Genomic DNA, 69652 nt, shown 5'->3' on the forward strand with positions numbered 1-69652 from the left:
GTTAAATATTAGTTAAATATTGAATTACCTGACGTTCCTCAGCATCACGGCCTGGTGTTCTGTAGCTGAAGGGAACTCTCGACTCATCGATTCAGCAAACAATAGCTGGAAAGAACCAAAGAAACACAAATTAATAATCTCTTTCTGTCCCTATATAGACTTTTATTATGGAATATATGCATATATATTCAGAGGGGGGAAGTAATGAAGTACAAATACAACTTTTTGTACTTTTTTATCTGTGCTTTCTACTCCTCACATTTAAAAAAAACAAGCTTGTTACTTTAGTTGTAATGCATTTGAGGAGAATTATAGATTATTATTTTATTATTAAAATGATGAGAGATTCAGTATAAAATAGATATATATATATATGGATAAAGTGGATACTTTTTACTTTCTACTTGTAGTACATTTCAGAGCCTCTACACTTTTACTCGAGTAAAGAAGTAGAATCAGTACTTGTACTTTTACACAAGGATGTGTACTTCTACTTGAGTACAGAAGGTCTGAATGTATCCAAAAGAGCAAACGGTGCTTAAGTTGAATATAGTGGGATGACGAGAGCGTATTAAAATGTGAAAAACACTAAAACAGTTTACAAGACAGTATTATTTGAAGAAAATCACCACGTTATGACCGTATTGATGAACCGTAGTGAAAGTCAGTGTTTTATTCGTACGTAAAAAGAAAGCTTGCCATAACGAGGAAGACAAACCTGATCACATTGATCACATTGATCACATTGATCTGGATCACACGCTGATAACACCGACAGTGTTGCTGCAGCCGGCCGGCGGCGTCCCGGTTTCCCTTCGTCCACCAACAATGTGCTGACGCGGTGAAACCCGCTGTGTGACATCAGCCTCTTTGTGTGTGGCGCTCTGGATCTGGACTCGCTAGATCACGATTGTTTTATGTGGGTTTTATTGTTCCTGCCGCCCACGATCGACCCTCTGTACTCGTCTCATCAACACGCCGCCGCCGCACAGGGACGGGACTCAGACGTTTTAACGACCCGTGTGATCCGTCTGCACATTAAATATTGAAGAAAGCCGGTCTGAGGAGCCGCTAGCAGACGGTAGACAGACTAACTGGATTACATTCTGATTACGTTTATATACACATACGATATAATCAACGTCACAGTGTAATTTCATTTTAAAAGAACATGCAGAAGTTAGAACTGAAATATTAGTTTACATCATTATTGGATGAGGGGGGTCTGTATATATATATATATATATATATATATATATAATATATATTCTGAGGCAATATTCTGAGGGAAAGACTCAGAATCTGAAAATACCAAAATATGACGAGGCAAAAACAATCGTATCGCAGCCTGAAAATGACCACGTCATGATTATTTGGACCATAATGAAGTCACAGGGATTTTGATGATCACATCTTTACAGCAGACAATACTGTTGTTACCGGGGAAACGATCAGGAAATACAAAGTTAGCGGTTTCATAATTTTTAAGCCGTTTTTGAATCCAGATTCGTTGTGACAAAGCAGGGTTATTGTAACGTACTGAACGTCCTCGGAGACAGATCTGGGATCTGCTTGGTTTGTCCCCAGTCAGTAAACAACAGGCACACACAGAAATAACATGAAGTGGCTGTCAGGAATACGTGTGTGTCCTGAACGAGGCCAGAGAGCGTTATAAATAGCCTCAGGTTTCAGCGTGAGGTCACTAAAGGGCAGAGAGGAAGCCGACGCCGACACTTACAAGTGGAGTCGACGAAATCACGGCGAAGCTAACAATGAGGATAACAAGTGTGAAAAAATCAAATGTATCTATCTTGAGTCAAGGTCCATTTACTAACTTATTCCTGGAGCTTTCAACCACGTCTCACATGTCTCAGTGGAGACGGTTGTCATGGAGACGGCTTGGTTACCACTGAAAACTGAAAAGAAAAAAGAAAAAAGTACTACCAAATTAAAATGTCGATATATGTTGTGATAGAAAATTATAAAATCTGATTTATGTCTTTTAATCAACGTAATAATTAGAATGATTATGAATTATTATTATTAATATTAATACTTATTTCCGATATATATATATATATATATATATATATATATACTGTATATATAGTGTACGTTTTGTTGGACGGTGGCTGTAAAGTGGACTCATAAATCACTCACACGTCTCTATGCGAGGCAGCGGTCACGTCTCATTCCAGTCGGGTCAGAGAGATAAACTAAATGAAGAACATTGTTTTCTGGTAAGGGAAAGGTCACGGGTTCGATGCCTGCAGCAGGACGTCAGCACACATCCACACTATCAGGTGTTTTGGCTGCGAGACACTCGATCCTCCTGTCCTCAGATCAGTGTCAGATAAACGCCCCGAGAGCTGAATTAATCATACTAATCCAAAATCAATGAGTTTGTAGAGAGAGAGAGAGAGAGAGAGAGAGAGAGAGAGAGGGCACTAAATATCACAAATGATTAAATCATAATGTTTTAATATCAGTAGGAAGAATACAGGGTATGAATATAAGGATATAACCATGTTGTACACTGTAAAAGGTGTGGTGATAATGAGTGTATAGGACGTATGTGAATATATTGTGCATTTATAGATTATAGTTATTTTATTTATGTATTATTATTATTTTAAGTTCTGTATTACGTGAGTCATTATTTAGGTAAAGTTAAGCTGCAAAATTAAGAGTTGTTGTTACCAGTTATTATTTGGGTTCTGTACTATTAATATAATTTATTAGTCTATATTTAAGTAAATTAAGCTCTATTATGACTTAATTCCATGTTAAAATGAGAAAGTAGAATTATGTACATTATTAGTTATTTTCGGGTGTTTTCTTTCCTCCCTAATGAATGAAAAGATTTCCTGCAGCTTTAAATTAATGGGAAATATATCATCAGTACGTAATAATTCAATTGACTATGTGACGTCATGATGATGTCATCACTCCCACCGCCAGATGGGGGAGAATAAAGCCTCCATGTCTGAGTCTCTGGTTTGTCTGTGTTGGGGGGCAGAAAAGGGGGACTTCATCGCTCTGGACCTCGGGGGGTCCAACTTCAGGATCCTGAGGGTCAAGGTGACGCAAGACAAGAAGCAGCCGGTTCAAATGGAGAGCCAGGTCTACGAGACCCCCGATGACATCACCCACGGCAGCGGCTCTCGGGTAAACACAAGTACACCCCCCCCCCCCCCCCCCTCACTATCTCACCCCTCTTTCTCTACATCTCCCCCTCACTCTCTGTCTCCCCTCTTTCTCTCCCCCTCTCTCACCTCTCTCTTCCTCCCTCCCTCTCCCTCTCTTTCTCCCCCCCTCTCTCTCCCTCTCTCCCTCTCCCTCTCTCACCTCTCTCTATCCCCCTCTCCCCTCCCTCTCCCTTTCTCCCCCCTCTCTCTCCCTCTCTCCCTCTCCCTCTCTCACCTCTCTCTCTTTCACCTCTCTCTATCCCCCTCTCCCCCCCTCTCTCTCTCCCCCTCTCTCTTTCACCTCTCTCTATCCCCCTCTCTCTCCCTCTCTCACCTCCCTCCCTCCCCCTCCCTCTCTCTCCCCCCCCTCCCTCTCTTTCTCCCCCCCTCTCTCTCTCCCTCCCTCCCTCTCCCTCTCTCCCTCTCTTACCTCTCTCTCTTTCACCTCTCTCTCCCCCCTCCTCCCCCCTCCCTCAAGTATCTCTGCCTAAATACACAGTAATCTCTGATCTTGAATATCATATATAAATACACTGTCATAAATACGTACTCATGTTTTGGTTTTGGGCGTCAACACATCGAGCTCAGACACTCCACTGTTTCGGAGGTCTTCAAGGTCAGGGGTCAGGGTCAATACGTGTAAGATGACCCCCCCCTCAATAACGGCGAGTGTAACGACAGCAGAGTCAGAAGCGCCGCCGACCTTCACTTCCCTCGTAGGGAACAGCTGGCGGCCGCGTTGTAACGTGATCACCACAACAGCAGCGAGGCTTTGTGATTGGTCGGCAGCGTGACTCGCTCAGACAGATGCTGTCTCATGAAACGGCGAGGAGACAGCTGCCCACAGACGTGTTAACAATGAGGCTTGTTTTCATCGGGGAGACGTTTGGTTAAATGCAAACAAAGTGGATTCAAGTGAGAATCAACATTCTCGTCTCCTGAAGACATTTTAAATACATTGTTCTACAAAGAACCCAGATGTTGCTACTGATGGACAGTAATCCTTCACACCAACTCACCTTTACTGTTATTGTGTTCAGGCTTGAAGTGTGATGGAATAAAATAAATAAAGGCAGCTTATTATTTATTTTATTTAGCGTTTAACACCTTTTTGTTTTAGTTGTGTTCAACATCATTTCAATCAGTTCATGCAACTTTTTCAAAATATTAAAAACTTGATTTTGTCGCCTAAACCTGAAACACATCATCCTTTTAAGACCGACTGTGACCGAATTAAGAAACCTAATGTGGTTCAGGGACAAATTATACTTCCAATTAAAACACAAAGTCGTGGTGAAGCTTGCAAAACCAAAAATGAAGTTGTTTTTCTAAATATAAGTGTGGAATGTGTGAAGATAAAGTTATTAATGTAGACTGTGTACTAGACATACACAGTTTATTAGGTACACCGAGCTGAAACCAATCCCTTCACGAAGGTTAGAACATTGTGTTTTTATTTTAACTATTTAATAATAATAATACATTTTATTTAAGGCCGCCTTTCTAAACACTCAAGGACTCCTAACGGTTAAAACAAGCAAAATAAGAAATGATATTTACGAGGTTTTGGTTTAATTTGTGCTCACTGTGAAGACTAATTAAAATGTAATTGATTGAATTTGGTCTGATTTGTACCCTGATTCATATAAATAGGATATACATAATAAAAAATAACACCTCTCACTGCAATGTAATACAATTTAACAGCATTCAAAATGATCATAAAGTTGAACCAACTTTCTTTGTATTTTCTTCACTTAATTGGGTAATTAGTCTCTTTGTCTTCTCTCCGTTATTGTTTCTCTTTATTCAAACTTCCCGTTTGTTTGTGTTGAGCTCGTAATTAAACATTATGACCTTCGTGAAGGCAGAATCCTTTTTTTTGTTTGTTCGGTGAACCTAAGAGAGCGTGTGCATTTTATTGTGAAATTCTTGATGTTTCCCACAGTGCATCATTAACTTATAATTAGAAGTGTAAGATGTTTGTTATTTTCTCTCTGCAGCTCTTCGCCCACGTTGCAGATTGCCTCGGCGACTTCATGGAGAAGCAGAAGATCAAAGATAAGAAGCTTCCTGTGGGCTTCACCTTCTCCTTCCCGTGTGCCCAAACCAAACTGGACGAGGTCAGTTACATAGGTAGATGTTAAAAAGGGATATAAAAAAATATTGTTATTTTGTCATTATTTTTATTTCTTTTCTTTTTTTAACAAAAAATAATTGTATATATTGTGCTATATAATGTACCCCAATTTCGATTGTTTGAGTTTGAATGAATAAAAAAAGGGATAAACTGTATTTTATCCATATTTCCCTCCTTCATCAAACGTGAGCTGGAAGACGTTTTCTTTCATCTCGTGGAGACAAAGTCTATAAAACAGAAGTAGACGGATTGTGGGATATTTGAGAAAATATTATTCTCTATCAGTCTACGGTTTACTTTTCACATCATTTATTTTAATAATTTTTTACATTTTGCTCTCTTAGAAAGTATTTATAGCGTAATTGTTATTTTATGTCTATTTTATTTGACTTTATTTTATCTGTGACTTTTACTGCGTTTGCACCGAGACTAAGTTATTTAATTTCTGGTAACGAATGCTGGCATCGCTGCCAAAGCACACGATTATAATAAAAATACATAGTGAAGATGTTGAATCTTGTTGCAGGCCGTGTTGGTGACGTGGACGAAGAAGTTTAAAGCCAGCGGCGTGGAAGGGATGGATGTGGTGAACCTTCTGAACAAGGCCATCAAGAAACGAGGGGTGACTGCTTCTTCTTCTTCTTCTTCTTCTTTTAAATAAAATACAAATAATAATAAATAAATCAAATTTACGTACAACTAACAAAAATAATAATTACGTTGCCGAGGGAGGGACATTTAAAAGCTGTGATATTCTTTGACGTCGTCATGGTGATTTACTTATTGCTAAATGCAACCGCGGAATATAATTTGATGAGGTCGTTGTTTGCAGGTATAATACGACGAGCGGCGCCACCTACAGTGTGATGAGGTTATGATGAAACAATACGATTCCTTGCAAATGATTTTTTTTCTCTTAAATGCATTCATTTAACTTTAACAACAGAGAATAAGTTTTTCTGACTTTTTAACATATTGTTTTAGCATAGAGGCTATTTTGTAAAAAAACCAAATGCACTCAGTTATTAAAGAGAAAGACGATGGCTGTTCATTCCAAACTCAATCACGATGTTTGGAGTTGAAACCTAATCTTGTTTTGGTTCGTTTGTTTTCCAGGACTATGAGGCAGACATCATGGCGGTGGTGAACGACACGGTCGGCACCATGATGACCTGCGGATTTGACGACCAGCGCTGTGAAGTCGGCATCATCATCGGTAATGGCAGACTTCCTGTTTTCTTTTTAAGAACCCCAATCGGGCAAAATGAATAGATTTAACAAACTGAAATCAAATGTAGTGCATAAATGACTCATAAGATTATAGGCACAGCTGTATACCCAGGAGCTAATCCAAGTTCTTGTGTTCCTCCTCAGGAACGGGAACCAACGCCTGCTACATGGAGGAGCTGCGTCACATCGACCAGGTGGAAGGAGACGAGGGCCGCATGTGCATCAACACCGAGTGGGGCGCCTTCGGGGACGACGGCTCCCTGGAGGACATCCGCACGGAGTTCGACCGCGAGATCGACCGCGGCTCCATCAACCCGGGGAAGCAGCTGTAAGAGTCTCCTCTTCAGAGCTTTATGATACAACGGACAGTGTGTTTCTGAGAAATGTCAACAGGTTACAGACATTTCAAAACAATACTCCTCAAACTGAAATATAGAGTACGTGCAAAATAGAGCTCAGAAGGCACTGAATTATGTCAGTTTAATATGCAACAAATAGCCACTGTTTATGTGTGCTTTACTGCAGAATAACAGATCACTGAAGACATGTTTAGTGTTCAGTGAATGTTAATCTCCAGTTAAACGTAAACCAATGTAGAGTCAATGTTCTTAAAGTCCCGGTGAAACGAGCAGTTGAGGCCGTGTCCACGCGTACCAAAACCAGCTTTTTCCCAGGTTTTCCTCGGGGTCGCGTCAAGAAAATCTGTGTCCTCATGAATCCACTGTAAACGGCTCAGCGAGCTGTGGTAACGCTGTAGTACATATTACAGGCCTATATGTGGCGCTGTTTCTGCTACAAAAATACACCAAAAACAGAGAAGAAGAGCAGGCACATAAAGCTTGTGTGCTGTATACAAACAGACAATAGAAGAAGAAACCGAACACATCGAAGGCTAGAGGGGCGAGGGGCGGGGCGATGACATCATCACATGTGTATTTGCCGTAGACACAAACATGAACATGCAAGGGCGCCGTATTTGACTTTTTCACCCTGGTTTCAAAAAAGTGCTTTTACAGGCACCAAAAACTCCATTTGGACAGAATGTGCAAGACTTCTGCGTTTACACACAAAAAAACGTTCGGCCTTAATAGCAAATTCTTTGCATTTGATTGGACTGCGAAACAATAAGAAAAAAGAGGGCGGGATTAGCGATAGGAATGATTTGGGGGCTTCCTTTCTCACCTGTTCGGTGAGACGACGAGGGAGAACTCGTTATCCCAGCATTCATCTGCAGGTACCGCCCGTCCTGCAGAGAAAGAGTGGGTTTCAAAATCAGCAAGGGTTACCTTGAGTGAATTAGATCTCGGCCGCATCGTTGCCCACTGATTACTGCACACACACTTCCTGTCTCTCTCCATGTTGCTCTGTCAGCTACTATGACCCACAAGGGCCTTTGTCTTTTTTTAACGAGTGGTGCAGCTCGCTAGTCACCCCAAAGCTTTTTTGATTGGATGTTTTTTTTTTTTTTTGTAAACGCCCCTGGGTGCTACATGAGTCATCAAACATTTGAAATGATTTTTACGGAAGAGAAAAGATTTGATGTAAAAAAGAAAATAAATAAATACTCTTGATACTGATCTTTGGACATATTGACATATAAGAAGAGATAAATGAACAATTAACACGTGGTTAATGCTGACCTAACGCCATGTTTCTGTCTCTCTGCTCAGGTTTGAGAAGATGGCGAGCGGGATGTACATGGGGGAGCTGGTTCGACTCATTCTGGTCAAGATGGCCAAAGAGGGTCTGCTGTTTGAGGGGCGGATCACCCCCGAGCTGCTGACCAAAGGGAAGATCGAGACCAAACACGTCTCCGCCATCGAAAAGTGAGTCCAGTTAAATATTTGATAAATATTTATAATAAAAAAAAGGAACAGAGTCGAGAGAGGGGGGCGATATTCAGAGGAAAAAAGTCGCAAATATGCCACTTTATAAACTCGTAAATATGCTACTTTATAAACTCGTAAATATGCTACTTTATAAACTCGTAAATATGCTAGTTTATAAACTCGTAAATATGCTACTTTATAAACTCGTAAATATGCTAGTTTATAAACTCGTAAATATGCTAGTTTATAAACTCGTAAATATGCTAGTTTATAAACTTTTTTTCTCTCAATATTACTCACTTTTTTATTTATTTGTTAATGTATTTCTTCCTACAGTGGCCCTAATACGCCGTGGTATAAAAAGATCATCGTTGCCTTTTAAAAACAACTAAAACCCTTTGATGTTTTTGTGACTCCAGGAGTAAAGAGGGGCTGAAGAAGTGCATGGAGATCCTGACCCGGCTCGGCGTGGAGCCGTCCGATGAAGACTGCCTGGCCGTGCAGCACGTCTGCACCATCGTGTCCTTCCGCTCGGCCAATCTGATCGCCTCGACCCTCGGAGGCATCCTCGCCCGCCTCAAGGAGAACAAGGGCGTGGCTCGCCTGCGGACCACCGTGGGCATCGACGGGTCGCTCTACAAGATGCACCCGCAGTGAGTACAGCGACACGGACACCTGGGGTCTCTGGTTGCCCCCGACAACGACAAAACTTCAGAAATAGAATGAGATACTTTGGGATGAGGATCCTCAGAGGAATATGGAGGATGCACAGCAGACATTCCTTCTACTGCGGGGAGGATTTCCCACAAGTCAGTCTTAAAAACACAAACATCTATTTAAACATCTAAAGTCAGCTTGATGTCTCTTCATTAAAAACATAAAAAAAACTTTTCATTATTCAGATTAAATTATTCTGAGCAAACTGTAATTAAAGGTTGATATTAAAAACAAAATAAGGTATTCAAGTTTAATATGTGTAGATAAGTAACGGGTCATTGCTTTGAACATCAGTTTGATTATTTAAAGATCATCATATTGATAAATATATTTATTATTATTATATGATGTCATGTACTGTACACGTCCACATCCCAGAGCGTTTGGTGTTGAACCAGCAGCAGAGATTAACATTATTGTTGTTATTATTATTATTATTATTATTGTTATTATTATATTCTGCTGTAGCAACCGACCCTCCCTCTCCACAGATACGCCCGCCGTCTGCACAAGACCGTACGCCGCCTGGTCCCGGACTCTGACGTCCGCTTCCTGCTGTCGGAGAGCGGGAGCGCCAAAGGCGCCGCCATGGTGACGGCGGTGGCGTACCGCCTGACGGAGCAGGCGCGCCAGATCCAGCAGACCATGGCGGAGTTCCGGCTGAGCAAAGCGCAGCTGCTGGAGGTGAAGAAGCGCATGCGGGTGGAGATCGAACGAGGCCTGAAGAAGAACAGCCACGAGGAGGCCACCGTCAAGATGCTGCCCACGTTTGTCCGGAGAACGCCGGACGGGACAGGTGACCAGAAATATCTATATATCAGAGTTTTCTCTCTCAACTGTTTAAATCACTGATGCACAACTTAGTCTAAACCATAGAGATTTCAATGAATATATCAGTAAATCTATCTATAGTAGGTGTGTAGGGAGGGAGACACTTTATGGATCCGGAGGGGAATTCAAGCATCCAGTAGCAGCTTACATGACAGACCAACATATATCACATAATAATAATAATAATAATAATAATAATAATAATAATAATAAAAGAAAATCTGAAAGCACAAGGCGCCGCCGATCGAGCGTTAATCGAGTGTCTACATCGTCCATTACTTTGCTTCTCAGAAACGTACATTTTAACAATAAAAGCCCAAGACGTATAATATCCTTAACTCCCGATATTCAAGTCAAGGTGATTCCTGTGACTTTTAAACTGTGTTGGTTTAAGCATCTCTCCTTGCCATGCAGAGAACGGAGACTTCCTGGCTCTGGACCTCGGAGGGACGAACTTCCGTGTGCTGCTGGTGAAGATTCGCAGCGGGAAGAAGCGATCCGTGGAGATGCACAATAAAATCTACGCCATCCCCGTAGAAGTCATGCAGGGCACAGGGGAGGAGGTAAGGACTTGGGTTTTAACGCTACGCAAAAGACGTGATATCTCATAAAACCTCTGAAAACATCTGTGTGCCTCCAGCTCTTTGACCACATCGTGCACTGCATCTCCGACTTCCTGGACTACATGGGGATGAAGAGTGCTCGCCTGCCGCTGGGCTTCACCTTCTCCTTCCCCTGCCATCAGACCAGCTTGGACGCCGTATGTTTCTCCAATCGACTACCTCAAATATATATACAGAATATTCAGGAATGACAAAGACCTTTTAGAAACCAGGACGATCTTCAGATCTACTAAAAGCAGCCTGAACATCTGCATGAGTCAGTTAGTTAGAGCCGGTTAGCTGCCTGACCAGAGCTGGTCCCGAAGGGGCCGGACTGATGGAAGGGTCAATTGAAGAGGTTTAGAATTCGGCCATCTTCAGCCGGCTGCTGGATGTGGCTGAACATGCTCAAGCACCGTGTTCAATATTATATATTATTTTATTCTTAGATTTCTAACGCCCGATTTTTGTTGTTGATTTTATATTAGGTGAGGCTGTTATAAGGGTTTCATGCCTGCTGAATAAATCAAATATAGATATATTCTTTTTAATCCGTCGTCTCATATTTCAGCCTCCTAGTTCGGTGTTTCAGCCAAAAGGCCGCTCTCACCTCTCACATGTGTTATTATTATTAATATTATAACGCTGTTTGTTGTTGATGCTTCCCGGTAAAGTGTCGTGTGCTCTGCAGGGAATCCTTGTGACCTGGACCAAAGGCTTCAAGGCCACCGACTGTGAGGGTGAAGACGTGGTGGAGCTTCTACGGGAAGCCATCAAGAGGAAAGAGGTATTTGCAAAAAGAAAAAAGAAAAAGCCGTTCTGTTACCAGGACTGATGTGACGAATCAGCCGCCAAACACTTTCTGTCATATTCCTTGAAATACTGGAAACACACCGATAGCAATGAACAAATTAAATGCCCTGACGTATCTGTGGCCGTCCAATCAAAACAGTCGGGCCGGAGAAAATAATTGGACGGCCTGCCCGTCTGTCAATACATAATTCCTGATTGTTTGGTGTTCTGTGGGCGGGGCTTTGAACAGAGGTCTGAACGAAGGGGCGGGGCTTTGAACAGAGGTCTGAACGAAGGGGCGGGGCTTTGAACAGAGGTCTGAACTAAGGGGGCGGGGCTTTGAACAGAGGTCTGAATGAAGGGGCGGGGCTTTGAACAGAGGTCTGAATGAAGGGGCGGGGCTTTTAATGGAGGTCTGAACGAAGGGGCGGGGCTTTGAACAGAGGTCTGAACAAAGGGGCGGGGCTTTGAACAGAGGTCTGAATGAAGGGGCGGGGCTTTTAATGGAGGTCTGAACGAAGGGGGCGGGGCTTTTAATGGAGGTCTGAATGAAGGGGGCGGGGCTTTGTCAGTTCAGCGGGGGGTTTTTTTCAAATGACCTACTCTGCCTTTAACAGCAGCCGTAAACAAACACATGTTTTACTTCTGATTATTTGTATCTGTTTTGTATTCACATTTTTGTTAATTCAATCGTGACTTTTTGAGTTTCTTATCATCGATTTGGCCTTTTTAGATGGAGAATCCAGTAAGTGTTTAAGTGACTGTAAATCGTTAACGGAGAGGTAAAGCGGCGCTTATTGTTGTAAGAGCATGTCATAACACCTGGAAACCCAAACTTTCAGGATACTGAGGAGGAGGTTTCGTGTGCTTTGGGGCAGAGCTCTCTGAAACACAGCTTGGTGTATTTTATCGTGACGACTGTTTTAGGAATGCAGAGTGAAGTGCTTTGTGCTGACTGAGGCCTGATATTAATCAACGATTGCTGGATGTAAAAATATGGACTTAATATTGCTTCTTGAGGTTGAATGAAAACCTGGAAACATAAGTGATATCATGTATTAACAACAAACAAACAAAAAAGTAACCATCTGGCATGTTTAACCCGCAGAGAAACATCTAGATTTACCATTCTAATCATTTAAAAAGCAACATGAAGTTTATGGTTTGTCTTTTTTGTTGTTGTTGTTGTTTTGTTTGCCTGTGTATGTACGTTATTGTATGATCTTTTTTTTCTCTCTATCTTTTCTTTTCTTTTTTCAAATTTATGTATTATTTATTTTTCTGTAATTTCTCTGTTATTATGTAGGGATGATAAATAATAATAATAATAATAATAATAATAATACTTTTTTAAATAAATGATTGGAGCTCTGGTATGGGTTTTCGTCGTACTTCCGCCCGTGATTTAATGATGACATCATCATCGTCTGTTTTCCCCAGGAGTTCGAGTTGGACGTGGTCGCCATCGTGAACGACACCGTGGGCACGATGATGACGTGCGCCTACGAGGAACCCACCTGTGAGGTCGGGCTGATCGCCGGTGAGTTCACACGTTGACACCATAATATAAAAAAAGGACGTTTCAAACTAAAAGCTGTTAGAAACGTCTCAGATGTGAATGTTGAGAATCCTGAGGGGGTTTCTGTTGAGGCTGATGGGCCGTGTGACCCCCCAGGGACCGGCAGCAACGCCTGCTACATGGAGGAGGTCAAGAACGTGGAGATCGTGGAGGGCAGCGAGGGACGCATGTGTGTCAACATGGAGTGGGGAGCGTTCGGAGACAACGGCTGCCTGGACGACATCAGGACGAAGTACGACCAGGCGGTGGACGAGAACTCGCTCAACGAGGGCAAACAGAGGTGAAGGACGCCAACTACACCCGTAATAAACTACCCCGCCACCAAACTACCCCTCTAACAAACTACCCCAATATCAAACTACACCGCCACCAAATTACACCTCTAACAAACTACCCCACTATCAAACTACACCGCCATCAAACTACACCTCTAACAAACTACCCCACTATCAAACTACACCTCTAACAAACTACCCCACTATCAAACTACTCTGCCATCTAACGGCACCACCATCAAACTACACCGCCACCAAACTACACCTCTAACAAACTACCCCACTATCAAACTACACCACCATCAAACTATCTAACTACACCGCCATCTAACGACACTGCCATCAAACTACACCGCCAACAATCTACACTTCTAACAAACTACTCCGCCATCTAACGACACCACCATCAAACTACACCGCCACCAAACTACACCTCTAACAAACTACCCCACTATCAAACTACACCGCCACCAAACTACACCTCTAACAAACTACCCCACTATCAAACTACACCGCCACCAAACTACACCTCTAACAAACTACCCCACTATCAAACTACACCGCCACCAAACTACACCTCTAACAAACTACCCCACTATCAAACTACACCGCCACCAAACTACACCTCTAACAAACTACCCCACTATCAAACTACACCGCCACCAAACTACACCTCTAACAAACTACCCCACTATCAAACTACACCGCCACCAAACTACACCTCTAACAAACTACCCCACTATCAAACTACACTGCCATCAAACTACACCGCCATCAAACTACCCCACTATCAAACTACACCGCCACCAAACTACACCTCTAACAAACTACCCCACTATCAAACTACACCGCCACCAAACTACACCTCTAACAAACTACCCCACTATCAAACTACTCCGCCATCAAACTACACCGCCACCAAACTACCACCATAAAACTACATCACCTCCAAACTACACAAGGATTTCCAGCACCCTGTTGGTTAGATGATTATTTGCTTTAAAAGGTCATTGTTTTCAACCTGGGGTTACAGTTTGTGGGTTTGCTTGTAAAAGAAAATGCAACAGTGAATATTTGTCTTAAATCCTTAAGAACTTCGGTATCATGTGACGGAAACCAACCAACCACAGAATGAACCGTCATTAGCTTTTTCATCTTACCGTTAACGTAACATCCGTTCTCTTTCCGTCCAGATACGAGAAGATGTGCAGCGGCATGTACCTCGGAGAGATCGTCAGGCAGATCCTGATCGACCTGACCCGGCGCGGCTTCCTCTTCCGGGGCCAGATCTCGGAGACCCTGAAGACCAGGGGCATCTTCGAGACCAAGTTCCTGTCCCAGATAGAGAGGTGAGGGCATCACTTTAGCGTGTTTTAATGTCAGTGTCACTTTTTAGAAATTATTGTCATATTTCAAAAAACATATTTTAAAATGTCTTTTTTCTTTTTAATAGAATTTTATTATCTAACAAATTTTTCATGCAACTAAAATGAGGTTTTACTGCCGTACGCCGTCGTACAAAGGAGCAGAGTATCTGCTGCAGCGCGATCACGAGCACGTAGGCCGCCATTGTTGTTGTCGTTATGAGACGTCGCGGGGGAAGAAGTCGGGCTAGAGGGTCGGGGTGATGACATCGGATGCGTTTTTTGCCATCTACACGAAACAGAGAGGCTTCGTTTTTTCTTTTTCACCCTGGGACCTAGGTTTCAAAAAAGTGCATTTTCAGGCACCAAAAATGCCGGATCCATGTGGACGGTCGGCCCGAACACACAAGACTTCTTCATTTACACACAAAAACGTTTCCATATGGGCGGGGCCTTAAGCAGCCTTGTTCCTATAAAAGTAGCATCAGCAGGGATAACACCAGGTAGGGAGGGGGAGGGGGTGCAATGTGACAGCTCTTAGTTTATGCCGTGTTTAAGCCTACCTTAGCCTCTGGGAACAGCTGTGAGGTATCCGGTGACTCTCCTGCTGTTGGCTGACCTCTGACCCCCCTCCTCCTCCACCACAGCGATCGTCTGGCGCTGCTGCAGGTCAGGGCGATCCTGCAGCAGCTGGGGCTCGACAGCACCTGTGACGACAGTATCATCGTGAAGGAGGTGTGCGGCACGGTGTCCCGCCGCGCGGCTCAGATCTGCGGAGCCGGGATGGCGGCCGTGGTGGACAAGATCCGTGAGAACCGAGGACTGGACCACCTGGACGTCACCGTGGGGGTGGACGGCACGCTCTACAAGCTGCACCCACAGTAAGGACGTCACTATTTCAGTGGCCTTTAATGAGAAAAGGGGAGATTTATAGGTTAGATATAGGTTTATAAATCGTGTTGCTCTTTATCAGATAACACCGCAATTGAAAGTGTTTTCACAGAACAATAAAAGAATACACCATTCTAAATGCATTATAATGTGTTATAAATATGCTTATGATGCATATTTATAACACAATTACATTATAACAATGTCGCCACAGACACGGAGATCCTATTTCTGGGCAAAGCAGCAAGTACAAGCACTTTCATTAGTGGGTCACATGATCAATCACCATTGTTTTAACTCACTCTTTGACAAATAAAAACTTAAAGGACTATTAAATAGATAGAACCCTTGAGTGAGAAGCTGTATCTCTGTTTCTTTTTGAGTAGCGAACGGCTTCCCAACCACAGTTTCCTGTCGCTCTTCCTCCCTCAGCTTCTCACGGATCTTCCAGCAGACAGTGAAGGAACTCGCCCCCAAGTGCGACGTCCAGTTCCTGCTGTCCGAGGACGGCAGCGGCAAGGGGGCCGCCCTCATCACCGCCGTGGGCTGCCGCCAGAGAGAGCTGGACGCACAGCAGCAGCACTGAGGAGCTCCGCCCCCCCACCACCACCCAGTTAGAGTCCTGGATAACCGCCCGCTGCTGCACCACCGCCACAGCCCCCCGACTCCATCTTCCCTTGGCAGCCGTGACTCCACCTCTGCCCCCACCCCCCTCCTCACACAGCCAGAGTGTCATGCTGCATGAATAGAGGATTAATTATCTAAGTGTTTATTTATACTGCACCAGAGGGTTTATTATTTCCATGTTTGTACATTTTTCCTCGCTAGCTCGTCAGTAAACTGATAAATCTAAACTCCTTTAGGTGTGCAATATTTGTGTATTGCTAATTTTATTTTTATATGGAGGCAAATATATAATTGTATTTATATAGCTGAGGCCACTTTTGAATCCCGGAGGTCATTAGGATTTTTTTTTTTTTTTGCAAAGGAGGCGGAACGTCATTTTGTCATTTTTTAAAACCGGCTCCACGGTTCACAAAACCAGTTCCCAAAAAAAGGGCTTGCTGCAAAACATAGGGTTGGATGCGAGAGTCACGGCTGTTCCAACATAAAATAATCACTCATTTCTGTGCAACATGCTCACATGATGTGTTACTAACCATTTATGTTGTGTACCTGTCAATGTAACTCACATATTAAAGTATTCCTGCAGCACCACGCCGTCGGTTGGAAGTGTTAGCATTTACTGTTGCTATTTGTGAACTACTATACCTTTTTTTTTTGGTGTTGTGATTGATCCCACTTCTACTCACTTGTATGTGCAAAAAGAATAAATGTTTTATGGCCCCTCCCCCCCAAAAAGAAAAAAAGAGTGGATACAACGAGCGCCTTTGTGTTTATTTGTGGCCGAGTGTTAGTGCGTCCTGCTGTGGTGACCCGTAGCTTTCGATGTCCAAAGCTCTGTGGAGACTGCATGCCTTACATTAAGACAAGAGGAGAGCGCTGGGTCAGTTCCTTTTTTATTTATTTTATACGTCAATATAGATTTTGTGATCAACACAGTGAAAAAAGTGAATTCATTAAATTATATATTTTGTTGTGGAGTAACATCCTGGTGTGTCTTTTCTTAAAAACGATGGAGCAGTGACATGCCTGGACGTGGAACGCTGGAGGGGAACTCCATAACGGGCAGACACACGTTAGTACAGAAGAGTTAGGGGTCATACGAAAAGGAGAGAAATTACAAAATAAATAACCTTACTTATTGGGATTGCACATTTCTGTTGCTTTCTTAGAAATACTACAAATATAGCTCATCACCTATACAGGAAACAATAATACACTTGACAGTGTCATAGAATCGAGTGGTGTCTCCTGGATAAATGTGAAGCGGGAAAACTCAGGTATTCACACAATGAATGACAAGTTGTTTCTTCAGTCAAAAATAGATTTTAAAACTCAAATAAGCTGCTTTTATTTTGGGGGGTTTAGTGAAAGCAGGGCATTTTGACATCTGTTTACAGAATATGACAACATCACAAGGGTTAAATAAAGCTTGGTTGAGGTGTATGTTGTGGAGAACGAGCATTTAAATATGTATAAATATTTAATAACCACCTTCCAACAAACTTCTTCTTAAGTAAGGAGGCCCCGTGATTTTTTTTTTAAAAAAGGGAACTTTTCCATCAATAGATGCTACAGTTTCTATGAATCTGTATTCACAAGATAACCAGGATCATTGGGTGCAAACACAGCACATTGGATTTGATCTGGAAATAAATCCCAGATGTCGCCATGTAAAAACATTTAAATTGTGATTTGTTGCTCTTTATCAGATAACACCACAATTCAACGTGCTTCACAGAACAATAAAAGTAAAAACTATTTACAATTAAAGTGGAATTACAGTCAAGAAGATTTACAAAAAACAATCTGTAAAAATATATTAAAAAGGTTAAGAAAATATGAACAGACAAATAGCACTAATAATTATTGTTTCTTGAAAAGAAAACATTTCTTTTTTTAACTGTTATGGATTAATTACTCATTTAGTGGGTGTTTACGCACGTTTAAGTCTCCCTTGGGTAAAAAAAAAGTACCAGCTGATCCTGTTCACCAGACCTGAAGAAGAAGAATTCACTGCACACTCCCTCTTCTTTTGTATGAATATGTATCTTTTTATTTATTGTTTTACATTGCTGCTATTGTATTCATCCACAGCGATGCATATTTAAAAAAACACATTTAAATCAAATGTATATGGTATAAAACAGCGTTTGTGTGCATGATCCTTTTGTTACAGTGTGTTCCTGTTCCAGTGTGTAATTACATGCATTTGTCTGCATTCATATCCGATGGCTGCTTGTTGACGTGGGTTTGTGTGCAGGCATTTTAAACGTGTGTGTTATAATGTAGAAGCACTGCGCGTACGCGTAAACAATTGTGGGTGGTTTTAAGCAGAAGATACATCCACATCCCTTTTCTCTGTGTGTGTGTGTGTGTGTGTGTGTGTTTTGTTTTCCAGCTCTCACCAGGTTGGGTGCGTTTTGTACGGAGGGCTTCCTGCTGCATCCATCTGCCTGAAAGTGAAAAGAGAGAGAGACAGAGAGCGAGAGAGACAGAGAGAGAGAGAGCGAAGCGCCGAGCTGTCACCACACACACTGCAGGTATGTAGTCACGATTAAAAAACGACACGCAGACGACACGGTCGAGTGTTACGTTAACGTGATCTGTGCAGGAGAAGAATTAGAGGAGGAAAGAAGGAAGGGGAGAAGAAGAAGGGGGAAAAAGGGTGGTAGCGTTAGCCCCGTTAGCTGGCGTGCTAACTTAACTAGTTGTTTTCCCTCTGGCTGGGCTAGCTTAGCTTAGCTTTCTATTTGGGAGCGTGGGGAAGGGTGCTAGCTGCTTTTATGTCACGCTAGGCTACGTGCCAGTCCACCGTGGACATTTAACAATCCACGCTCGTGTGTCGGTGGACGGTGTCGCGCGGTTTTTGCATGTCGAAATATGCGCAGTTTCGTGCAGAATTTGCGTGCCGCTACTAGCCGAGCTGGCTAATGTCAACAGCTAACGCTAGCTTAACGCTAGCTAACGTCGAAGGAGGGGGGAGGAGTGGTAAGTAACCGATTTAAACCGGAGCGTGACATCGGTTACGTTTAATTGGCAGTTTTTTAACGTATATGTATGTGTCACCTCACTTCCTCGCGCGTCTGTTTCAAAGCGAATAAATAAATAAATAAATAAAAAACACACGCGTTAGCGTTACGTTACCGGCCACCCGCTGACAGAATAACCCCCCCCCCCCCCAAATAATAAACTGACCCGAGGAGCTGGTGGGGACTCGCGCGCGTGCTGTCATCCCAAAGAGAGAAAAGACAGGTGTTCCAGATGATGCACGCGACTCATTGGCGGCTTCCTTTGATCCACAGCTGTGTGACTGTAGGCTCGAAAACAGCAATAATCCGCCTTATTGATCGATTTACAGTAATTTATTGGTCGGCAACATCACACACTATTGTATCAAAATTGATGGAGATTTTTTTTGCTTTTTTTTTTAATTTAAGTTTATTTTTCAGAATCACAAAGGAGTTTATTGCCAAAATATTTTCACATACAAGGAAATTGCCTTGGTCTTCATTGCGGACGATATTTACGAACAATAAACGGTAAACAATAAAGCAAGTACTGCAGTCAAAAACATCAGTAAAAATAAAAAGCTTACCAAAAATAAAAAGAGACACACATATACATATGCACCATAATAAAATCATATTTACAATTTTGCAATTAGTGCAGAATGTTGCAAGGGACAACGTGAATCATTACATTGATTATTCAGAAAATTAAAAGTTGCATGCACCAGATTTCTGTCTGTAATCTGTATTTAATGCCGTCACTGTGGTTTCTCCTGCAGGGTTTTGAGCGACGGGGGGAGGAAAAACGTCACCAAAGGCAGCTTTGCACACTTGAACCCACTCATGACTGTTTGACGGGGGACACGGACCCACCGTGGCCCATGCACTGTACCCGTTTCCCTCCCTGTCCTCCTGGTCCCTCAAGCTGACGCAGAACCCCAGACACCTGCCCCCCCTCCCCCACCCCCACTCCCACCCCGTCCCCAGCGACTCGCCGCCTCCCGCCATGGTGTCCGGCACGGAGACCGTGCACTACATCCACCTGCACAACTCCAGCCAGTCGGTGCTGGAGGCCCTGCGCACGCAGCGACGTGAGGGCCTCTTCTGCGACGTGACGGTGCGGATACACGACGCCTCGCTGCGCGCCCACGCCTGCGTCCTGGCAGCCGGCAGCCCCTTCTTCCAGGACAAACTGCTGCTGGGTCACTCCGAGATCTCCGTGCCGCCGCTGGTGCCTGCCGAAACCGTGAAGCAGCTGGTGGATTTCATGTACAGCGGCTCGCTGGTGGTGCTGCAGTCGCAGGCCCTCTGCATCCTCACCGCCGCCAGCATCCTGCAGATCAAGACGGTCATCGACGAGTGCACCCAGATCATCTCGCAGAGGAAGGCGGCGGCCACGGCGGCGGCTGCGGCAGCAGCAGCAGCGGCGGCGGCCGCCGCGGGAGGAGGGATGCTCGGCGGAGTCCTCCCGAAACAAGAGGAGCGTGGCGGGGGGAAGGGGAGAGAGAGTGGCGGCGGCGGGAGCTGTTCCGTGGGTGCAGGTGCGGGCGGAGGTTACGCCAACTTCCCTAACTTCATGGCTGAATGCGGGGCGAGTAACATGGGCGGCGGGCTGGGAGGGGCCAGCGTCAACGTCAGCGAGGGCGGCCCAATGGAGCAAGCTAACACCGTGAGTCTGATGGCACTGGGCGACATGGGCCCCGGCTCCATGTGCGGCGGCGGCGGCGACGGCTCGATCCTCATGAAGCAGACCTCCAGCTGCACTCAGGACGTCAGGTACAAGCTGCGAGACCTGCTGGCGCAGACGGCCAACGGGGCCAGCACGAGCAGCACGGGGAACCTGTCGGCGGACTGCAGCTCCGGCGTGGGCAGCGTGGACAGCATCGGCAGGGACAGCCTCCGCGGCAACACGACCGACCTCGCCGACGATCTGGTGGGCATGGACAGGTACAGCGAGGAGGAGGAGCTGGACGGCAGAGAGCGAGGGCGAGACGGAGACAGAGACCGCGGCGGCGGCAGCCACAGCCGCAAGCAGAGGCAGCCGCTGAGACTCCAGGTAGGAGGAAAGGGGGGGGATGAGGGGGATGAGGGGAAGGGTTGCCATGGTGACAGCTTTCAGGCATGCAGAGCTGCAACGGTTTTTGCTTTTCTTTCTTTTTTCTGCTTTTCCCTCTTCTCACACTGCATTGGCGTATATATCGCTGAGATGTTTCTGCACTTTGCACGGTCGAGAAGGAAGCTCTCGTCTGAACTTCAAGCCTTGTTAATGTTCTATGGACTTATGCGTATTCGCCGTAGGTCATTACACTTATTTTGGAGGAGTCAATTTACTGCTGCCTTTTTTGTTTTTTTTAGCTCCCTGTGAAGGTGATTTTTTTCTTTTTTCTTTACTGCTTTTAAACGAGGTGGATTTTTTCTCCTCTCTCCAGGTGCTGGGAGGAGAGGGAGTGGTGGTGAAAGACGAAGGGGTTCAGGACCCAGATGGGACCGTCTATGCCTTGGCGGACGGGAGACGAGACGGACAGCAGGAGGGCTCCCAGGAATCCATGGCCAGCTTCGGACAGGTGGGTTTGATTTTTTTGTCAGGTGATCTGAAAGGGGTGAAAATGCAAAACCATATTTAATGATGACTTTTTAAATAACCTATTCACAACCATAGAACATATTAAAGATTTTAAGTGCTTTGGTGGAAAAATGTACCATTTTTGCTTCAGAAGGAAATTGTGTGAAATCTCAGCATTTCTGTCACTCACACGTCCTGAAATATGTAAAGGGTGTAGAAACAGAAAGGGATGTATGCGGCAGCCTGCTTGTACCCTGCAGACTCACACAAGGAACATCTGCCACACAACGGATTCTAGCTCTGCTTGTCAGTTTTTCCTCAACAGTGCTGCAGTGTAAAAAAGAGAGACCGGAAATGGAATAATCCACTCAATTTGAGAGGTTGTTTTTAGTTTTTGTTTTTTCATGCAAAGCAAAGCATGTGATCTTCAATTTACCCATCACTGCTTGAAATAATATGATCTTCTTGTCTGTTTTCTTATTTATCTCGGTTGAAAACAAATTGATCACAGAGCGTCGGGTTTTTTTGCTCCTCGCTTCTGGAAAGTGTAAGAATAACAAACATTAATCCATATTGACTTCTGCTATGCATGTGGTTCGACGGTTCCACTCTTGATTTATATGTTATATATTTCCCCGGCTGCATTTCCAACTGTACTTTTTGATGTTGCAACTGTTTTGATGTAATGTAGCTCGACCGGTCCGACCACACTGACAGAGAGACAATCTTTCTGTCTGCACCCCCCCGTGCATGTTTAGGATTGATTCAGAAGAAGAAGAAGATAAAAAATAATAGCAAATATATATACATGTATAGGGATGTGGTCTGTACATATTTGTATGTGGGAGGAGACACAGCTGGGTACTGAAATTGCGTCGGTATGGATCTGCTTCTTTATGCACAGAGCCGGATCTCCACCTATGCAGCAGGTAATGTTAAAGAATGAGTCATCAAACGTGACGCGTGTTGATTTCTCAACAATCCTCGAACTGAAGACGAAACATCGATGCGACATAAAAATGGGCATCGTCAGATTTTCCATGTGGGAACGTTCGTGTGAAGTTCTTTGTAGCCAAAACTTCTACTGATGCTGACGACCTGGACATGAGGCTAATTAAGAAAGTATTAGATGGAATCATCTCACCCCTGACATACATTTTCAATCTGTCATTTCAAACCGGGACGTTTCCCACCAAAATGAAAGTTGCCAAGGTTGTGCCACTGTTTAAGAACGGTGACACACACGAGTTTACCAACTACAGACCAATCTCAATACTGCCACAACTGTCAAAAATCCTAGAGAAGCTATTCAACAATAGGCTCGACAACTTCATCAACAAACATAAATTGTTATATGACAGCCAGTATGGCTTCAGAAGGAACCATTCGACTGACCTAGCTTTAACTGAGTCTGTGGAAATCATTACCGACGCCATTGACCTAAAACATTATTCCATAGGAATTTTCATAGACCTGAAAAAAGCATTTGACACCGTTAACCATGATATTCTAATGGCTACACTGGAGAGATATGGCCTTAGAGGTGTAGCACTGCAGTGGATCAAGAGTTATCTACACAAGAGATCCCAATATGTTAAAATAGGGGATAACAAATCTACTAACTTGGACATAGTCTGTGGGGTCCCACAGGGGTCAGTTCTGGGTCCAAAGCCGTTTATATTATACATAAATGATATATACAAAGTGTCAGATACTCTGAAATTAATAGTATTCGCGGATGACACAAATATTTTCTGCTCGGGGAGTGACTTGAACCAACTTGTGGAAACAGTAAAGAAATGGCTAAACTTCAAGTGTGGTTTAATATAAATAAATTATCACTAAATCTTGGTAAAACTAAATACATGCTATACGGTAAGAGAGGCTGCAACAACAGTCCCAACATTCAAGTAAACGGAGTTAATATTGAGAGGGTCCATGAGAATAAGGTTCTGGGAGTGATTATCGATGACATGTTAAGTTGGAAGCCACACATAACACAATTAAAAAGGAAGCTGGCCAGGAGTGTGTGTCCATACTTTAGAAAGTACAAAAAATACTAAATCAAAAAGCACTTCTTCTGTTATACTGTGCACTAGTCTCTCCGCACCTGCAATACTGTGCAGAGGTGTGGGGACACACATATAAAGGCTCCACACAGCCCTTGTTAATTCTCCAAAAAAGAGCCTTGAGAATCTTACACTACGCCAAATACAGGGCACACACAAATCACTTATTTATCGAATCAAGAATACTCAAACTATATGACTTAATAAACTATCGCACAGTACAAATGATGTACAAAGCTAATAACAGAACTCTCCCTCAGAACCTGCAAATACTCTTCATACACAGAGAGAGAGACACAATCTTAGAGGGGACATGATTTTCAGGCAAAGGAAGGTACGAACTACGTTAAAATCCTTTTCCTTATCGGTCACAGGTGTTAGACAATGGAATGTGTTAGAAGAAGAAGTCAAAAAAACAGCAACACTGAGTGGCTTTAAGAAGAAGTATGTAAATTCAACCGTTGACCGGTACAGATTACTGCATGAGAGTTGATAAAGGTCTGAGGCACGAATCAGCAGACATGGTGTTGTGACGGGATGGGAGCATAACTAATGAACATTCTGTACCCAAACAATAAGTTGGACCTGAGAAACTTGTATGGTCCGATGTCAGTTGTACGTAGCAGGGAGTACAGCTCTCTGTACCACCTACTGCTGTAACATGTTATGTCAAATGTCACAAGTAAAAGAAAATGTTATGTCAAATGGAAAATGCTTAAGATAATATTATGATGACAATTTTATCCTGTGGGTAATGGGGGCGGGACTAGATAAGCCTTGGCTTCTCCCGCTTTCCCTTTCGGCCATGTGTATTTTACTATTTGAACAAAGTGTGATGATGATGATTTAACTGACATGCCCGAAATAAATAAATAAATAAATAAAATAATAAATAGTTGTGTTTGTGTTTCAGGACTTCTACGATGAGCAGGGGGTGTTTTCGGAGAGCTTCTGGCCCCAGAGCGAGCCTCCTCAGGCCATGGCGTTCAACCCCAGGGGAAGGGTCAACAAGCCCCTGACTCCGCCCCCAACCACGCAGTCCATGAACAACCAGGTCAGTGTGCACCGCGGCATGTATTAAACATATATTAAACATATATTAAACACTGACACAATGCTGTTGATCAAGAAATGATCAAAAAATAAAATACATGAAATGGTGATATCAAATCATTCTGTCTCCTTGTTTTTATGCCAACAGAAAATAAACTGATTAAATATAGGAATGCATTTATTAATGAGGGACAAATCCTCCTGATATTATCTGGGATGCTTTTAATTTTCTTTTCAGAAAAAATATAATAAAATATAAATTTTGAAACTGTCTCATAAAAAAATATGACAAATTGTTACTTTTAAAATAATCATAGATTTGATTTAAATAATAAGCTTCCATAAAAACGAACACAAGCCAAACAAAATAGACACACTTTTAAACAAACAATGTAAATATAATGGTTAAAATAAAATATATGAATTGAAACAACAGAAGCTGGATGGATTTTCAGGACATCTAAAAGATGTCTACTGTGTTTCTACTGGTTACCAGTTCAGTAATATTCATCTCTGGTCCTCCTCAGCTCCTCTTCCAGTACCCGGTGAGCCAATCCCAGCCGGCTCCGTTCTATGTGGGCGGGCCCATGGGTGGCATCGATAGCATGGCGGGGACTGAGCCCCCTCAGCAGGCCCCGCCTCCGGCGCCGATGACTCCGGCCCCGCCTCCCTCCTCCTGCTCCACAGGCCCCTCCCCTTCCTCCCAGGGATCCGAGACCTCATTCGACTGCACGCACTGTGGCAAATCTTTACGTTCCAGGAAGAACTACAGCAAGCACATGTTCATCCACTCCGGTAGGCCACGCCCCCTTCTCCTCCACCTCATCCCTCTAGATTCTGTCTCCAAAATCACGTCTCGTATATAAACGACGAATCAAACGACGCGAATGTCGAGACGATCATCACCACCTGTAGCTCTCATAGTTTTGGTTTTATGGCTCATATATTTCTGACCTTAATGGACACAGTTAGGTTTTTACTAGTTTATTATTATTTTGTACCTCGAGTTTAGTTGTTCATTTTCATATATATATATATATATATATATATATATATATGCTCAACATGTCCTGTCCCACCTGCAGGTCAGAAACCTCATCAGTGCTCCATCTGCTGGCGCTCCTTCTCCCTGCGCGACTACCTCCTCAAACACATGGTGGTGCACACTGGTGTCAGGGCCTTCCAGTGCTCCATGTGCGGCAAGCGCTTCACCCAGAAGAGCTCGCTCAACGTGCACATGCGCACCCACCGCGCCGAGCGCACGTTCCAGTGCAACGTGTGCCACCGGGCCTTCACCCACCGCACCTTGCTGGAGCGCCACGCCCTGCAGCACGCCCACCACACGCCCCTCCCCCAGGGCCCCGGGGGCCAGGGGGGCGGGCGCGGAGCCGACATGACCTCACCTACCAAGCACAGCCCTCCGGCTCTGGGAGGGCCCTCAGGTATGGCTGGCACGGCTGGCATGGTCGGCAGCATGGCCAACATGCCCAGCCATGGAGCTTCCTCCACCTAAAGAGAGGGAGGGGAGGGGGGGGATGCTAGTGAGCCCACTCCTTGAACCTCCACTAATTTGGTCCTAACAGCCTCTTTTGGTCCTTTAACAGGTTCCTATTGTCAATCAGGGTTCCTTCACACGCGTTTGACAAAAAAACAAAAAAAAAACATTGCTAGTCATCAAAATAATTTTGTTCCTGCGATGAGCAACATCTCTAACAATTGCACGCCTTTTTGGTGAATCCAAAATCCTTCTTAAATGTGTAGGAACCCTGTTTTCAGAGACACCAGAGAGGTTGAGTGGAGGACTCGTAGGGGGTTCTAGGTGGAGCTGAGGGGAAATACAGAGATGCAAGCTAAGGGGAAAATAAGGTGCAGGAAGGGGGGGGGGGGGGGGTTGCAGGGTTTTATTCACTCTCAATTCATTTAACTCAAGTAGTTACTAGTACTCCGTTTACAACCTAACCGATGATGCTAACGTTGCTATCGTTAGCATGGTCTGACGAAACCGGCTAAAGTTCAAGTTTGCGACTTTCAAAGTGGTCGGATTGCATTGCCGTTCATAATACACATGGTTGGGGGGGGGGGGTCACACTACAGGATCCTTCATCTGGGGGTTAGGTCTCCGAACTACGCTTTGTCACGAAAAACACGCACATAGCACAACAGTTGGTACTTTTTAGCGTACAATCCTAACATGCTGTTTGTCCGTGCGTATCCACCCTTTCAAAATAATGGCACAACAAAAAGGTGGATCTTTCTTTCGTTCTGTGCTGAAATCTTCAAACATTCTGGACTCAATAAATAATTAACTAAACAGCATAAATAGAATACTTTAATATAGTTGCATTTAGCCGTTTTTTATATAAAGGTGCGTCGGGTCGCGCAAATTCAAATTAGTGGAAATGATCTCAGTTTAAAAGAAGAAAGATAACGGAAAGAAACGGAGGTCAAAGTGAGAGGACGTTTCCATGACGACGTTTTCAACATAATACACAAACTTATTTTTACGTTCTGTCCGAACTGTTCTGTTTTCACCAAATCATGGATCAGAACATGTTCGTCGTCTCAGAAGTTTTTTTTTTTTCTGAATTCTTTTTTTAATTCCTGAATTAAATGAATTGAATGTGAATGGAGCCCGGCGCTATTCATGAGCAGAGCAGGCTGACAAAGACGGCTTCTGATGAATGATTGGATGAAGAAGGAGGCTAGTCCGAGCAGAGGGAGACTACAGCAGGGAGGGAGGGGAGGAGGGGGGGGCAGCGTGATGCACAGCAGCGTGAATGAAATTCACCATCATCCATCAGACAGCTTTGTAACATTTACCACAGGCGCCCACAGGTCGGCCCCAGGATCATATACCTCGAACCAGGACGAGCCCCCGGCGGCTCGGAGGGACACTATTTTCTCTTTTTTGAAATGTTTGGGAAACATTTCAAGCATGTTTTACAAACACACACACAAACACATACACACACACACACACCTACAATTACCTCGGCGGTCCAAAGACAGGCATTATGCTTCACATCTTTTAAGCTACATCAAACGAAGAAACAGTGAAAACTAAAGCTACGATAGATCCGTTTACTTTTTTTTTTTAACTTACTAAAGTACTTCTATGTAAAAAAAAAAAAAAAAAAATCATGTACATCGCTACGACGCTCAGTTTATTTGTCGCTCATGTGATTCTTCGATGCAGAAATAAGACGAAACGTACAAAAAAAACTTTTAAAGTGAAAGAGCCATGCGGAGGAAGTCAAACGTTGAATAACTATGACAAATCAATGATTTTTATCAGGATTTTTATTGAGTGTTTGGTTGTGTTTTGTCTTTTTGGGGCTCTGGTTAATAATAAATGGGAAGTGTTTGTTGCTTAAAAAAAACAAAAACAATAAAAGCTTTTCTCGCAGCACTATATATATATATATTAAAAAAAACTTTTTAATGTTTTAGTAAAACTAAATTAATCATGAAAATGTACAATCACCCCTTCAAGTTTTGACAAAGTCAAACTCGTGATAATTTTAATTGTCACTTTAATATTTATTACAATTTGATCTCTATGCACAATTAAGTTTGCACATCCTACGACTTAGACCTAGATGTTGTTGTCCCCGAAAGTATTTGGCCTAAGATTGTTTTTGTTTCCCTTTTTTAAAACATTTTGTTTTTTATTATTACACCTAAAAGGTGATCTTATAAAGACCTTTTCGTGTCCCTGCTTTTTGCTCATTTTCTGAATGTTTGTCAGTCGGAACATTATAAAAACTCCGTATTGAAGCTTTGTACGAGCTTTCTAAATCACATGATTTCAACAGCACCCCCCCCCCCCCCCCCCTCCCAAAAAAAGAGACCTTTTTGAGTGATGAGTTAATTCGACTGCTTAAAAATGGAAAAACGTATTTTACATTTTAAAAGAGTGAATCCAGCAAAATATTTTTGTGTCTGGATTTCACTATAAATAACATAAAATGTCCCATTTTAAATGTTCAAATAACAAAAATAACTGCTTATTTGCGCAGAGCCGGCCCGGCAGCGTGTTTTATCCGAAATTAATTTTTAAGAGTTTTGTTTGTGGAAGAAAATAGATTTAAAACAAAAAGATTTTTTTGAGAAGGTGATTGATCGTTGGTTATAAGCTATATATAAAAACATTTTACGCCAAAACTTTGGTGCTTTTCTTTTTTTTCTTTTTTGGGAAATCGTTACCTCATTTGCCAACGCCATGCTGTGGTCTGAGTTTGGTAAATACGCAGCGTTGAGCTGTTTCGGAGGTGGTTTTGGTGCATATTGTCTGAGGCGGACCCTTGTACAGTACTGTAATATGTGTGCTTTGAAGCCATGTCAGCGCATTGTAACGTACTGTGTTATGCCTTTTCTTTTCTTTTTTGTTGTTGTTTGTTTTATCGGGAGGGAGGTTGATAATTGTTTTTTCTACATTAATATTTCATTTAACAGAGGTTAAATATGTCAGAAGAAGAAGCAGTCATTTTATAAAAATTAAATAAAAAAATCACATGTCATCGTAAAACCACATCTTTTATGTATTAAAAAAAAGACTAAAGGCATGATTTTAACTTTTTTCTGAGAACTTCGATGTTTTACTCAATGAATTAATTGAATTTTAAAAATGAGTGATTTCAAAGATTTCTTTCTCCAAATAAAAAGTCTTCGACGGCTCCAGGCCAGCTTCTCGTCACGGACTTGAATTTTTAATTATTCTGTGTGTGTGTGTGTGTGTGTGTGTGTGTGTGTGTGTGTGTGTGTGTGTGTGTGTGTGTGTGTGTGTGTGTGTGTGTGTGTGTGTGTGTGTGTGTGTGTGTGTGTGTGTGTGTGTGTGTGTGTGTGTGTGTGTGTGTGTGTGTGTGTGTGTGTGTGTGTGAAAAATCAATACAGCATTGAATTGCGTTATTTTGTGATGCAATATTGTGTTTATATATGGTGTTGATTATTATCTAAACTATTTATATTGCAAATACTGGCAAACACAAATGCCTAAAGTTTGAGTTTTTTTTAAATCATTGCATCAGATTTTGCCAAATTCAAGTCAAAATGTGAGTAATTTCATGCTGCCGTGTTTTTGTGGTTTGCGGAGGGAAAATTCTGCTTTATTCCCATTTTTTTAAAGTAACTTTATCACATTGTAAAGACACTTAAATACAAGTAAAAGTCTGGTACGGAAAAGTCGGCCCCCGTCAGGGTCAAATTATCATCTATTATAATGTTGGTGTATTATCACAATGAATTATTAATTAGGTAAGCTACTAATTTTGTATTTTAAATAGATGTACAAAGTACAAAGTTCTACTAAAGTATCATAAAAAAGTACCCAAGTAAAATACAAGTATTTCCAGTTTTTAAATGTAGTTTTTTGGCTTCAACACAAAAACCATTTTGCTTGTGAATCCATGTTTTTTCCTGTTTGTCTCAGAGTCTCTCTGGGTTTTGACTGTTGGTCGGTCACTTTCTCTTTCTGACAATGATTCATTGAGGAAAATCACATTTTTGCAATTCGAACAAAAAGAACTTGACAGTTTTTTTTGGTGAAACGTTAACGCGATGTCTCACTTGTTATGTGACGTTTCCCCAAAATATCTTGTATTTCCTCTTGACTTGATCCTTTTTATTCCTGCTGTAGTTTCTTTGTCTGCGTTCAGAGGTGAGGTCTCTCTCTCTCTCTCTCTCTCTCTCTCTCTCTCTCTCTCTCTCTCTCTCTCTCTCGGCCGTTCCTCAAAACAAATTCATCATGAAGACGCTGTGAAAGCCGTCTTCTTGAAGGCCCAACAGATAATCTTTTTTCTCTCTTCCCCAGCAGCCTTTTGAAGGTCTGGCTGGTCGCGGCTGAACTCTGGCCAGAAGGCATCTGTTACTCAACAACATCTGTTCCTGTTACTCTCTTCTTCTTTTTTCTCCCAGCATGCCGAGGGACACGCAAGGCTCTCCCAAGGGTGGCCTTTTGTGTGCCCCATTGTCAATTCCATCATTGTCTGCCCCGAAGTCTGTTCCCATAATGCCGCGGGGGGCTTACAAAACCCCTCCAGAGGCCGACTCCGCCGCGCTGATGATTTACAGTTATTTGTGTCCAAAATACAATCGGCGTCTTTGTGGGGGCGATAAAAGCAACGAGGCTGAGGGGAATTTAAAGAGGTAACTGTGTGACTTTAAAGTTTGATACGAGGAAACTTTACTGCAAGGGGGGAAAAAACCTTCAGATATTAGTGAGGAGGAGAGAAAAAGGTCCAGGAGGCGTAACTCCACATTGATCTGAGTTTCAGGGCCGTGAATTACCTGACTCGTTCTTTAGGAGGGGAGATCGGAGTGGTAAATCTAGCGTGGGGACATTGTTTTTATGAATAGGCCCCCTCTCCCGTCTCCAGGGAGACACTTTCAACTTCTGGCAGTAGCCAACAGCGTCGGCATAGAAAAGCCCACTATGGGGTCGCCAGGGGAAGACAACAGATGTTACTGATTAACTTTGCTCACAGACCCCGAAAGAAGTGTTTTTTTTCCAGAGTGCTTGCAGATGGACAAAACAAAAAGTTAGGGGACACAGTTAAAAATGTCATGTTTAGCAATATTTATTTGGAAAAATAGTCTTGGCTAATTCCTTCATTCAAAAACGGCAAAGGAGACGGTAACATAACAATTTGTACAGTACAATCCCTCTTAAATAACATTTTCTTAAAAAAAAAAGTCCCATTGACCTGAAGTGCCTTTGCAAATATTAAAAAAATGTAAAAAAGCAACTTAAATAATCATAACAAACATCACAAATATACAATACAAAATAAAAATAACACAAAATCATTAAATTAACTTAAATTAAATCATAATTTTAAACTTTTTTCTTGTTTTTTTATTTTTCTTTATCTTACAAAAGGACATTCTGTATTTATTTATTTTTAAAAGCAACATTTTTTCATTATTTTAATTGGAACAAAAATGTTCGTGTCCCCCCTCCCCCCCCCCCAAAAAAATAGAAACCCCCAAAAAGATTTTTTTTTTTAACAATACTATGTCATAAATGGTTTGGAGGGCCTTGGGGAAGAAAACGCACTTCAGTTAACACAGTGATCAAGTATACATAGAGTCTCCACAGGTGTGGTGATGGGTGCAGAGCCCACGTGAACAGCCTCGTGAAGAACAGGCCAGTATGGCCAAACATCCACCGTTTGATGCAGTTCCTGCGCTCAGCAACGGCGTGTGGGTTAAGAGAAAAGGCCCGGGTGCAAATGTTGCAACAAAATAATAATAATCGCAGCGTCGCACATTATCGCCACGAGAGTCCGTTTATATTTTATTTCCCCCACCCTACTCCCCCGATTGGAAAAAAAACAAAAAAAGGCAGAACAGAAAGCTAAGTGGTAGTTTACTTTTAAACCCGTAAACTTTTTTTTTTTTTTTTTTTTTTTTTTTCTTCAAAAAGATTCAATGTACCCCGCCAGTTCTTCTCCCACAGGCCACCGCTGCCTGCGCTTATTTTCCAGTAGAGAACCAGCTCACTCTGAATATCAGTTAAACGTCTCAGTATCAGCAGCAGTCTCAAGGTGGGAAACCTCCCCCCCTAGGGTTTAGAGCAGCATCTGAAGGAGTATAAAAACTCTCCCATAGAGCAAATAAGCAACGGGGCAGCCCATTGGTGGCTCCTTACACCTGGAGAGACAAAATACAAACAAAGCAACGTGAGTGTTTGTCGACCAAATGACCAGTTTTTTTTTTTTTTTTTTTTCCAGAAAAAACTCACCTCGGTTGCAATTATACATTCGTCCTTTTCCTCCGACATCACAAACACAGATTTGTACTTGGTGTCCGCACATGCAGACATTTCTGGGGCTTTCTTTTCTGACGCGTCGCTTTAAGAGGGAGAGAGAAAAACATTGTTAGTTTGATCGTTTCCAGCCGGGCTCTGATGTCACGGCGGGTTTTTCGGGCATGTTCTTTTACCATTTTAAACGTTTGCTGCGTTTCTCCTCGAACTCAAACGAGTCCACGGATTGGCACTTGTCCTCGCAGGCCGCCTCCAGCATGGCGTCTTTGGCCACCTGCTCGTAGTTCGCCTCGTGTACGAGGTTGTAGTCTGCGGGCGGATGGCGGCTCTTATAGCTGCTCCGCCCCGGTGAGGACCCCTCGTCGGGCTCACCACCGCAGAAGTCCATCTTCTTGTTGATGTTTTTGACGCCCGGCGTTGGCATCACGCTGACTGCCAGGTCCCTGTCGCCACGGTGACAGTTGTTGGTCAGGTTGTTTATTGTCTCTCCCTCGCCGGCGCTTTCTATCGTACTGCCACGCTGGACTTTCGACCGGAAAAATCCAACGAGCACGGCGCATCCGGCCAGCAGCAGCAGCACCAGAGCCACGCCGGACCCCACCGCCATCCAGGGCACCTCTGAGCCACGGATTGCGGCGTGTTCCGGGAGCAGGAACTGGCAGTTCCTGCCGCCGTAGCCGGGGACGCACGCGCACACGTAGCGGCTGTTCCTCTCGTGGCACGTGGCGCCGTTGTGGCACGGGTTGTGTTCGCAGCGGCTGATGGGCGAGCTGCAGTTGCGGCCGGTGTAACCTGGTGGGCAGGTGCAAGCGTAGCCGTCGGGACCCTCCTGGCACGTGCCGCCGTTTTGGCACGGGTACGCAGAGCACTCGTCCCCGGTGTGGTCGCAGTTCATGCCGGTGAAGCCCTCTGGACACTGGCACAGGTACGAGTTCACCAGATCCACACATCGAGCACCTGAGAACAGAGGAGGAGCGTAAACGCCAGGTCCGAACCACAACAGGACCTTCCAGGCACACCTGAAAGCGGTCTATGCCGCTGCTAGGGGGTTCGGTCACGCTTACCATTGGAGCAGGGGCCGGAGCTGCAGTGGTCGATCTTCTTCTCACAGGTGAAGCCAGCGTACCCCGTGGGGCACTGGCAGAAGTAGCCTCCGTCGGGGTTGTCAGCACAGCGGCCGCCGTTGGAGCAAGGCCCATCGGCGCAGGTCATGGCGCTCAGCTCGCAGTTTTTGCCGTAGAAACCGTGAGGACAAGTGCAGGTATACGTGTTCTCCAAATCCTTAAAAAAACACAGAACAGACATCAAGACGGTGTTGCACAGCAACAGCAAACTGGTGGAACTGAACTGTACGTTTTTGTTTTTTAAAATCTGCGACAGAAAAAAGATGGAAGACTTACGGCGCAGCTTCCTCCGTTGCGACAGGGGTTCCCCGCGCATTCGTTGACCTGGATCTCACAGCTGGCCCCCGTGAAGCCGGGCCGGCAGGAACAGGTGTAGCTGCCCTGGCCGGTGTTGCTACAAGTGGCTCCATTCATGCAGGGCTTGTGGTGAGTGCAGTAGTTGAGATCTGGTGGGGGGAAGACACGGCGGCACATGTGGATTAGCCTGAGCACACAACACATGGCAGCGACCACAGAATGTCTTTTTTCATCCTGCGACACAGACTTGACTCTCTCTTCTTCCACTGTTCTTTCTTTCTTTTTGTTTTTTTGTTTCCCGGCCTCCTGTTCTTGCCGTTCATCCGGAGACAACTGCTGCTGTTTCCATTGGCCGCCTGCTGCGTTGCTATCGTGATGCGTTTGTTTTGGTTGTAATCTCGTCTCTTTTACAGACTTTTAAACATTCTAATAACCTTTTCGTCTAAAAAGCCTGATCTGTCTCCGAGGACTCTCCTCCCGGTAACAACGGTGTCGAAAAATGAGATGAAAAATGAGGCTAAATTTGGCTGAAATGTTTTTCTTTAGTTCCTTCCCTCAGAAAATCGCCCCATAAGTGTTGTCTGGTTCCTCCTCCCCCGTTAGTCCCTCCCCCTCCCCGACTCCCATCACTCTCTCCTCACCTTGGTTGCAGAAGAGCCCCCCCCAGCCCTCCTGACAGTTGCACTGCCACGGCTGCTGGCAGGTCCCGTGGAGGCAGCCCGGGTAGCGGATGCACTCGTCACAGTAGCGGCCTTTGAATCCCACTCTGCACCTGTGGAGAGTGAAGAGACCTGGGGGGTCAGTCCAGGTCCAGGTCCACATGTCCCACTTCACTTAGAGCTACACTGATGGACCGAAAAAACAAACTTACTTGCACTCTCCGGGTTTTTCGCAGAAGCCGTGTTCGTCGTCACAGCCGGGCAGGCAGATCGCTGAGCGGGAGGAGACGGAGAGAGTTTTAATTTTCAAGACACAGAAACGGTTTCTTCCTGAAGATCTCAACGAAGTGGTCAAACTCGTTAGCTGCTACCTTAAAGTCTCCTCAACACCGTGGAAGAATGTCCTGCTTAACAACGTGCTGAGACAAAGGAGGGAGTGTGTGTGTGTGTGTGTGTGTGTCACACTCACACACACACACACACACACAGAGACCCCCTCAAACCCACCCCACCACCCTCTTTTTTTTCTTCTTCGCTGCGGGTCAAAACTCTTTTATTCATTCTGTGCACACACACACACACACACACACACACACACACACACACTCCCCTTAATGTCTCGGATTGGGGCAGATAAGAGTGGACAGCTGGCGAGTGTGTTGCCAGTGCGCGACAGCTGCTCCATTGTCTCCTCTCTGCCGGCAGCTGCCCACTTCAAACAATACCTCCCCCGCCTCGGCCAATCAGCGCGCGGCCCACTCCGAGAGCAGCCAATCGGAAGGCAGCATGTAAATTTATGGCACGCGTGAGATTATTCCCCCGAAAAACTTTCCTTAGAATAAATCAAGTGGTCGTGTGTGTGTGTGTGTGTGTGTGTGTGTGTGTGTGTGTGTGTGTGTGTGTGTGTGTGTGTGTGTGTGTGTGTGTGTGTGTGTGTGTGTGAGAGGGGGGATGCGCGTGGTGTTTACGCACAAGTTGCCTTCTAACGGCACTCAGAGGATCCGATTACAGACCCAACAAAGATGTATAACTTCTTACACCTTTTTCCTATTTTCTATCTCAATGTGAACATCCATCCATCCATCCACACACGCACGCACGCACGCGCACAGTGACCGTGTCGTGGACTCACGCTCTGTGCAGTACTGGCCCTTCCAACCGGCGTCGCACACGATCTCCCCGCGCTCCCCGCAGGTGAAGTGTCCGAAGGCGTCGTCCCTCGGCCGGCAGAACACCGAGCAGCCGTCGCCGTAGTAGTGCTCGTCGCACACGAACCGGTACGAGTACTTGAGCTCCGTCCGGCCGCCGGTGTGCAGGTCCTGGGACCACTCCTCCCCCACCGTCAGGTGCCTCTGCGTGGTCATGGTGCTGACGACGCGGTCCGGGTTCTCTAAAGGAGCACATGTGTGCGGAGGAGAGAGGGGGGGTTAACTGATGGGGAAAGTGCATGAATGTGTTTTTAAAAAGGGTGGGAGAACAGGAAGGGTGTTTGTTTCCTACCTGTGGAGAGGTCGTCTTTGGAGTCGGTGTGCAGCGCCTCGATGATCAGCGAGAAGGTCCCCTGGGGGGGGGAGACAAGCGGCGTGGTGAGACAGGTGGTGAGACAGGTGGCCGGCGGAGATGTGGTGATAACACCGAGGAGAGGCCCCGAATGCAAACCGCTAAACACTTGTAAACTCTGTGCTCTCTCTCTCTCTCTCTCTCTCTCTCTCTCTCGCGGAACGCTTTTACGCACAGGTTTTACGCGCAGAAGAAATTGGCGCGATTCCGCAGATCCGGGATCCGGCTGTAAACTTACCGGCCACGTGAAGCCGAAGTTGATCCTGACGGGGTTGCTGAAGGAGCTCTCCGGGATGACGTCGGGCACCTGGAACGAGTTGGAGCCGAGCACGGGCGTCACCGCGCCGCCGTACGTGCACGGCGGCTCCGGGGACGCGTTGGGCTGGTAGTGCTTGAGACAGATCCGGAAGAAGGTCTTGCACTCGCACTGCTGCTGGAAGGACGCGGTCAGACCCCCTTTGCAGCAGTTCTTGTTGCCCTGCACCCCCTTCTTGTTGAGGAACTCCTGCAACTTCAGCTCAAACACTCCCGAACAAAACCCCTGCGGAGGACGACAGAGCGTATTACCGTCAACTATACACGGTACCGCCGGTGTGTGTGTGATGGTTCATTGTTGGGGCAGAAATAAAAGGATCGGTGTCTTACCTGGCACAGCAACATGGACATGACGGCGAGAGTCAGCAGGATGACGCGCCCCATATTAAATAAATACATAATAAATAAATAATAAATAGAGTAGAAAAGTCTCGGGGGAGGGGGGCTCGGCTGGTCCTCAGGGCGCCTCCTCCGGTTCAGTCCCTCTGGGGAAGAAGATGCATCGATGCAGGTTGTTCTCGTCAACTGCTGCCGCTGTCATTCATGAAAAAAGGATAAATCCTCCAAAAATAAAACCGTCAAAAGAATAAAATCACAAAAGAAGACGTGTCCAGAAGTCCCGTTACGAAGCGTTAATCCAGTGATGGGTTCCTTGTTTGTGTGTTTGTTGTTGGGGGGAAAGTGAGGATTGTAGGAAGGATCTTTGTGCGTGTGTGTGCGCGTGTGTGTGTGTGTGTGTGTGGAGGTCTTGGTCTAAACCCCGAGGACGGATTTGTCACTGGTCCAACATGCTTCCTCCTTCCTCCCTCGTGTCTCTCCTCGCTGTGAACTGTCTGTCTGTCTCTGGCCGAGGCCGCCTGCAGCCTGTTATATACGGCCTGACACATGCTATGGTAATAACATGCAAATGCCCCCTCCCTCCCCTCCTCCTCCCTCTCCTCCCCGACTTCACCTCCCAATCTGGCCCGGCTCTCCACAATGGGATCCCCATGCAAGTACCCCCCTTATTTCCCCCTCTCAGCCCAACATGGAGACGTGTGAAAGTATTTCCATTTAAAAAAGAAAAAAGTGCGTGAGTCCGCGAGACCCAGATCACCTGTTGGGGGGGTCTGGAGAGAAGTGGAGAGAATCCCTCAGAAGTGCAGCTTTCAGAGAGACCCTTTAAGGGGGGGGGGGGGGGGGTAGGGGGGGGTCTGCTTACTTTAGTGTTTGTTTGGGGATCGATTCCTTTTGTTTTTAAATGAAAGTGTTTTCAGTGGAGTTTCCTTCTGACAGGATGTTATGATGGCACGTGCTCCAATTTGGTCCCTACAGCTGTTCCTCGATGGACAAACTTCACTGTTGGTTGTTATTGTTGTTGTTTTGGAGTCTGAAGATATTTTGCGCCAAAAAACAAGTTTGAGGTTTGATTCAAAAGTTCTAAAAAATGAAAGGTTTCTTGGTGAAACCCTGACTCAGTTAATTGTTTTCCCTCCTCCTCCTCCTCCTCCTCCTCCCTCCTCTTTCCTTCCTCTCTATATTTTGGTATTTCTGCTTGTGGGAAGAATTCGATGCTTTGAATCGACTCTAAAGCCCAAAGAAAACATTCCTTGGCAGCGCAGCGCGGTGAGGTAGACGGCTGGAGGGGCTGGACTCCTGCGTCTCCATTTTGCTCTCCTCATTCTCCGGGCTAAGATTAAAAAAGAAGAAGAAGAAGCGTGTGTGTGTGTGTGTGTGTGTGTGTGTGTGTGTGTTGTGTGTGTGTGTGTGTGTGTGTGTGTGTGAGAGAGTGTGCGCGCGCACAGGAGTCGCTCGCGTGGCCAACATGAGGGGGAACTTTTGTTATTGTGTGTGTGTGGTGAAGGAATAAGTTTGCTCTCCCTCTCTCCCCCCTCAGCTGTATGGTAATTCAGCCAGCACCTGCTCTCCCCTCAATAACAGCGTGCGCGCGCCTCCCTTGGCTGAGCGCGCTCCCCTCACGTCCCATACACAATACGCTCTCCTCTACCCTCCACACACGCACACACACACACACACACTTGACATCAAACATAATGTGTTTTGCTTTTTCTTCCTCTCTCCTGTAAATGTTGACCATTTCCGGTGAAGGTGCTTTGTGCACGTGCACGTGCGCGCGTATGCATGAGGAGCAGGACGTGTTTTTTTATTTTATTTGGTCGTTCATTCGAAGTGTGATAAAGTGTGTGTGTGTGTGTGTGTGTGTGTGTGTGTGTGTGTGTGTGTGTGTGTGTGTGTGTGTTGTGTGTGTGTGTGTGTGTGTTATTTCTCCGCTGCCTGATGGGGCCTATAGAAAGCTGCACGTGCGCGTGGCTACATTGCGTCACTCTGTTGAGATATGCGCGTCACGGCTGCTGCTCCGCGGCGTCTCTCCGGTGTCCGTTACCTGCTGCTGTGGTCCGCGGCTGTCGGGGGGGGGGGGGGCTCATCACCTCTCTCTCTCTCTCTCTCTCTCTCTCTCTCTCTCTCTCTCTCTCTCTCTCACTCTCTCTCTCTCTCTCTCTCTCTGCTTTCCCTTTCTAACCCAAACGTCACCTAACCGGGTTGATGTGTCCGTATATTTCCTCTAATCAACGGCAGCTAGAACCGATCCCGGTCCCCCGTTGCTTAGACCAGACCTCGGCCCGACCGGGACCATCACAGTTTACATCACAATTAGGAGCACAGGAAAAACAATGTTTTATCTCAGAGAAAAAAAAGAAACTTCTGCAGAAATATAAAGAAAAAAATAAACACATGGAGTGGCCCAAACGCGGTGTCCGGTGTCGGTGCGTCATCATCTTCACGCAAATATACATGCAAAGAAACTGAACTGAGCCAGAACCAAATAACGGTTCCCACCCAAAAATATAAAAAACCCAGTTTGGGCCCCTATTGCTCTCTCTCTCTCTCTCTCTCTCTCTCTCTCTCTCTCTCTCTCTCTCTCATATATTCATATAAATGTTCTGTCAATCAGAGATTCCTCTTTTAGACATCTTCCTCTTCATCATCTTCACCCCCCCCCCCATATATATATATATGGGGGGGGGTTGTTGTGTTCTCCTTGGCCGCTGACTGTTTAACTAAAGTGCTACTGTAGGGGGCTGCTGTAGTTTAACTCCTGCCCACCAGTAGCTGCGCCGAACAAAACAGGGTGACTCGGGGTCTGACTATTCATCCATTCTCTGCGCTTTAATTTCCATTGATTGTGAATGTAGGAGGGAGGGAGGGGGGAGGAAGGGGCCTTCAGTGAAGGACCACGACACGCCTTCAGACGCGGACAGACCCTTACAAGCCATCTGCCACTAACTACCCCCCTCCCTGCCTCCCTCCACATCCAGAAAACGACGTTTATTCCCCTCCCTCCCTCCCTCCTCCGGCCTGAAGCGCACGTCTCGACGCGCCTCCGTCCACCGGGCTCCGTCTACTCTCAACTGGAAGCATGTTAAAGGACCTGTAACGGTATGGGCCCTCCGGGGCCATATGGCGAGGGGGAAGCCAGGAGGGTTTCTTTTTTTTGGTCCCCGAAGAGGAGACACCACATGGTCACTCGTGGGAACGTAAACACGGCGCGCATCACACGATATCGATCATATGAAGCGGCGATTAGAGGGGGGAGGCTGGGGGGTGACGTACCGTGCGATGATCAATGATTCGCCGATACGTCATAAGTGTAGGAAATATTGACACGCGGAGTGAAAGCTTTGACGCCGCCGGTGATGGTGCCGGTGGTTGGTGGTTCCATTTCCCCTTAATGATGCAGGAGGAGCAAGGCACCAGGCCAACACTGCCAGGGTGGGGAGGAGGAGGAGGAGGAGGAGGAGGGGGACTCGTGCTAAAATGCAGGCTACTGGAAGGAAATGGCAGGTTTTTTGAATCAGCACTTTCTCACGAGGCCATGCTTTTATGCACGCCTTCCCGCGAGCCCTTCTTTTCGGTCACGCGCAGAGAAACCGTCGTTAACTTGATAAAAAAAGTGACTGTGCTAATCACGTGGGGGATTTAAATGACTCCACGATGCTCCGGAGTTTTATATATAGGTGCTTTAACTTAACCGTGACGTCACGTGGCGCGTCGACGCGTAATCGTCGACTTTAAGACCCGGTCGTGTTTTACCTGATGAGAAAAACTCTGATCAACAGGCTTCCTTTGTGTCCAGATCAGATTACTGTGGCCAGCTGCTGGAAGAAGGGGGCCCACACAGACCAGATCCGCGGCTCCCCCAGGGCTCTTCGGGGGCTCCGCGAGGCTCCCGGTCCGGGCTGCTGTCTCTCATTTGCATACGTCGCTGTTACTGGAGACGTGCTGGGCTTACGTTTATGGGAAGAGTGCCGCAGTAATTACGTGGGGGGCCCAGAGACGCGCCTGCAAGCGCGCGTGTGTGTGTGCGCGCGCGTTAGAAGTGTGTGTGAGGAGGAGGGAGGGGGTCGCGTGTGTGTGTGTGCGCGCGCAGAGACACTGGGGACCTAAAAGGGGGAGGTAAAGAGGGAGCTGTATGTGGCCAGTCGCGTGCCAATGTTTATTAAAAAAAAAACACATCTGCGCGCACCCCGGGGTGACGCGCCACAACATATGCGGGTGCCTATGAATAACAATCATAATTCAACAACTGATACTGAACATTTACCCAACAAATCTAGTGCCGTCATGGTGAACAACACATTTTATGTGAGGATATTAACGGCGTAATGGGTGTTTAGATTAATAAATGCTACGCGGCATATGATGCTCTGTGAATGAGGAGTCCATGGTGAAGATGATGAAGAGGAAGATGTCTAAAAGAGGAATCTCTGATTGACAGAACATTTATTTTAAGTGGATCATTTGCATCATGTCCTTTGGGAGAATGGCGAACAAGGAGTGTGTTTAAAGGAGGCTGAGAAGTGAAGCCGAAGCTGAAGTGCCTTAAACATGCATTCTCTCTGGCCACCAGGGGGCGACTCCTCTCTGGTTGTATAGAAGTCTATGAGAAAATGGTCCTACTTCTCTCTGCTGGCCACCAGGGGGCGACTCCTCTCTGGTTGTATAGAAGTCTATGAGAAAATGGTCCTACTTCTCTCTTGATGTATTATCTCAGTAAACATGAGTTTTTATGGTCTCAATCTCTAGTTTCAAGTCTTCTTCAATCCAGCATGATGTTACGCTCTCAGAATAAAGGGTGACTTGTCGTTCCTAGAATATCCAAAAGTAGAATGGGTGCCAGAGCTTTCAGCCATCAAGGTACCTCTTCTGTGGAACCATCTTCTGGTTCGGGAGGCAGACACCATTCCCACATTTAAGAGTAGGCTTCAAACTTTCCTACCGTGGTCCTGTTTGATGCTAACTCGACTCCCGGGAGTCTGGCTGTGCTTTCTTGTCCGGTAGTGTCCAACGTGGTGCGGCCCGACACCGACCACTACCTGGCCTGATCCGGCCCACGGCGGTACCAAGGCTCCACCTTCCCCGATGTGATGCTGCTCTATATTGACTGCTTTTTGGTCTACAGGGACCTATTGGAGATGGAACCTTCTAAAGTGGCACCATGGACTACTACTGTTAATACTACTACTACTGTTAATACTACTACAACTGCTAATATTACTACCAACACCAAATCCAAACGCACCTTTTTCTACCTAAAGTAAATCTCTTAAGGCAGTTTTTTCTGGCCACTGTGGCGCTGTAACTCTTGATCTTCATTGATGTTGGGACTCTGAAAATCATTGAGTTCTGGTCCTGCTCTATGAGGAATGTGTCCCAAGATAACCTTTTGTTGTGAATTGAAATTGAACAGAAGCCCGATCGATCAGTGCCACTCGGACTACAAACGGGATCCAGAAGGTTTGCGATGTAGAAAATGTGTCTTTTTGGATCGTCGTTTTTTTTAATAAAAAGCATTTAAAGATCTCTTTAAAGAACCATTTCCTTAAACGATTATTTATAGAACCCACAAAGGTGCCTCAAAGAACCATTAAAGGGGTTATTTGAGGCACCATTTCTGGTTCTTTGAAGAACTTAAAATAACTTCTTTAAGTTCTTCTTACTTACTGCCCATTTTTCCTCCTGGCAAGTAGGGCAGCAACAAAGGTTCTCCACTCTGGTCAATTCTGGACCAAAAAAGTTTGTGGGCCCAAATGGTTCAATAAAAAACCCTTTTCAAATGGTTCTTCAGCTTAACAATGGTCTTCCAAGGAATAAATGGTTATTTAGGTGATGGTTCTTCTTGGAACCACACAGCCTTTTGAAGAACCAGTTAAGAACCATTATTTTTCTGTGTGTGTCAAACCGTTGACACAAAGTTGGAAGTGCACTGTTGTTGAAGGCAACATTTGCAGCTCCATTCGTTCCTCTCTGCTCTACTTTTGTTCCACGGAGGCTTAATCACCAGTATGAATGATGAGAGAGTAAATGGAGGAAGTCCACCTCCCCTCCCCCCTCCCTCTCTCTCTCCCTAACTCTCCCTCTCTATCTCTACAACCATGAGCATCTGCCCAGAAATGAACAGATGTAGGCACCTGCGTTGTAGGGCCCACATATGCGCACATGTCCCCCCCCTTCCCCCCTCCCCAAACCCCCTTTCAACCTTCCATGGGACCCGGAGCCGACCACAATGGGGAGAGATCAGGGATGCAGTAACCAAATACTGCCTATCCCCCCAGGACACTCGCTCTGTTAGAGGCATTGTCACCGGTTATATCAAGTGGCTGCACCAAACAATCTGCTGTATGACTGCTCATTTGAGACATAACATAATTCAGAGGGACAGAGGAGGGAGGGAGGGGGGGAGGACGGGGGTTGGGTGGTGTGCAGAGGTGGCTGCCTGGATCATTTCTATGGCCCCAATATGGTGAATATAAGTGGTGGGTGTTTTTTAAACAAGTGGCCTCAGGTTTTCTTGGTAGTTTTTGATTGAATTGAATCCAGTCTTGGGATAAGTGGCCGGTCAGGAGGGCTCGGGGGTGGCAGGTGTTAGCTAGGGGGATAGAAGGATGAAAGAGAGGCTTGTCGGAGCAGGGTGGGTACAGGACCAGGTTACACATAAAAAGCCTTGTTTTTTTTGTTTTCGAGGGGGAAAAAAAGGTACGACAGCCCACCGGTAGAGCAGCGGCGGATAATGGGCGCCATAATAACCCCCCCCTCGCGTCCCTATCTTTCAGCTGCTGCCGGACGACAGAGGATCCACGCGCACCTGTTGTCGTCCCCCTATTGTGTCCGGGCGAGCGGTGGCGTGCTACACCTCAGGAATGCCCCGCGTCCAGAGGCCGGGCTGCTCGTCCCAGGAGAGAGCTTAGCCACGGTGGGACGAGGGGAGGGGTTGTCAGGAGGAGCAGGGGCAGCAAGGGAACCAGCAGGGAGGCTTTTGAGGACAAGACAAGGAGGGGAGGTGGAGGTGGGAGGGAGGGAGGGTGCGTTCCTCCAAAGCCAGTGTCCTCTCTCCTCCTCTCCAGGGGCCTGTCCAGAGAGCCCTGTCCTAAATCACTGGCCCCAGGGGGAAGGCTCTCCATTGTGAAGAGATGGCCCCTGCAAGCTGGGCCGCCAGCTGCCACTGCTGCAGCGTCATGCCCCCCCCTCCTCCTCCACCTCCACCTCCACCCTCCTCTCCCCCCTCACACACACACACCTCCTCCCAGCATCCCCTCCACCTCCAGCACCATGACAATGCTCCCTGCGACCAGGGCCACAGGCCAGCGGAGAGCATTAAAAAGGACTTGGAGGAGACTCTTGAGAAAGGCCACAGCGGAGCAACATGTTTTTTGGCCGAACATTAATGATGATAAACTCAGAGAAGGGTTACGGTGCACGACACGGTAACCTGGACGAGTCCGAGTCCCAGATCCCAACCCCCCCACCTTCGGAGCAAACAAAACTGAAAGGGTTCAAAAGAGAGATCATAATTTCTGTGTGACAAACTCCGTTCGTAGCCCGAGATTTAAAGAAAAGGACAGCTTGATTTGGTGATGGCGGCCTTGAAGATCCACCGTGGTCCATTTTTGTTCAAGAGTAGCACAGTTCCTCCTTCACTATGATCCTTCATTAGACCAGGGGTAGTCCAAGAAGGGCCGGTGTGGGTCCAGGTTTTTGTTGTAGCCCAGCACTACCTCACCTGATCCAACTCATCAAGGTCTTGATTGAAGACCATGGTTTGTTAATTAGTTGAATCAGGTGTCTTGAGTGTTGGGCTAAAACAAAAACCTGCACCCACACCGGCCCCTCCCACACCGCCCCCCAAGCACTTAAGGTGCATCGCACTTGGGTCCATCAGAGTCCAGATACGGCACCGTCTATCCATAAATACTCAGACTCGTGATTTATCTGATCCATGTTGTCATTTTAACTGGATGGACCCCAGAGGATGAACCACAGAGGATTGACCACAGAGGATGGACCCTAGAGGATGAACCACAGAGGATGGACCACAGAGGATGGACCCTAGAGGATGGCCCCAGAGGATATACCCCAGAGGATGCACCCAAGATCGTGGACCACAGAGGATGGACCCCTGTTCCCCGACAGAGTCGTTTCTTTCAGGTTTTTTCTGTTCTGAAGCAGAAATCCTTCCTTTGTGCCTGATGAGCCGTGCTGCCTCGCCAGACGGAACTGTTGCAGATTCACTAAATAGACACATTCACGCAGACCTTTTTTTGTTGCTATTTTTTTCTTAATTATTATTTCACCCACCCCCCCGCCTCCACCGCAGCTCTGTAGGAGGATTTTCCCATCCATAGCTAAAGGAGGCGTGCTCCATTGTGCAGCTTCTAATGATGATTGTAATGATGGCTTGTCCATCTTTGATAAGAAACAGCACGCCCCTCATTAAAGGGCCCGGGGCCCCGGTTCTCATGGCTGCCGGTCCTTCCTTCGGAGTCGGACAGCAGGCGAGGGGAGGCGAGACGACACCCGCGGCACACGCCTGTTGACCGAGCCACAAAGCAAAAGCGTGTGACACTCGCCCCACCCCCGCCGGTCCCATTGTCCTCCCCGTGGGTCCCACAGACAAGACCAATCCTGTTACCCTCCCACCCCCCTCACCCCCCTCTCCCCGCAACCACAAAAACCGCAACACACACACAAACACACACTCCCCTTCTTCCTTTCCCTCTCTCTCCTTCACAATCAATTTTACCAATCAGCTGATCTCTCTCTTTCTCACACATCCACCAGGGGTTGCCCTCCACCCCCCATCTCCTCCCACCCTCCCCCTCACCCCCACCTCCTCCAGCACCTCCCCCCCTTCGCCATCAGCTGCTACGTAAGGTGGAAATCCATCATTGAGTGTAAAGAAGGTGCTCTTGCACAGCCATTTCCATACACACACACTTTGGTGGTGGTGGGGGGGGGGGGCTCTAATTCTCTGATTCACATGCAGACAGTATTTCTTGGTGGGGTTGGAGGAGGGTGTGGCAGGAGGGAGGGGTCTGGGGTTTTTAGGGATGCTGGATGGTGGTACGGAGGACAGGAGGGGGGGGGGGGGGGTGATGGGGAAGGGGGGAGGTTGCCGCGGCTGCCGGGGTCAGGCCTGTGTGTCCTGGGAAAGTTGGGTTCTCCATTTAAATCTGCACATGTTGCGGCCTTCTGGTGGCTGCGTGAATGCACACGGTGACAGATGGCCCCGGCCCATAACTATAGAGTCCGAGCACCCTGGTCCCCCGAGGGAGAGAGAGAGAGAGACAGGGAGAGAGAGGAAGAGAGAGAGAGGGTGCAGGGGAAGAAGAGGAGAATGTAACGCTCAGCTGATCCCATCAAAAAGAGAGATGGGAGAAGGAGGAAAGGCAGAGGAGGAGGAGGGTTTGTAGTGTGTGTGTGTGTGTGTGTGTGTGTGTGTGTGTGTGTGTGTGTGTGCGTGTGTTATAAGGGGGGGGGGGGGGGGGGGGGCTTAATCCCAAATTCTAAATTGAGTTAATGTATTTGCCTGGTCTGCAAACTCGAATAGGAGGCCCGGGGTCCCCAAAGATCCTGATTAGGTGTCTAGTTTATCAGATGTTAGGAGGAGGGAGACTGTTTGTACATGAGGAGAATACAGCTTTGTGTGTGTGTGTGTGTGTGTGTGTGTGTGTGTGTGTGTGTGTGTGTGTGTGTGTGTGTGTGTGTGTGTGTGTGTGTGTGTGTGTGTGTGTGTTTTGACAGGGTCTCTGGGTTTAATGCCAGCAAAAAATGGCATTTCATGGTTGAAAAATGGCTTCAAAACCACCATCCACTGTTATAAATCGGCCCTATAATCTTGTTGACATCTTCTCCTCCCGTAGAAGTACACATACTTGTGTTCAAAAGGACTCTGAGTAGAAGTACACATAACTTGTGTTCAAAAGGACTCTGGTAAAAGTAGAAGTACACATATGTGTATTTAAATAGACTGGTAAAAGTAGAAGTACACATCCGTGTGTTTTAACAGACTTTGGTAAAAGTAGAAGTACACATACTTGTATTTAAACAGACTGGTAAAAGTATAAGTACACATACTTCTTATTAATATGACGAGAGATTCAGTTAGCCTTGTAAAAAAAATAGCCAGTATGTACGTAGTGATACTGTCTACTTTCTACTTTGAGTACATCTCAGAGGCTGTACTTTTACACTTTTACCTAAAGTAAAGTAAAGTAAAGAAGTAGAACCAGTGCTTCTACTTTCACCAGGTACACAAGTGTCTTGTACTTCTACTGGAGTAGAGGACGTGTGTACTCGTGACGTCTCTGGTTGACAGTGATGTGAAACGATGGCGTCCTCTCCACCGCTGACGTCATTCCCCCACCAGGGGGCGTCAGTCCGCCACATCCGCCTCTACAATGCTGCGAGTCAGTGAGGAAAAAGGGAAAGAAACGTGTGTATTTGTGTTATTAATTCACCCGTTTAATGTATTATTAATCAGCTTTGATCTCAAACATTTCTTTTAAATAATTAAATATGTTTATTAAAAAACACCGTTGGTCAGCTGTACTGAACTGAACTGTTTTGTTAAACGACGTATTTATGAAATACACTATGTACTCGACCCTCGTTGCAGAAAGACTCCACGTTTTAACTATGAATATAAATGTTTATTTCAAGTTTTAATTGGCTTAGGAAGGGAGACATGTTGTAAATTGTTCTCTGCGGGATAAAAGGTTTCCAGGCAGCTTATAGTTCATTTCACTCGGAGCCTCGTATGGCGCTCTGCGCGCTAAGCCTCTTAGGAGTCACGGCCGCAGCAGATGTAAAGGAGAATGCCAATCAGGAACTCCTGCTGAGAGGAGAAACCCGACGGCTGCGCCGCCGCTACACACTGGTCGTCTGCTCGCTTTTACGCACTTCAAAAAAACGGTGGCGATGGAGCGCGCGCGGAGTCTCCAACGATTCTGAGCCAACACATAGGTCGTCTCGTCTCAGAAAAAGGAAAAGAAAAGCGGAGAGCCATGCTTCCTCTGGAGGTCGGCAGGCAGAAGCCACGCCGCGTGTCGGAACCGATGTGCGGGCTGCTGGACGGTAGTGCTGGTGGTCCCCCGGTCACAACGCGCCGCCTGAAGAACCGGGACTTCCCCCTGAGCGCGAGGCGCCGGCGGTCCGGCTCCGCGCCCGAGCGCAAGGTGAACTGCGTCCTGGTGGGAGACGGGGCGGTGGGCAAGACCAGCCTCGTCGTCAGCTACACCACCAACGGATACCCCACCGAGTACGTCCCCACTGCGTTCGACAACTTCACAGGTAACGTGGCTCATTAGTGAGCGTTACGCGCGACTTTTACGCACACCTGAACCTGATGGAGCCCCTGTTTGTAAAGCCTCTCCATGGTCGTCGTTGTGTCCGATGCAGCTTTAACGTGCTTCCTTTATCTTCACAGTGATGGTGGTGGTCGACGGGAAACCTGTACGGTTGCAGCTCTGTGACACGGCCGGACAGGTGAGCCGCACCTGAGTATGATCATCATACTAACACACACATCATCATAGCTAAACACACGTGGTGAAGAACAGCTGCCGGTATTTATTCTTTGCATTTCTCTTGTTTTGGTCGACAGAAATGGGGGCTGGTCGATGGATCCGTCAATGTAAGTCCGATCACTGATCAGTCAGAAGTGTTTTTGTTGTTCCACTCTTGCAGTTCCTGATGCGTTTTGTGCAGCCTGGGGTTACTGAAATCCTTTAGACCCCCCCACAGAGACAAGTCGTCCTCTGTGACTCCACAGCTTATTCCGCCCCCTGCAGGAACACACGCAGAAGTGAAAGGATTGGTTTCTAATCCATTTGTCCAACCTGTTCCTGTTAGGAGCTTGTAAGCATTGTAAAGCTGATTCTCTGTTGTGTCAAACAGTAACGAGTTGTAACATGTAGATACTAAAAACGGTCTAAACTCGGGTTGAAACAGGAAAAAAGGTTCATTATAAGACCTGCTCCACATCCAATCCGCCTCCCATCAGACTCGGACATTTCAAATCAGTTATTTGATGTGAAAATATGGAGGAAAAATCAATTCAGGTTTTGCAGGCACATTAAACTGTACAATTAAACCACATCTATTAGTCAAAGCCCTTTTTTAAAATGTTGTGTAGAACCACGTGACACATTGACTGTGTTTGTTTACTAACTAATGGGAATTGTGTTGATTTCACTTTATTTGTATTTATTTATTTGGGACACACAAATAAGTAAAAAAAAACTAAACTAAAATAATTTTAAAATAAAAGTAAATATTGTAAACTGCTAAAAGAAACTCATTCATAATCAACATAAATGAATATTAAATGTCTGAAAAGGTGGAAAAATAGATGCGACGATAACTCAAACAATTAATTGACCTAATCTATGATATAAACTCTTGTGACTAGAAGAATAGATTCCCTTTTTTAATTTAAATATTTTTCAGCAGGTTGTCCACATTTTTAGATAAGATATGAAGTCTTTCCTGGTCTTTCCTTCACCTCATGGCGTTTCCCACCTCCATTATGATGTCATTTAGTGACGCGTAGTTTATTCTAACTCTGTGTTTCCGGCTTTGCCTCATGAAGGACGAGCTGGATCGCCTCCGACCTCTGTGCTTCAAGAACGCCGATGTCTTCCTGCTCTGCTACAGCGTGGTCCGACCCTGCTCCTTCCGCAACCTGATCAGCAGGTGGGTCCCCGAGATCCGCCGGCACTGTCCCGGTGCCCCCATGGTCCTTGTTGGCACCCAGCTGGACCTGAGGGAGGACGTCCAGGTGCTGATCGACCTGGCGCAGAACCAGCAGCAGCCGGTGGGCACCGAGGAGGGCCGGCAGCTGGCCCAGGAGCTCGGCGTGGTGGGCTTTGCCGAGTGCTCAGCGCTGACCCAGAAGAACCTGAAGGACGCTTTTGATTCGGCCATTTTGGCCAGCATCCAGCAGACAGACGGTTGTGACGTCCAGCAGCAGAGGCTGACCCTGAGGAAGAAGACACCCGAGAAGATCCGGAGCCTCTCGGAGACCTGGTGGAGGAAGATCAGCTGTTTGATGGGAGAGCAGAGATGTGACTTCAAGTGAGCCAACCCGGGCACTAACGACCAACCCGGGTCGGATCCTGTTTTTGTATTTGTTCGTAGATTTTGGTTTGCCAGATGCCCGGGGCAGGTTTGCTAGCAGACACCGGTTCAGAAAGCTACCTAACTAGCAGACCGCGGTTCAGAAAGCTAGCTAAGTAGCAGACCCCGGTTCAGAAAGCTAGCTAACTAGCAGACAGCTGGCCAGAAAGCTAGTTAACTAGCAGACACCGGTTCAGAAAGCTAGCTAACTAGCAGACCCCGTTTCAGAAAGCTAGCTCACTAGCAGACACCGGTTCAGAAGGCTAGCTAACTAGCAGACAGCTGGCCAGAAAGCTAGCTAACAAGCAGACACCGGTTCAGAAAGCTAGCTAATTAGCAGACAGCTGGCCAGAAAGCTAGCTAACTAGCAGACCCCGGTTCAGAAAGCTAGCTAACTAGCAGACACCGGTTCAGAAAGCTAGCTAACTAGCAGACAGCTGGCCAGAAAGCTAGCTTACTAGCAGACACCGGTTCAGAAAGCTAGCTAACTAGCAGACAGCTGGCCAGAAAGCTAGCTAACTAGCAGACAGCTGGCCTGAATGCTAGCTAGCTTACTAGCTAGTTGTCTGCTAGGTAGCCAGCTTGCTAATTCGTCCCCACTGGCTACAGGAAATGATCCAAACAAAGTTATCACTCTGCTGGCGATGGCAGCGTCCATGCGAAAGTTAACGGGCCGGAAAGCCTTGGTTACAAACTTTGGAGTGCGCCATTTTTAAAAGGCAGAGAGGCTATAACGAGAGATCGTTTCTGAGCTGCATTCTGGGAAATGTAGTATCCATTTTAAGTGAGAGAACCTTGGGAAACACTGATGTTTGCTTAAGTCTTTCTGGATTCGTCCGGATGTGGGTTACCTCACCCATCTGAGGCTCCCCGGGACGTTAAAACAAACCCCACAAATACTTTCAAACCCAGGTTTGGTTCAGGCGGACCGACTGTCCGACACACTGATGTTTGTTTATTTGTTTTTGTCTTTATTGTATGTTGTTTGTCACTTTACACCCCGATTTCTACAAGTACTTTGTTTGACTCTTAGTTCGTAGAGATTTCTCTATTTATTCATAGTCATTTTCATTGCCGTCACTGTTCACGTGATATACTCAGAAGCCTTGATTAAACTTCACAACGACTGTCTACTTCATCATTTTGTCTAACTAAATCAAAATACCTTGTGGGATATTTGCGGCACAGTTTTTGTGGGTTGTGATTTAAGGGAACTACGGTGTCATTTGTGAGGAATATTACATGCAAACTTCTTGAGCAGCTTCTTCAGTGCACGACTTCTGCTCTTTATCCCGCAGACACAAACAGCACCTGTCGGGGAGTTAATAGGGATCAAGTGGCGTTGATTGTCTCATCGGCTCTCTGATCCTCCTGAACAACTGACCCAGTGTGACTGGACTTGCATGTGCATAGTAATTGCATCTGTGCTTCAGATGCAGGTCTGGAGTGAGGCAGCCAGTCTCCTGGGTGCCTGTCTGGTAATCTTCGCCTCTCTGATTCGGCCTCGCTCCTCTGGTCCTCTAATGGGAGCAGACAGGACCACCTGGACTGGATTAGACCAGCATATGGAGCCCAATCTTCTCCCTAACGCCTTTTGAAAGGCAGATTCCAACACCTTCAAGGGTTTATCTTAGGTGGAACCTGTAAGTAAGGAAACTATATTTATAGAACGTCATGAGCCGAGGATACAAGTTGACTTACATTCATCCCCCGGAGACTTTAACCCCACGCTTAGAAATAAAGGCGCTAACTACAACCATACAGGGTTCTGCTTGACCTCACAAGGGCCTGGAACCCTTCATGTTGGGTTCTAAAGGGTTCTACTTTGAACCATCCGTGAAAGCGAGAGGAACGGTTCCACCCAGAACCTGCTCTGGAGGTTCAAGACCCTTCCCACCCTCTAGGGGTGCTAATGAGAACCCCCCCCCCCCCACAAATAAAAAGCAAAAACACTTGCTTATGCAAAAACATGCTGATACAACATTGTGTGAATTTGGTAAATTATGGTTAATTTAGAGTCAAACAGACCAGAAAGCGGGGGATACTTTGTGATTGACAGGTCGCTACCATAGCTTCAAAGGCTTTAAAGCCGTAGTCCACAAACCAACGGGTGACGTCACGGCGAGGGAAACCTCCACTTCTTATATACAGCCTGTGGACCAAACTAACGTGAAATCACATGATAAAAGGTTACAATGCATACTATCATAAATCAGGAGAAGTAAACCGCCGTTACAGTCACGTCCATTTGCACACCGAGGTAGTTTTGATTTCGAACACTTAGGGAAGCGGTCATCACGTTAACTTGTAATCTTTCGGCAGCGCCCTGTTCCAGAGACGTTGCGGGTTAACAGGTGACCTTAATTCCCTGGCAGAGATGCAAACGGCAGGTGTGTGTTTACCACCGACACTGTAATCATTTCCTGCAAACGTGCCACTTCTATTCTAGTTCACTATGTGTCTGTAAGCACGGAGGCTGCTGTCCATGCCCTTGTTTGAACCAAGTGGTGTTACCTGCAACGCAACCAAGAAGTTTTGCCCAACCATGTTTTTTTTTTAACTAAACCTATAACAAAGTAATTCTATTGCCTGAACATGAAACTTCAAACCTGCTGTGACCCTCCAGAAAAAACCCCAAAGTGTTTTCCTGGATTGCAGTTTAGTTGTATGAGAATGGGCGATGATGTTTGAGTGTTCGAGAGCTTGGTTTTTGCTCAATTCTTGAGGTTTGTCCCGTTGAGATTAAAAACCTGTTTTTTCAAGGGAGACCTGGCCAAAAAAGTCAGCAGCAAATACACGTTTACAGACATACAACTGGAGACAAGTACAAATTCCATTTAAAACATTTACATTAAAAGAACAATCAAAAGTTAAGTTTATCACACTGTGATGAGTTTTATAGATGGACAAATGATGAACTCTCAATAAAGAGGGATAGAAATGTCCCAGTTGGCAGGTTGTATTTATGGCGCCGGTATATCCAACAGGACATGAATGCAGCATTAGAGCCATTTGCAAAAGCACAAATTTGGCGGTAGTTTCTTTGTGAACGTCAGCCGTGGTCTTCACGCAATGGCGGACTGTTATAACTTCTACGAACTAGCTCAAGGTGGGTACGACACCCGACAGACATGTTTTTAGTATGGAAATAACGTTAGTCACAGTTGTTGATAAATGCTAACATTTTCTAAAACGGATACGTTGGATTGTAAACCAACTTAATTAATGCTTCGCTGTTAGCTAGCCTAACCTAGCATCTTATCAAGCGGCAGTATTCAGCGGCCATTAAGCGGATTGGCTGGTAGGGAGCAGATGGCCTTCTAGGTACATTTCACCTGAGTACTCTTGCCCATTAATGTTGGCTCCTCTGGTTAAAATAGGATATTATTAGCCTCCTACCTTTTTATTATATTTGCAATTAAGGCGTTTATAACTAGCATTATGTAGAAGGATCACAGTAAATGTACTGAAGTATTATTACCTTCATGTAGTTGAAGTTTCACACGTAAAGTACTGACATATTGCCAGCAATGTCTAGTTAAAGTATCACAGTAATAGTACTGAGGTATTACCCGCTACATGTAGTTAAAGTATCAATAGTGTAGTGTGAGACATGAATCAGAACAAACAAAACATTTATTCTTTATTTTTGAGTATTACTGATAAACAAAAGCTGTCTTCTAAAGAATGAACACAAAGCTTTTGCTCCAAGCTGAAGTCTCAGCCTTCCAGCTCTCTGGCGCCCTCTACAGCAGTGACAGGGAGCTGACGTGTTGATGTCAATCAGACACTAAAGGCTCCCTTATGCTTTGCCACGAGAAATAATACTGTTGATACTGTGAAATATCTTCGCTTCCATGTCTGATCTGAACAGACTTCATTGGATTTCTCTTCCAGGACAGCCGTGATCGGGTTTTTTTATAAGCAATTTATGGTTACCTGTCTGCCTCTACATGTCTCCCTGTGATAGACTGGTTACCTGTCTGTCTCTACATGTCTCCCTGTGATAGACTGGTTACCTGTCTGTCTCTACATGTTAGGTAGCCCTGTGATAGACTGGTTACCTGTCTGTCTCTACATGTCTCCCTGTGACAGACTGGTTACCTGTCTGCCTCTACATGTCTCCCTGTGATAGACTGGTTACCTGTCTGTCTCTACATGTCTCCCTGTGATAGACTGGTTACCTGTCTGTCTCTACATGTCTCCCTGTGATAGACTGGTTACCTGTCTGTCTCTACATGTCTCCCTGTGATAGACTGGTTACCTGTCTGTCTCTACATGTCTCCCTGTGATAGACTGGTTACCTGTCTGTCTCTACATGTCTCCCTGTGATAGACTGGTTACCTGTCTGTCTCTACATGTCTCCCTGTGATAGACTGGTTACCTGTCTGTCTCTACATGTCTCCCTGTGATGGACTGGTTACCTGTCTGTCTCTACATGTCTCCCTGTGATAGACTGGTTACCTGTCTGTCTCTACATGTCTCCCTGTGATAGACTGGTTACCTGTCTGTCTCTACATGTCTCCCTGTGATAGACTGGTTACCTGTCTGTCTCTACATGTCTCCCTGTGATGGACTGGTTACCTGTCTGTCTCTACATGTCTCCCTGTGATAGACTGGTTACCTGTCTGTCTCTACATGTCTCCCTGTGATAGACTGGTTACCTGTCTGTCTCTACATGTCTCCCTGTGATAGACTGGTTACCTGTCTGTCTCTACATGTCTCCCTGTGATAGACTGGTTACCTGTCTGTCTCTACATGTCTCCCTGTGATAGACTGGTTACCTGTCTGTCTCTACATGTCTCCCTGTGATGGACTGGTTACCTGTCTGTCTCTACATGTCTCCCTGTGATAGACTGGTTACCTGTCTGTCTCTACATGTCTCCCTGTGATAGACTGGTTACCTGTCTGTCTCTACATGTCTCCCTGTGATAGACTGGTTACCTGTCTGTCTCTACATGTCTCCCTGTGATAGACTGGTAACCTGTCTGTCTCTACATGTCTCCCTGTGATAGACTGGTTACCTGTCTCCCGTCTGTCTCTACATGTCAGCCCTGTGATAGACTGGTTACCCGTCTGTCTCTACATGTCAGCCCTGTGATAGACTGGTTACCTGTCTGTCTCTACATGTCGGCCCTGTGATAGACTGGTTACCTGTCTGTCTCTACATGTCTCCCTGTGATAGACTGGTTACCTGTCTGTCTCTACATGTCTCCCTGTGATAGACTGGTTACCTGTCTGTCTCTACATGTCAGCCCTGTGATAGACTGGTTACCCGTCTGTCTCTACATGTCAGCCCTGTGATAGACTGGTTACCCGTCTGTCTCTACATGTCAGCCCTGTGATAGACTGGTTACCCGTCTGTCTCTACATGTCAGCCCTGTGATAGACTGGTTACCTGTCTGTCTCTACATGTCGGCCCTGTGATAGACTGGTTACCTGTCTGTCTCTACATGTCTCCCTGTGATAGACTGGTTACCTGTCTGTCTCTACATGTCTCCCTGTGATAGACTGGTTACCTGTCTGTCTCTACATGTCAGCCCTGTGATAGACTGGTTACCTGTCTGTCTCTACATGTCGGCCCTGTGATAGACTGGTTACCTGTCTGTCTCTACATGTCTCCCTGTGATAGACTGGTTACCTGTCTGTCTCTACATGTCTCCCTGTGATAGACTGGTTACCTGTCTGTCTCTACATGTCAGCCCTGTGATAGACTGGTTACCCGTCTGTCTCTACATGTCTCCCTGTGATAGACTGGTTACCTGTCTGTCTCTACATGTCAGCCCTGTGATAGACTGGTTACCCGTCTGTCTCTACATGTCAGCCCTGTGATAGACTGGTTACCTGTCTGTCTTGTAATGGGAATTTTGGATGTTTGTACTTTATAATCAGAATATTTGTCAGGCCAGACGTCGATCCGCATCTCCTCATCTGACTGTCATGCTATGATGAAAATGAATGCCTGTTTGTAGATGATATGAACATGAGTGCCACATTGACATAAGATAATTTCAGGACTATGACGCCTGTGTTCTGTAAATCTTGACCTTGCCTGTACATCTTGTCTTTGTAAGATAGGACATGATCCGTCCTTTGTCCATGGTTCCTCCTCCTTAAAAGGGAGATTGTTGTTGGACTCAGGGTCGTTCCTGCTGATTCTGAACCTTTGCATCAGAAGGCAGGGGTGAACAGTACTTTCTTCTGCAGATGAGAATACTTAGTGGAATAAACCTCGGAGAAAAAGCTGATCCTGGTTGTTGATCTTTATTGGGCAGATTCATTTTTCCACAACAGTCTCTACATGTCTCCCTGTGATAGACTGGTTTCCTGTCCAGGGTCTACCCTGCCCTCGCCCAATGTCAGCTGGGATCGGCTCCAGCCCCCCCGCAACCCTGAATACAGGATAAGCAATTGATGATCTGTGGTCCCCCAGAGGTCTAGATAGTAGCTCACATTAGTCCCGAGACCAGACCAGACCATGTGGAGGAACCAGAGACTGTCTGTGGTCCCCCAGAGGTCTAGATAGTAGACCACATTAGTCCCGAGACCAGTCCAGACCATGTGGAGGAACCAGAGACTGTCTGTGGTCCCCCAGAGGTCTAGATAGTAGCTCACATTAGTCCCGAGACCAGTCCAGACCATGTGGAGGAACCAGAGACTGTCTGTGGTCCCCCAGAGGTCTAGATAGTAGCTCACATTAGTCCCGAGACCAGTCCAGACCATGTGGAGGAACCAGAGACTGTCTGTGGTCCCCCAGAGGTCTAGATAGTAGCTCACATTAGTCCAGAGACCAGACCAGACTATGTGGAGGAACCAGAGACTGTCTGTGGTCCAAACAACAAGGTCTCTGCTGTATTTAAGTCTAGATGACCTTATATGGAGTGTTGATGGAGCAGCTACAATGTTAGCGTAGCCTAGCATCCATCAACCAGACTCGATTCAGAAAACCAGCGTTTTAACAGTAGTTATCTTGTGGTCTGCACTCTGCAGACCTAACAAAGCATGACTCAGCACTTTTTACTGATCACCATCATGATGGAGTTATTTCAGCATCCTTTTCATCTGGTTATTGGGTTCCTCAAACTGTGGTTAAACAGCCCACGTGTGTCTTGCTATTCACAGTGAAGTCCACGAGCACCTCTGGATGATGTTATGAACTCAGTCTGGACAGCGTTATTTTTCCTGGTGTATCTGGGACTTCAATATGTATAAAGCAGCAATAGTGGTGAGCAGAATATTCAGTTGAATTTAGGTTTGTTCCAGCAGAGGTGAAATGATGAGTCTCCTTAGGTGGGGATTTCTGAAATTAAATTCTGTTCGTGTTTTGCAGCTTTACAATTTTTCCTCTGCACTTTAATTGTGGCAGTGCTGCGTTTTGTCTACCCTGACTTGATTTAAGAAATGTGTGTGATACACTCGGAAATGTAACTGAATTGCACTTTATTGTCATATACTTATTTTGTTACAGTTTTTTAGCCTCCGAGTCCTTTCCTTACAGTGACCCGGGTGGAGGGGCCCCTTATTACATATTCAAAATGTATTTGCTTGTTAAACCGGGCCAATAATAATGTGTAGTGCAGCCTATACTGCCATGAATATATAATATGTACAGTATATTATTATATTATATTATATTATATTATTTTTGGATGTATTTAAATTTTTGGAAGAAGAGTAGTTTGGGATCAAATAATTTCCGGTACCCCCTGCAGTAACTCTGCGGACCCCCTAGGGGTCGCGGACTCCCTGTTGAAGATATCCGCTTTAGTTAGACGGATGTTGTTTTCCTCTCGACAAAGGTACTGAATTCAAACCGACCAATCACAGCGAGGGTCATGCAAATCAGACCCCCTGGTACACCACGCCCACCTTTGACAAACGGCCAATGGGTGGCGAAGGGGGCGGGGTCTACAGGAACAACAGCGGAGGATTCAAACCGAAGTATGGCTGCTGGTAAAGATGTCGATGAAAATACACAAAATAGAAGGTAAGACCAGCTCGACGCTGCCTTTATGCGTGTTTAATGGTATTTTCTTGACGCAGAGTAAGCGTCACTCACGACTTAAGTCGCGAGACGCGTGAAACCGGTGAACGTACGTTCCGTCCGTGAGACTTGACGAGACGAGCGCTTGTCATCCGTCTACCGTTGGCCGGCAGCCGACGTCGTTCAAACCAGCCGCCTCATGTTAGCTACGTTACGTCATCTGTGACCAAAACAACGTGTTGGTAAGCCAGCAATTTAACAAAACGTTGATTTCTATTGGTAAACGTTACGTTACTTTAGCGGCGTTAGCTTAGCCGACGGTTGCTTGCTGCTGTGCATGGCGTGACGTCACGCTTGGTTGACGTTGAGTGCGCAGCGTTGCACCTGTTTTTTTTCTTCACCATCATAACTTTTTTTTTTGCAGAATGTGATTTCAGCAGGTTTTGAATTAGCTGCATAGATTAGGTTAAACCAGGCCTTTATATTCCTGTTTACTGCTCCTTTTCATTAACTGGTGTTATTATTATGAAGGTCAAGATGTTGCTGAAGCATACAGAGAGCCATCAAGCAACAGTTGTCAACTCTCAACTAAGTAGCATGTGCTTCTTTGTTTGACTTATAATTATTGTTGTGTAGGTGTATGACGTATGATGCCTTCCTGTGTCTAGATGGATACTCTATTGACCCTGAGGGAAATTCAAGCATCCAGTAGCATCTTATAAAAAAGACCACACAGCATGCCAGACCAACATATCTCACATAACAACATCATGTTCCTTATTAAACCGGCCAATAATAATGTGTAGTGCATGTTTAATTTTGTAATGATGTATGGATACAATGCTAAGCCATTCAAATCATATTTGTTGACAGATTAATATTTGAATTCTTAATTAATTCATGTTAAGGTGGATTTTTGTGTGTCTCCCCCTCTCCAGAGGCGCAGCATGCAGCATGGTGACCAATCGTGAGGAATCAACGGGGGACTCCGGTGCCGGCCGACCGCCGGTCATCTTCAACCCGGACTTTTTTGTGGAGAAACTCCGCCACGAATGCCCCGATGTTTTCCTGGAGCTGGTGCTCAGTAACATCACCCGCCTCATCGATCTGCCCGGCACGGAGTTTGCACAGCTCGTCGGCGAGGAGAGCCCCAAGACCCCAACGGGGGGGAACGGAGGCTTCTTTCGCTCCTTCAACTTCCTCAAACGCAAAGGTTCTTTTACTTAAATGTGATGTGCAGTGTTTGAAAGTCCACCATGTCATATTGTTCATGATCCAGATCATCATCTGATCTGATACATGGGATAGACACATGGCAGACGTCCGGTCGTCCCTGTCGATAGCTGCCTTCATGTCCAAGAAGATTTATGAGAAGATGTGATGTAACTTCTCCTAAAAGACCTCAACAGATATCCAGGTGTAAACGTTCTTATGTTTGTATCCTCCTTTCCTTCTGCACCGTCTCTATCCCTTCTTTCTTTTGAAAGTGATGGAAAATACATGATTAGAGTGCAAATTCGGCAAGATCAGTGCTGATAGCAGGGTTCATACGGGTGCTGAATCCTTGAAAAACGTCTCATTTAATGTGATGAACAAGTGCAATAATAAGTGGACTGTTTTCCTTCCCCATTGTTCCGTAGATAAAGGTGTCGTGTTTGGATCCCCGCTGACGGACAGCTGCATTGCTCAGATCTACCAGCTCATCGAGTACCTCGGCCAAAGTGAGTCTTCAAAGAAGAAAATAAACTGAAACGTTTATTATTTTTTAGAAACTCCCCCCCTGTGACTTTCAGGAGGGAGCACCGACCACTGCTTCCTGGTTTTTAAAGAAACAACACAATGTTAATATTATTTTAGCACATGATAATATGATGTTGTCTGCAGTCTGTTACCACTACAGCATTTTACTTTGTTTGGAATAACGTACTTTAATCATCAGTCGCCTCACAATTCCATTATTAAACGATTCTTTAGTGACACACTCTCTCCTCCTCCTCTCTCTTCCTCCTCTCTCCTCCTCTCTCCCACTCTCTCCCACTCTCTCCTCCTCCTCTCTCTTCCTCCTCTCTCCTCCTCTCTCCTCCTCTCTCCCACTCTCTCCCACTCTCTCCTCCTCCTCTCTCCTCCTCTCTCCCACTCTCTCCTCCTCCTCTCTCTTCCTCCTCTCTCCTCCTCCTCTCTCCCACTCTCTCCTCCTCCTCTCTCTTCCTCCTCTCTCCTCCTCCTCTCTCCCACTCTCTCCTCCTCCTCTCTCTTCCTCCTCTCTCCCACTCTCTCCTCCTCCTCTCTCCTCCTCCTCTCTCCCACTCTCTCCCACTCTCTCCTCCTCCTCTCTCCTCCTCTCTCCTCCTCTCTCCCACTCTCTCCTCCTCCTCTCTCTTCCTCCTCTCTCCCACTCTCTCCTTCCTCCTCTCTCCTCCTCTCTCCTTCTACCTCTCTCCTCCTTCGCTCTCCTCCTACTACCTCCTTCCTCCTCTCTCCTCCCCCTCTCCTCCTAATTCCTTCTCTGTCCTCCCTCCTGTCCTACTCTCCATCTCCCCTTTCCTTCCTCCTCTCTTCTTCCTCCTCCTCTCTGCCCCTCCTCTCTCCTTCCTCCTCTCTCCTCCTCCTCTCTCCTGCAGAATCATTCAACAAAGCATTGTGATGCCCCATAGAATCGGTTTTATCTCCCACCTCTAGTGTGGATGTTTCGTTCTTTTGCTGGAATAATAATAAAAAAAGAAACTCCCAAATGGACCAAAAATATTTTGAATTATCAGCTGTTTCACCTTTTTTTGCCTGCTTGCACCCGGTCTGCCCTTCCACGTCTAGACCTGCACGTGGAGGGTCTGTTTCGGGTTCCGGGGAACAGCGTTCGGCAGCAGACCCTGAAGGAGCTCCTCAACAGCGGGGCCGACGTGGACCTGGACTCGGGAGACTTTCACCCCAACGATGTGGCTACGCTGCTCAAGACCTTCCTGGGAGAGCTCCCCGAGCCGCTGCTCACACACAGACACTTCCACGTGCACCTCAAGATCGCCGGTATGAAGGCGCACGCTCACACACTGTTATACCTTACTTTACAAACACATAGCTCCTCAACCACGGGGCTTATATCTCGTTATTTATTCAAAAACATATTATTATGTTCAAAATACAAAATTACATTTCTACATTCCATTCTGATATTACAGTTCATTTAGCAAAATACATAATGTGACATTCGAGTCCAAACAGTAGCAGAATGTAAACAATTATAGAATACATATGTGTGTCACAGATGTTCAAAGGTTCATGTTGCAAAAATGCATTGGTTTTCAATATCTAGGAATTTGTAAGAATATGGATTAGTAGGATATATGTTTGATGTGATCTTGGTTAATCTTATTGGTCATACAGAATTTATGTCACAACACATTTTTTATGTACTAAGTTCTGTAAATCTATTCATGACCTCACTTCCTCCACGCTTGTCCCGCCTCCAGACATGACCCTGTTTGACGAGCTCGGCAACAAGACCGCGGTGCCCAACAAGGAGCGTCAAATCGAGGCTCTGCAGCTCCTCTTCCTGCTGCTCCCCCAGGCCAACCGCTCGCTGCTCAAGCTCCTGCTGGACCTGCTCTACCACACCGCCCGCCAACAGGACCAGAACAAGATGTCCGCCTTCAACCTGGCCCTCATGTTTGCCCCGCACGTCCTCTGGCCCAGACATGTAAGACTTTCTACGTTTTATTACTGCATCGTCGGCCTTCAAGGACCAGCAGCGTTTCATACCATTATGTCAACAAAAGAATGCTACGTCAAGACGAATAGACTCTTTTAAAGATTTAAAGCTCAGTAAGACTTTTTTTCTGGTTAAATAAAGGTTTAATAAAAACAAAACAAGTCAAGATTCAAAGGGTTTATTATGACCAAACAACGTATCAACAATGTAACATCTACATATAAAAAAGCAAATGGATGAATTGTATAAAAACAAAGTAATTTAAGGCAGCATGTGAAACATAAGTAAAAACAACAATAAAACAAATACCTGTTAAACTGTATACACATACAATTATGCATGTGATTATTATTTGGCTACATTTATGGAACACACTAAACACAGTTATTCATCCAGCGTAAAGAATAACTAAACCAGCTGAAAACAAATGTAGATTAAGTGGTGGTCTTGATGGATTCTGGTCCTAATGACCCAATGTCCTGATGTGCTATGATCATAATGCTACACTAGTAACGGGAATGAGCCGCCATAGACGCTACCAGGTGTCTTAGCCCCGCCCACTTCACGCAGATACAAGATATTTATTGCAAGCCGTGACTGAAACAAACCTTGATGTGAGATGGCCTTTCTGTCCTGTATAGTGGGTCGAAATAAATCCATGAATTCTGCTCCAATAGTTGGTCTGACTTGTTGTTTGCTGCTGCAGATGACAGCCGGTGACCTGAGAGACAATCTGAAGAAGCTCAACAACAGCATGGCCTTCCTCATCAAACACTCGCAGAAACTCTTCAGGGTGATTATTGAGCAACACGCCACCTAACGATCCAATTAGGTCTTTGCAAACTGAGTCCGTTTTCTCTTTCTTTTTCTTCTGAAATAGAAACTTTAGAAAATGAATACGACCTCCCGTTGTGTTGATCACGTTTGCACACCAACTCCGAAATGTTTGTCCGTCTAAAAAGTTTTCATAACAGGTTCGACTTCTGCATTTGTCGCATCTGTCAAACAGGGTTGGTCTGGGTGCTGGAAATCCTTGAAAACACTTGAATTTTAGTGTGGTGTCTTCAAGGTTTGAAAAGTGCCTGGGTTTAGAATGAAGTGCTTGAAAGGTCTTGAAATGTGTGTTGTATGTGATGACATCTATGATAGAACAGAGAAAAGAAGATCTCCATATCTGAGGGACTGAAAACAGCATTTTCTGACATTTCTTTATGAAAAATGCCTTTTGATGATGAACAGATGATGAAAATAGTTGGTGATTATATTTCTGTGGGTCTGTTAGTGGAATTAGTTTTCCTTTCATTTGTGGTCCTTCTGTAAAAAGCTGTCTCCAAACATCATGTTGGTTGTTTAGAGGACAATAACATCTCATTTAATGTGATGAACAAGTGACAGAATAAGTAGACTGAATACTGACCATTGGATTGGTACAAAGATGGAGTTTACCACAGCTGGAAGGTGCTGGAAAAGCATGGAAATGCACCTTGAAGTGCTTGAAAAGTGCTAGATGAGCTCGTCTGGTGATATTTTGGATCTTTGTAGCTCTACGGTGGCTCTGAGGGGTCAAACACTTTTTTGATGCACAACGGGAGGTCTAAATAATGTTTTAACGTGCGGGGGGAAAACGGTAGTACATGAACAAGTTGGTGTCTAGAAACATAAAATGTGATGTTGATGGAGAACCTGTAGGTGAGTGAGTCACGTCTGCTGCGTGTCGTTCAGGCTCCCGTCTACCTGCGAGAGTACGCCAGAGTGCACTTCACCGGGACCAAGACTCTGCAGGTGAAGGTACGTGGAGGGAGTTCACAAAGCCGTGGTCCGCCGTGTCTCCTCACAGCCGGGTCTGAACTTTTGCCGTCTGCTCCGTCAGGATGATCTGGAGCTGCTGGCGGCGAGTCGCTCTCCCACTCGGCGGACGGCGTTGCCCTTGAAGAGGACGGCTCTCCAGGGGCCCGGCTCTCAGCAGCAGGTCCAGTCGCCGGCTCAGCAGTACACAGAAGAGTCTCTGAAGGAGCTCTTCAGACACGTCCACCACAACATGCCGGACTCGGCCAAGAAGAAGAAGCTCGTCCGACAGGTTCACCTCGTCACTGTCCAAGAAATGTCCATGTCCAAACTCGGCTGTCTCTTGGATCTAATATGTAAATGGTGTTCTCCCCCCCCCCCTCCTTATGTGCAGTTAGTCAAGCAGACCACCTCGGGGGTCCCTGCTAACGAGCACCAGCAGGTCCACTCGGCTCCCAGCAAGAAACATCCGCGTTCCCGCTCCTTTGGTGGCCTCATTAAGGTACTGAACTGTCTGGGGAAGTCACCATGACGACCACAAGACAGCGTTAGCTTCAAGAACACGAAAGATGAAATGATTTTGTCACATATTGCAAATATTGTTTTAAGTCCTTTTAAGAGGTCCTACTTATTATCATGAATTACTCACTCAAGACCTTTATGGACGGACGTCACCACTAAATATTACAAACAATTAATTACAAACAATTATTCAGGACACTTAAGTCTCATGACTCAAAGAAGATGAGTCATTTAAATCCCTTTAACTTCTATCCTTCAGAAAGGGAGAACATCACTGTTTATACTTCCAGCAGGTGTTCGCTGTGAACATCAGTTCTGGTTGGTCTTCAGTTCACTAATAACGGTTTCTCATTACCCCCCCCCCCCCCCCCCCCCCCCAACTTGATGATGTGGTAACAGCGTAAAGCTCGCGGTGAGCAGTTGGCGGCAGAGAGGCGAGGTCGACACGTCTCCCCTGATATCGTCACCAGGCCGGGAAGGAAACCCGGAAAAGAGAACCTCGTCCTGCAAGCCGTAAGCCTTCCTTTCATTCTGTGCAGGTCTCTCTCTCTCTCTCTCTCTCTCTCTCTCTCTCTCTCTCTCTCTATGGATATATATTAACAAATGAAAAATGGGAAACTAAATATTAAAAAAAATATTATTAGTGATATTTGCAAATTGATTAAACTGACCAAGAACGAGATGAACCTCAACAAAATAAGTAGATGTGAGAGAAGTCTCGGGAGTCATCTTGTGTTGTGATTATAAATCGTATTTTCAGTTCTGAAAGCTGGTGCCTGGTTGTCGGCATGGCAACTACTTTTAAAAGTTTGAACGCTCTGAATAGTTTGAATGAAAGCTAACTCCCTTCCTTCCTTCTGAATTTTAAAATGTTGCCATCCAAAATAATCTTGTTTTGTGTGTGTGTGTGTGTGTGTGTGTGTGTGTGTGTGTGTGTGTGTGTGTGTGTGTGTGTGTGTGTGTGTGTGTGTGTGTGTGTGTGTGTGTGTGTGTGTGAGATTGTGTGTGTGATTGTGTGTGTGTGAGATTGTGTGTGTGATTGTGTGTGTGTGTGTGAGAGATTGTGTGTGTGATTGTGTGTGTGTGTGTGTGTGTGGTTGTGTGTGTGTGTGTGTGTGTGTGTGTGTGATTGTGTGTGTGTGTGCGTGTGATTGTATGTGTGTGTGTGTGTGTGCGTGTGATTGTATGTGTGTGTGTGTGTGTGTGTGTGTGTGTGTGTGTGTGTGTGTGTGTGTGTGTGTGTGTGTGTGTGTGTGTGTGTGTGTGTGTGTGTGTGTGTGTGTGTGTGTGTGTGTGTGTGTGTGTGTAGGTGAACAGCCCAGTAAACAGTGTGTTGGGGAACGCAGGGCTGATATTAAAAAACCCAGACTTCACTTTCAAGAAGGACAAAGCTGTGAAGGTTTCTAAGGTACGACTCAAAGACATCACTGTCCACATGTTCTCAGAGGCTGTTGGTTTATTTCATGGTGTGTAAAATCAGGCTTTTTTCATCCATCCTTCCACCCATCTCTCTCTCCTCCCTCCATTTACTCTCAGCAGGACTCTCCCTCGGTCACCAGGATGTGTTTCTCTCCTGCTCAGGAGATGTCACTGTAGAAGTGGACTCCTCCTCCTCCTCCTCCTCGCCCTGACAGGATTAGCTTGGGCAGTATTAATATCATTACTCTCTGTGTGTTTTCATCGTAGTGCGTCTATTTTAACCGTGAGTAATACGCAGCAGTTTAAAAGCATTATGGAACTGGTCCCAGACCAGTTTGCTTTGGTTTGGCTCCACTGGCTGACTGCTTGTGCCAGTTACCACTTAAACCTCTATTTGTTAGCTACTGTATCTGTGACCACTAGCAAGCTGAGCTGACCGTCTGCTGTAGAAGACCATGTATAAACGTTGTACAGCCTCTTTGGGATTTCATTTTAGACTTTGTTTTTATTTGGGAATATAAATATATATATATATATATATATATTTCATTGCTAATAAGCGTTACTTCTCACTGACTCGGTCATTATGAAACTCCCGACCGGGATCCCTGTTTGTGAATCCGTCAAATATGAAATGTTACATTCCCAGAATGGACTTAAAATGATTTATTTTATTATTCTTTTCCTTTCCTCCAGCTGGACGAGGGAAGTGTTTGGGAGATTTGTTACGTTCATGGTTTAAGCTGAAGGTGTTTCTCTGAAAGTTTTGAATCTGGTTGAAATGAGCAATAATGGGTTACAGTCGGCGTGAGTCGGAGTAAAGCCAGACAGGAAGTGAACGTGGAAGTGTCAGGCTTGTGTCTCATTTCCATTTCCAATATGTTTAAACCTGATTGAATGTGTCCCGTCCCAATATTTGAACCCACGTAGAAAGTGTTGTTTTCTTAGGCTTGTGTGTCAGAAAAGGGACATTACGTCACTCAAATCAGTAGACACTTCCAGAAAGTCTTAAACACATCAATATTTTATCTGCAAGCTATGAAATATGGTTTAAACTTACAAAATTGTCATTTAAATCTAAATATAGCTCACAAATAATAATTTTAGCACTTTTCTGTTCCTCTACTTCTTCCCCGTTTTTAAGAACAAATGTTCTGGTAATTCTTCCCTCAGCTTTACTCCCGGTGGCTACACTGAACCGACGGCTGCTCAGTTATTTTGTGTAGCGAGAACGGATGCACCAGTGATAGTTCTCAGAGATAGTGCTCTCCCAAAGGGAGGTCAGAGGTCAGCTGCAGAGCTGTGATGCCGGTGCGGTGCTTTTCTTCTCGCCCCCCTGTGGTAGGAATGTGTTACTGGTGCATCCTGTTTTTTTTTTTGAGAGAGAGATTTGCGGATGTCGATAGAACGGGTTTGTGGAAAGTGATTGAACGTGATGTGACATGACCCCCCCCCCCCCACTATTACACTATTATACCTGAAGGTCACTACAGTGGTCTCCACGGGACCCTCTTTTTTCTTCTTTTTTCTTTTAAAAGAACCTGACTGATTTAATCTCAGCAATCTTTTAAACTGGATTCTGTTGTATTTATTGCTGTTTTTTAGGGAAACAAAACTGTCCTTTTTTCTGTGTATGTGAATGGAATGAATCGGCTCGATTTATGGTACATTTGAGGATTTTAGTTTACGTTTGTGACTAGTGTGACGTGTAAATGCTGTTTGATACTTGAAACACAAAAAAGCCTTTTAAGTCCGTCTGTGTGTCTCTTTTTTTACATAAATGTGAAATACTCGGTTACTGCTGTCTGCTTACTGTACATCACAGGTGAGTTCTTCTGCACGCCGTGGGAACGATGACTTCAGGTCATGAGTTTGCACCTTATTTCTTTGTAAATGAGATGTGGAGGAAGTTTCTATTAGGCTTTAATTTGTCGGAGCACCATCCTAACAGTGTCATGATGAACTCATCTGTGAGTGTTCACTGTCTCGTGTAAACTGTGATAACATGTTTTATTTTGTGTATTTTAGTGTAAAATAAGTGTACAGTACGTTGGATTCCTCCAACGCTCCACCTTGGATTAAAACCTTTTTATATGTTTCCTACGGGAAGTGTGTTTGGTTTGAATGTTTCATCAGATTTATTGTACTTTCTTTCATGTTTGAACACTAGGGGGTGCTACCAGACAACATGGAGACATGTGTACGCTGGTTGAGTTTTAACTGTTTTACTTTGTTGCTCATCTAGACAGCTTCTGTTGAGCATTGTTTTACCACAATGATGAAATATGATATCTTATCAATGCCTATTGAGAAACTCCCTCTCTCCCCCCCTCCCTCCAGGAAAGGTCAGAGGTCAGAGAGACTCCACTGGCGTTCGGGCGGCAGCGTTTAAACCTCCCAGCCGACGCTTTCTTGTACCGTGTTAACGAGAACACACATCTCTAGAGAACGCCGAGACGAGTTGAGCAACGCCTCAGTAAGATGAACTATATCTTGATGAGATCTCGTTTGGCAGGGTCTTTAATTAGGGCTGGGCATTAGGTTTCCCCCCGCAGCACAGTAGTTTGAAGGGTTTTATTTAGGTCAAGTTTATTGCTTAATAAACCCTCTCCGTGATTGAAGCAGCAGAATTATAATAATTATCGGTGTCGTGGTGTAAATGGCCAGCGCTGTTAAAAAAAAAAAAATGAGATGAACGTTGATGTTAACTGGACACTTTATTCTCCTGAATTCCTTTTGGTGTTCTCGTCATCAATCCGTCGATTATTTCCTGCAATCATTTGGTGTATTAAATGCAGACGTGCCAAAAATACAGACATTGTGTACTCAAGTAGAAGTACGCATACTTGTGTTCAAACATACTCTGGTAGAAGTAGAAGTACACATACTTGTGTTCAAACATACTCTGGTAGAAATAGACATACTTGTGTTCAAACATACTCTGGTAGAAGTAGACATACTTGTGTTCAAACATACTCTGGTAGAAGTACACATACTTGTCTTCAAACATACTCTGGTAAAAGTTGAAGTACGCATACTTGTGTTCAAACATACTCTGGTAGAAGTAGACATACTTGTGTTCAAACATGCTCTGGTAGAAGTAGAAGTACGCATACTTGTGTTCAAACATACTCTGGTAGAAGTACGCATACTTGTGTTCAAACATACTCTGGTAGAAGTAGAAGTACGCATACTTGTGTTCAAACATACTCTGGTAGAAGTACGCATACTTGTGTTCAAACATACTCTGGTAGAAGTACGCATACTTGTGTTCAAACATACTCTGGTAAAAGTAGAAGTACGCATTCTTGTGTTCAAACATACTCTGGTAAAAGTAGCAGTAGACATACTTGTGAGATGTACTCAAAGTAAAAACTGTCACTATGAAGTACATTTTTTAGACTAACTGAATCTCTCGTCATAATAATAAAAATAATAATCAATGATTCCCGTCAAATGCATTAAAACTAAAGTAACAAGCCTGTTTTTAAAATGTGAGGAGAAGAAAGTACAGATATCTGTTTTAACATGTAGGATATGTTGGTACAGATACCTGAAAAGTACATTCACAAAGTATTTGTACTTCCCACCTCTGTTTAAATGTCAGAAAATAGTCCCAAAATACTCCCAAACCGACGCCTTCAAATGACTTGTTTAGTGTGCGAGCAGCATTTAAAACCCAAAGAGATAATGTTGGCGAACACGTGAGACGAGAAGAGCAGCAATCCTCACAACTGAGAATCTGAAAGCTTTAAAATGACAAAGGCTTTGTGAGAAAAAATAAGCGATTCGTTTTCCGTCGTCGTGTAAATCGATATTAATCGATATTAATTGATCTTGATCAACTGGCTGTTTCAGCTCCAATGAATTCATGTTTCCGTGCTAGAACATCACACCCATTTAGTCTGGTGTTCATATTTATCTACATTGCACATAGAAAGGGGGGGGGGGGGGGGTTGTACCAAATAATTTTACATGCAGGGTTGATCTGGAGGATTTTCTTCTTTTTTTATAAACCAACGCATTTTGAGACAAAAGCATCTGCTCCGTCTCTCCAGAAATCAATTCAGACGCGTCTGGAGTAAAAGCCCCTCCACCTCCCCGCCCACCGCTGCCTCCGAAAGCTATTATGGCCTCCAGATATGAGGAGGGGGGGTCCACCCCCACGGAGATGTCAACATCTCGTCCCCTCCCTTTGTTGCAGATTATCACCCGAGTGACTCGTTCAATTCAGCTGCGGCTGCCGCTCCGCCTGTGGCCAATTTGTTTTCCATCACTTCTGTGTGGAGAGCGCCGGGTTAAATGA

General features: G+C 45.4%; 5 protein-coding genes across 7 annotated transcripts in view; 4 read left to right on the forward strand and 1 right to left on the reverse strand.

Annotated features, from left to right (window-relative positions):
- Positions 1 to 17046, forward strand: part of LOC311011169 (hexokinase-1) — a 17597-nt gene extending 551 nt beyond the window's left edge. Inside the window, exons 2-17 of the mRNA XM_084005964.1 lie at positions 3020 to 3168; positions 5192 to 5311; positions 5855 to 5950; positions 6445 to 6544; positions 6703 to 6886; positions 8229 to 8384; positions 8807 to 9040; positions 9596 to 9900; positions 10350 to 10498; positions 10576 to 10695; positions 11229 to 11324; positions 12770 to 12869; positions 13005 to 13188; positions 14377 to 14532; positions 15195 to 15428; positions 15871 to 17046. Coding sequence (XP_083862090.1) covers positions 3020 to 3168; positions 5192 to 5311; positions 5855 to 5950; positions 6445 to 6544; positions 6703 to 6886; positions 8229 to 8384; positions 8807 to 9040; positions 9596 to 9900; positions 10350 to 10498; positions 10576 to 10695; positions 11229 to 11324; positions 12770 to 12869; positions 13005 to 13188; positions 14377 to 14532; positions 15195 to 15428; positions 15871 to 16024 — 2537 coding nt within the window. The 3' untranslated portion in view covers positions 16025 to 17046. The remainder of the gene's footprint in view (positions 1 to 3019; positions 3169 to 5191; positions 5312 to 5854; positions 5951 to 6444; positions 6545 to 6702; positions 6887 to 8228; positions 8385 to 8806; positions 9041 to 9595; positions 9901 to 10349; positions 10499 to 10575; positions 10696 to 11228; positions 11325 to 12769; positions 12870 to 13004; positions 13189 to 14376; positions 14533 to 15194; positions 15429 to 15870) is intronic.
- A 1439-nt stretch (positions 17047 to 18485) lies between these two features.
- zbtb45 (zinc finger and BTB domain containing 45) lies at positions 18486 to 29444 on the forward strand. The gene is made up of 6 exons (XM_084005965.1): positions 18486 to 18605; positions 19853 to 21129; positions 21503 to 21637; positions 24619 to 24759; positions 25286 to 25553; positions 25844 to 29444. Exons 2-6 carry the CDS (start codon positions 20080 to 20082, stop codon positions 26269 to 26271), a joined length of 2022 nt encoding a protein of 673 aa, XP_083862091.1. The 5' UTR covers positions 18486 to 18605; positions 19853 to 20079; the 3' UTR covers positions 26272 to 29444.
- Positions 29445 to 31324: 1880 nt separating this feature from the next.
- Positions 31325 to 37302, reverse strand: dla (deltaA). Its single transcript, XM_084006069.1, has 11 exons — positions 36809 to 37302; positions 36402 to 36704; positions 36104 to 36164; positions 35736 to 35993; positions 34816 to 34876; positions 34586 to 34716; positions 33924 to 34093; positions 33588 to 33804; positions 32700 to 33480; positions 32500 to 32608; positions 31325 to 32408 (listed from the first exon to the last, which is right to left on the reverse strand). Exons 1-11 carry the CDS (start codon positions 36875 to 36877, stop codon positions 32403 to 32405), a joined length of 2166 nt encoding a protein of 721 aa, XP_083862195.1. The 5' UTR covers positions 36878 to 37302; the 3' UTR covers positions 31325 to 32402.
- Positions 37303 to 47407: 10105 nt separating this feature from the next.
- LOC311010560 (rho-related GTP-binding protein RhoU-like) lies at positions 47408 to 51054 on the forward strand. Its single transcript, XM_084005106.1, has 4 exons — positions 47408 to 48106; positions 48243 to 48301; positions 48420 to 48449; positions 49407 to 51054. Exons 1-4 carry the CDS (start codon positions 47821 to 47823, stop codon positions 49893 to 49895), a joined length of 864 nt encoding a protein of 287 aa, XP_083861232.1. The 5' UTR covers positions 47408 to 47820; the 3' UTR covers positions 49896 to 51054.
- A 6780-nt stretch (positions 51055 to 57834) lies between these two features.
- On the forward strand, positions 57835 to 67449 carry arhgap19 (Rho GTPase activating protein 19). 3 transcript variants are annotated; one of them, XM_084005991.1, is made up of 12 exons: positions 57835 to 57920; positions 58856 to 59130; positions 59558 to 59638; positions 60729 to 60938; positions 61382 to 61608; positions 62327 to 62413; positions 63343 to 63408; positions 63491 to 63697; positions 63800 to 63907; positions 64327 to 64440; positions 65237 to 65335; positions 65464 to 67449. In XM_084005991.1, exons 1-12 carry the CDS (start codon positions 57877 to 57879, stop codon positions 65521 to 65523), a joined length of 1578 nt encoding a protein of 525 aa, XP_083862117.1. In that variant the 5' UTR covers positions 57835 to 57876; the 3' UTR covers positions 65524 to 67449. The 3 variants fall into 3 exon arrangements, with proteins under 3 accessions (XP_083862117.1, XP_083862118.1, XP_083862119.1); XM_084005992.1 differs by having other exon boundaries at positions 65467 to 67449; XM_084005993.1 differs by having other exon boundaries at positions 63343 to 63402.
- Positions 67450 to 69652: the final 2203 nt, after the last annotated feature.

This window comes from Eutrigla gurnardus, assembly GCF_963514095.1.
Source record: "Eutrigla gurnardus genome assembly, chromosome: 3".
NCBI lineage: Eukaryota > Metazoa > Chordata > Actinopteri > Perciformes > Triglidae > Eutrigla > Eutrigla gurnardus.

Bases quoted from the DNA above. Each gene is read 5' to 3' on its own strand.
- arhgap19 (XM_084005991.1), top strand. From the start codon at position 57,877: ATGGCTGCTGGTAAAGATGTCGATGAAAATACACAAAATAGAAG. The intron at 60,939-61,381 runs GTATGAAGGCGC...TCCCGCCTCCAG, and splicing joins CGTGCACCTCAAGATCGCCG to ACATGACCCTGTTTGACGAG. The intron at 61,609-62,326 runs GTAAGACTTTCT...TTGCTGCTGCAG, and splicing joins ACGTCCTCTGGCCCAGACAT to ATGACAGCCGGTGACCTGAG.
- LOC311010560 (XM_084005106.1), top strand. From the start codon at position 47,821: ATGCTTCCTCTGGAGGTCGGCAGGCAGAAGCCACGCCGCGTGTCGGAA. The intron at 48,107-48,242 runs GTAACGTGGCTC...TTATCTTCACAG, and splicing joins TGCGTTCGACAACTTCACAG to TGATGGTGGTGGTCGACGGG. The intron at 48,450-49,406 runs GTAAGTCCGATC...TGCCTCATGAAG, and splicing joins TGGTCGATGGATCCGTCAAT to GACGAGCTGGATCGCCTCCG.
- dla (XM_084006069.1), bottom strand. From the start codon at position 36,877: ATGTATTTATTTAATATGGGGCGCGTCATCCTGCTGACTCTCGCCGTC. The intron at 34,717-34,815 runs GTAAGTTTGTTT...CACTCTCCACAG, and splicing joins GAAAAACCCGGAGAGTGCAA to GTGCAGAGTGGGATTCAAAG. The intron at 33,805-33,923 runs GTAAGTCTTCCA...TGTTTTTTTAAG, and splicing joins GCAACGGAGGAAGCTGCGCC to GATTTGGAGAACACGTATAC.
- zbtb45 (XM_084005965.1), top strand. From the start codon at position 20,080: ATGGTGTCCGGCACGGAGACCGTGCACTACATCCACCTGCACAACTCC. The intron at 24,760-25,285 runs GTCAGTGTGCAC...GGTCCTCCTCAG, and splicing joins CGCAGTCCATGAACAACCAG to CTCCTCTTCCAGTACCCGGT. The intron at 25,554-25,843 runs GTAGGCCACGCC...TCCCACCTGCAG, and splicing joins GCACATGTTCATCCACTCCG to GTCAGAAACCTCATCAGTGC.